This window comes from Cydia amplana, chromosome 2 (assembly GCF_948474715.1).
Source record: "Cydia amplana chromosome 2, ilCydAmpl1.1, whole genome shotgun sequence".
NCBI classification, from domain to species: Eukaryota; Metazoa; Arthropoda; class Insecta; order Lepidoptera; family Tortricidae; genus Cydia; species Cydia amplana.
In genome coordinates, this window is record NC_086070.1 from 9,597,640 (window position 1) to 9,669,728 (window position 72,089).

Below are 72,089 nucleotides of genomic sequence, written 5' to 3' on the forward strand. Positions count from 1 at the left end.
AATTCCCCGCTGAGGTGTAAATGATGCAAGTTTTTGCATTTAAAACCGTTATTAATCACTTAACTTTTCTGTTGACAAATTACGTTTTGTGTTATTGTGTGAAAGCTTTTTGATGTGTTTTTTCACGCATGGTTTATTTTTAGTTGTTTAATTATAGTCTATGTTTTAAACATTTATCGTCTATAATTAGGTAATTGTATCTATTCGTTATTTGATTTTTTTCCCTTCTTATCTCTACTTGGAATCGCATAGGTAATCTGAATGTATTTTTGTCGATTTAGCTTATCGACTTGTTGCGATCCTAAAATAATCATGAATGATACAACCAATTGAGAAAATACCAGGCTTCAAGAGCTTTATTAGGTATTAAAAATATTTCAATAAGAATTTATTAAAGTGGGTATTACCTATTATTTAATTACTTAATAAAAATTATTGGACCTAAAAAAAGTATAAAAAAAATACAAACAATATCTCGAAAATAAAGCAATCAGTAAAAAATCCCACTCCGCGTCATCCCTGGCGCAAAAATGTCCAAAACGCTCGCCGCGTTACCGCATTAAATCGCGATGGATAACCTCTGCACCAAGAAAGCGGGGATCCAGGCCTCTATTTACGGTTTAAACGGTACGGTTCCCAACCTGCTTGACGAACTCTCTAGCCTCTGAGCACCAACAGCCAACCGTTTCAACCGCCAGAGGCCCCGCGTATTTCTTCCGTTTTCTAAGTGCCGCCACGTCATCGGCTCAGCTGCTGCTCTCACTGTGTGGACAATGTGCGATGCAGCAAAAGTGCTGATGCATGTAGGTGATGTAGGGCCCAAAGCAAGCACTTTCCTTTCTGCCAAGGCACCAGCGTCAAACCGTCAGGCCTCTTACCATCCGATCGATTAATAGACCGCGAGCCACGAACAGGTTTCCATGACCAATCGCCTCCCAGGCGATAACTCCTATAGTGGTTAACGGCTACGTATGATGAATCCTCGTGGACGTCAGCTGCCGCTCCGTTGGTGGGTTGAGGAATGGCAGCAACCGAAACACGTAAAAAAAAAATATATTTTCAGTCATCGCCTCCCGTTTGATACTTTGCCAGATGATAGTTTAGGTGCTATTGTTAATAAAAAAAATCGTCAGCCGGTTGTATCGCGGTGGAAACACCGTCAGCTGGTCACATGAACATGTAAAAAAAAAATTTTTTTTTCAGTCATCGCCTCCCGCTTGATACTTTGTCAGATGATAGTTTAGGTGCTATTGTTAATAAAAAAAATCGTCAGCCGGTTGTATCGCGGTGGAATCACCGTCAGCTGGTCACATGAACATGTAAAAAATGTTTTTTTTTCAGTCATCGCCTCCCGCTTGATACTTTGTCAGATGATAGTTTAGGTGCTATTGTTAATAAAAATAATCGTCAGCCGGTTGTATCGCGGTGGAATCACCGTCAGCTGGTCACATGAACATGTAAAAAAAAAATTTTTTTTTCAGTCATCGCCTCCCGCTTGATACTTTGTCAGATGATAGTTTAGGTGCTATTGTTAATAAAAAACATCGTCAGCCGGTTGTATCGCGGTGGAATCACCGTCAGCTGGTCATATGAACATATATTAGATTTTATTTATTTATTTGCTTGATATGTTCATGTGACCAGCTGACGATGATTCCACCGCGATACAACCGGCTGACGATGTTTTTTATTAACAATAGCACCTAAACTATCATCTGACAAAGTATCAAGCGGGAGGCGATGACTGAAAAAATATTTTTTTTTACATGTTCATGTGACCAGCTGACGGTGATTCCACCGCGATACAACCGGCTGACGATCTCTTTTATTAACAATAGCACCTAAACTATCATCCGACAAAGTATCAAGCGGGAGGCGATGACTGAAAAAATATATTTTTTTTACATGTTCATGTGACCAGCTGACGGTGATTCCACCGCGATACAACCAGCTGACGATTCTTTTTATTAATAATAGCACCTAAACTATCATCTGACAAAGTATCAAGCGGGAGGCGATGACTGAAAAAATATTTTTTTTTTACATGTTCATGTGACCAGCTGACGGTGATTCCACCTCGATACAACCGGCTGACGATTTGTTTTATTAACAATAGCACCTAAACTATCATCTGACAAAGTATCAAGCGGGAGGCGATGACTGAAAAAAAATTTTTTTTTTACATTTTCATGTGACCAGCTGACGGTGATTCCACCGCGATACAACCGGCTGACGATTCTTTTTATTAATAATAGCACCTAAACTATCATCTGGCAAAGTATCAAACGGGAGGCGATGACTGAAACCAATTATTTTAAATTTTAGATTGTATTTATTTATTTGCTTTATAAATTCATGTGACCAGCTGACGGTGATTCCACCGCGATACAACCGGCTGACGATTTTTTTTATTAACAATATCACCTAATCTATCATCTGACAAAGTATCAAGCGGGAGGCGATGACTGAAAAAATATTTTTTTTTACATATTCATGTGACCAGCTGACGGTGATTCCACCGCGATACAACCGGCTGACGATTTGTTTTATTAACAATAGCACCTAAACTATCATCTGACAAAATATCAAGCGGGAGGCGATGACTGAAAAAAAAAATTTTTTTTACATGTTCATGTGACCAGCTGACGGTGATTCCACCGCGATACAACCGGCTGACGAGTTTTTTTATTAACAATAGCACCTAAACTATCATCTGACAAAGTATCAAGCGGGAGGCGATGACTGAAAAAAAAAATTTTTTTACATGTTCATGTGTACAGCTGACGGTGATTCCACCGCGATACAACCGGCTGACGATTGTTTTTATTTACAATAGCACCTAAACTTTCATCTGACTAAGTATCAAACGGGAGGCGATGACTGAAAAAAAATTTTTTTTTTACGTGTTTCGGTGGCTGCCATTCCTCAACCCACCAACGTAGCGGCAGCTGACGTCCACGAGGGTTCATCATATATGGCCGTTAACCAGTATACGAGTTTTCACCCGGGAGGCGATGACTGACGAAATTTGCGCCTGGCTCGTGGACCATAACGCCTGAGGGCTCGAGCATGCATGGGACATTTGCGGAAACAAGCGCCCTCCGGACCAGATCGTTTAGAGCGTGATGGCGTGGGAATCTTCCTGCATATCGACCACAACTCAAAACGTGGTAGCCGTTGCTCTCCACCATAGTACCGCAGATGCATAAGTGAGGAACACACACATCGCAGCCTAAACGAAGAGCTACCGCCCCCCGCATCGAATTGTTGTCGATGAGAGTGCCCAAATGCGGAGATGGAAGCACATGTAACCATGTCCACGATTCTGCTCTGAACCTCGCCAGAAGCCTCGTTCCATCTACTGCATTATCTATGATGAGATCATTGACAATCCTCTTAACCCGATATCGTCCCATAACCGTTGTACGTCCTGTGTGACTGTAGATACCGTCTTAAAAACTCTCACTATTATAAACATCGATATCCCGGCATCACCCGAGTTTTATTGAATAGGAGGTACAAACTCATAATATTTTACCTTTGAGTTGACCAAAGGGCGCCAAAGCCTGCATAAATATTGCAAAAACATTTTTTTGAATAGCCTATCTTGTGTCCTACTGCTGGGCAAAGGCCTCCACTTTTTTCGCCACTCATCACGGTTTGGTGCACATGCTCCCGCCAGTCGCTGCAAAAAGCGTCGAGGTCATCTCGCCATTTCTTTTTGCTTCTGCCTCTGCCCCGTCTAATCTGCGGTGTCCACCACAATGTCGTTGGCTAGAGGTGGCGCCGAGTGTATGAACATATGCCGAATCTCCAGCCACTTTATCGGCGAAACTATGTACATGAACCCCTATTCATGTAGCACACTCAAATCAACACGTACACAATAGCAACATCCATTCAAACTTCAAAGGATGTTACAGCCCTTCTTTTATATGACACGTTTATTACTTACATGAATAAATAAATAGTAACAGGCGTAAATTCCATACATTTTATTTGCCCCTGTAATAGTCTATTTCATGACCTTCAATGTGAAAGCGCTTAATGTTAGTCAATTACTTGTATCTAAGCGACAGTTTCATAAAAAATAACGTAAAGATGATTAATAAATATACCTCCTCCTATTTCCTTTAATATAAAATATGGAATATCGCTCGTAGACGTAATCTGCATGTTAAAAATTGTTTTAATAAATATATATAGAGAATGTTGTTTTTTAAATCCTTTAACTTCGGTGCTCCTACTAATATTTATAGGTGATAAGGTGTATGGGAGGTATGGTAAACCGTATTATTTGGAAGTTTTAAACTCGTTTAATACTTATTATAAATGAGTTTTTATATACCTATTTATGGAGTGAGCATTCAAAGATTTCTCTCTGATAGTATGGAATGCTCATTTGTTTCTTGCTTTAAAAAAGTATGACGTAGTACTTACTGTATTGTAATTAAAACAGACTTTAAACTTAATAAAATATGTAAATTTATGAGCCTACAAGTATATAAATATATATCTACCTATAGGTTTCTGTTATTGTTTGCTTGGTCCCACCGCCTTATAAGTGCGTGGAACCCTCAACAAAAAAAACGTACCTTAGGTACCTTACCACCCACTAAATAAGTCCTATCAATCGATTAACGTGGGTACAAAAAATTTCATATTATATAAAACTGTGTGCAATGGGTATATAAGAATGAAGGCATAAGCCGTAGGGCAGGGTGTCCGTGCGTCGACCTACCGCAAGATCGATTGCATACCGCAGCTCCGCTCGCTCGTCCACACGCCACCATAAGCACGAAGCAAGCGACCAGTGGAACACGCAGATTGAAACAAGATACATACCTACCTACCTGGATTGGCTACAATAGCTACCTAGATTAGCATCGTATGGATGGACAGACAGACAGACAGACTGCAATAACGATGCGGATATGGGGAAGCTATAAGTTTCTGGTTCACTTCGGAATCCTAAAAATATGTTCAACGCTAAGTAGTTGGTTAAGTATCTGGCATGTAACAACGTGAACAAATGATGTTCGATGAAAACAATGGGCACAGGTATCACAACCTGAGGGCCTACCGCGAACCACGTTCGACGTGTTGCCTCTCTGTCGCACTTTTAAATTTGTACATAAGTGTGACAGGGAGACAACACGTCGAACGTGGTTCGCGGTAGGCCCTCTGTACTGGCGGCCTAGCCAAGGTGACAGTCGCTATCGCTTCGCCATCGAATCGCTTTTTGTCTCTCTATCACTCTACCATATTATTGCGACAGTGACAGTTGCGTTTCGTTCGCTATGGAGCGTTAGCGTTTGTCATGTTGTCTACGAGGCCAGGAATGCACGCATAATTGAAGACAAAAAATAATGAGTTAAGATTATGTGTGTGGATATCCTAAAATGTGATTTTAAACGGATTTTAAAGCCTAACTTTCTTACTTTATCCTCATAGTTATGTAAAAATCCATGCAAAAAAAATGCAAAAAAGGCATGTTTTTGGCAGTCGAAGGTTTTTAAAGTTGTATATATTAACATAATTACATATTATTATTATTATAGTTACAACTTTATAGTTGTTTGATTAAGGTCTAAGAAAGAAGTATCCAAATCGTTAACTTTTGTAATGTCTACATAAAAGACACCGGTTTTCTAGAACGTATTTGATTCAAATGGCTCACAATTTATTTTTAAATAGTTCTTGTTCTTTGTTCTTGACACATTTAAAGCAATGCCATTTAACGGGAAATGTTTAAATTCGAGTACTTTGTAATAAGCTTAACAGTGCGCTCCAATCGACCTTTATCAAAATGTACCTCTACTCACACATTCGTCACATATTTCATGTACTCATAGTCTGTTGCAGTAAATCTATAGCATGTGAATTTCCTTTTGTAAAATGAACATTCGGAGAAAACAACAAATGTTTTTAATTCAAAGGAATTAACAAAATTTATTTCTTTGGCACAATACGATAGGATATAAATAAATAAATAAATCTCACACGGATCAACCTAGCCCCAAACTAAGCAAAGCTTGTACTATTATGGGTGCAAGGCGACGATATAGGTGAGGGTGGGGAGGGTCGATCCCTAGGGGACACTTGGTAAACTTCATTTTTAATCAAACCAAACGAGATACAATTTTTTGCGCTGGTAACACTCATTCATTCGTTCCTAACTTCACGTTCTGTCATGGCACTGTATCGGAAAAGTCAGTGGTTCAAAAATGGCGGACGGTGAAAGATTTTCTGCGTACTATATTCAATTTTCGGTAAGCTTTAACTGGATTCATTTTATAATATGAGATGGAAATGATGTTAGTGAGTGTGCTTTTTTTATTTGTTGTTTATTGAAGTGATGATTAACTTGGATTACATTGATATACGCGAACACATGTTTCGAATACTGCACGTTTTATAATCTTACTATGTATGGGGAGACTTTGTCTTTTTCTTCAGGGGAGATATGATTCCGGGATCATGTCACCCCCAAAGCGATCAAGTATACATTGTAATAAATTGACTTACAAAATCATTCATAGAGCTATCATAAATAATTTCTTTTCTTTAGTAAATCATGCCGCGAAAGTACGACCAGAGAAACACTGATTTAAACTTTCAAGGTTTTTGACTCATTATTGTTTATTAAAACGGAATTTAATGGCGTATAATTCAGTTTTTAATTATACAACCTACTCCGAAAACGGAATTATCCCCGTGGCCTTTGAAAAGACTGACTAAAGTTGACATCAACATTTTACGAACTACCCGTACTTGGTCTTTTTTATCAAGTTAAACGTTTTACACACAGGGGATGTTACTCGGTCGACAAAAAACACTTATAACGATATTTGGTTTTCAACCGGCGATATTTGTTTTTATGGATGAAATGCTATTTCAATGGCTTTCCGACCTTATGTACTATAGAACCGACGGTCCATAGAAAGGATTTTAGGATTCTCAAACACCGTCCTCGAAACGTGAGCAGTAAATTTCTAAACTTATTTATTATAGTAAACAATAACGACCAGTGATGGGTAAAAAATTTGAAATTGCTGTAGGTATCTGACGCTAAAAATACCTTCATAAGAACTTTTAAAAAATTAGCTTGTTACAAGAAATTTTATGTTAATAACTTAGATTTTTGTTTTTTTTTGGTACAAAAATTGATTCCCTATTTTATGTTGTTTTATGGATAATACGATTACATTGTTTTTTAAAAGTATAAGATTATGGATTAATATGTGTTTGATATCTTCATATATTAATTTTCTGTAGATAAAGTGAATAAATTAATGTAGATACTACCCTCGAAATATGACATTGCCACTTAAAATCTTTTTACCAAGTGTCCCCAAATCTGGAAGACTTGATCCCTTCGGCTTAGACATCTGATTACCGGAAATACAACTTCAAAGCATGGAAGATGCAATATATATATGTTTGCTGTGTATTTTACAAATTATAGATGCATTGCTAATAGCGATCCGAGTTATATAATCAATGAGAATCTGGTATGGGGAGACATGGTAAAAATATGTTTACCATGTGTCCCAAGAACCAGGGTCACTTGATCCCCCTAGGATCAAGGCTCCCGACCAGGGGTAAACAAGTCTCCCTTACATAGGGGACACATGGTAAAAGTCAACAGTATGGGTTTTCATTAAATAATGATCTAATTTATTGCACAAATCTGTTCTAATTCAAACTATTAATGAAGAGATAAATTCTGAGTCGTATGGTCTATAAAGTTTTTCAATAATACAAATAGTTAAGAAAATGTATGCTAAAAACAAAAGGGGTGATCAACCCTCCCCAGTTTCCCCTACATATAATATTTTAAGAGTTATTGAAATAAAACGTTAAGACCGGCGCGATGGCCATATTTTCCGTCGAAAGTTCGCGCTACCCACTGTATCTTAAGCTTTTCATGAAAGATTACGAGTATTGCATAAAATACTTACACGTAACATACCCGTTTAATATTAACATTGAAAGTGCTACATTCATCATTCTGATGATAACGCTCAATGATGGAATTTGCGGCAACTCGATGGACGTCTCTTGACACGGTGACCGCTTGACGCCTGCATTGACCAACAAATTCCGAAATAGGAAATAAGCAACTGTAGCCCTTATGTTAAAGTAGGAAGAACTTCGTTGTGTGACGTGGGAAAGTTTGTTAGCTTACATGAACGACTTACCAGCAGATATACATGAACAATGTTAAAATACACTCACATAATTATGTTAATAATTACACATTTAACAGCATATTCGTTAAAATTATGTCCGTTGACCTTTATAAATAAGTTAGAATATTGGTGCTTAATTATGTCTGGTGAGTTGTTATACTTTTTATACTACTATGAACGAATGACAGGGATACATAAAAAGTTACGTAGGTATATTTAATGTATACTTAGGAATAATGTATTACGTAAAAATTTCAGTGATTTGTTGGTAATCTACCTTTAGTGTAATGTGAATAATGTGATAGCGTAACAAGCTTGACACTAGTCTAGTCGCGTTACTCACGCCGTCATAGAGAGTAGATTGAGGCTGAAGCTCTTACCCAAGACTTAAGATAGATGCAATTTGCTTCCAGCCACTAGAACACTTAGCTAATGCTCACTCTAATTTCAATAAGCTTAACGAAATTTCGGGTCTCTTTGATACCATGCAAGTTAATTTACAATAGGTACCATTTTACTCGAGATCTAACCCTTCAATAGATCAGGTGAATAAAAATCCACAATTCAAGCCTCATTGCCACCCCGTAATGTTAAAAATCTGCCTTAAAAAAATGTTAACATGGTATTTAGGGTATGGTAACTTAACACATCAGCATTTTGTATTTTCCAGATGTATTTTTAAGACTATGAATGAGGTGGCAGTGGGCTTGCTTTGTGGTTTTTGAAGTGAAAACTTCTTTAGCGGCGCTGTGCTCTAACTGGTATTAATTTAACTCGAGTACTAACAATGATGTGCTTAGGGGTTTCAAGTAATTAACGCTAACGCTAGATGGCGTTAACCTCAATTATACAATTTATACATAGTGCATTTTGCACTAGTCATTGAGTTTTCACTTCTGCCGGCACTCCCTGAGTGCAACCCGTTGTTTTTTTTTTTAATTGGCGCGTTGGTTGGCGCTCACGTCGTGTAGCATCGCATTGGTTGGTAGCTTGGTACCTATTGAAACGTCGGTCATAATTAGCGTAAGCACCGACTGACATAAGGTATCTTGCTCGTGGAAAATCACACATAAAAATGAAACGTAGGTAGGTTAAGGTAATGTATGGCTATTTGACCTTAACGGGATATAAACTCAACAAGTCATTTTATTTATTAGGTTGGCCGTAATTTGTCAATTTTGAAGAGTCTAACGTCGTCGTCATCGTCGTCACGTTTTATAAAAAAAAAATATATCTGGCGCATACATTTCTGGACATACTCTTAAACCTCTATATTAACTATCGATATATTTAGTGCATGTTAACAGGTTAAGATTAAATGTTTAAAGTTCGAATAGACCTTTAGAGGCTTTAGATTATTGAACTGTCACGGAAGTGTATTGAAATAATAAATTGATGCATGTGTGTATCGATGCGCAACGACGCGGGACAGACGTGTGACAGACCGACGCGCGGCAGGAGGATTTATGGCTACCATTTAGTGGATGTCACGTGGGTTGACTATCGAGTGATTTTTACTTTTTACAAACGGTCGGAAAATTTTACTTTTTGGTGGTAAAAAAAAATACGTCGTGAAGAAACTGGGCCATTGCAAATAGGCCTTTTTAGGGTTCCGTAGCCAAATGGCAAAAAACGGAACCCTTATAGATTCGTCATGTCTGTCTGTCCGTCTGTCCGTCTGTCCGTCTGTCTGTCCGTCCGTATGTCACAGCCACTTTTCTCCGAAACTATAAGAACTATACTGTTGAAACTTGGTAAGTAGATGTATTCTGTGAACCGCATTAAGATTTTCACACAAAAATAGAAAAAAAACAATAAATTTTTGGGGTTCCCCATACTTCGAACTGAAACTCAAAAATTTTTTTTTCATCAAACCCATACGTGTGGGGTATCTATGGATAGGTCTTCAAAAATGATATTGAGGTTTCTAATATAATTTTTTTCTAAACTGAATAGTTTGCGCGAGAGACACTTCCAAAGTGGTAAAATGTGTGTCCCCCCCCCCTGTAACTTCTAAAATAAGAGAATGATAAAATTAAAAAAAATATATGATGTACATTACCATGTAAACTTCCACCGAAAATTGGTTTGAACGAGATCTAGTAAGTAGTTTTTTTTTATGCGTCATAAATCGCCTAAATACGGAACCCTTCATGGGCGAGTCCGACTCGCACTTGGCCGCTTTTTTCTCATTTGGCTTGTAAGGCCAGAATGTAACCGCTTTTGTGAAAATTTGTGCATGCGGCAATTGTTGGGATTAGATTGCTGATTCAACCTTCGGCTCGCTAAATGAATGAGCCGTGATAAAAAGACATAATACGGAAGACGATGATGATATCTGAATTGTATCATCAACGATAAAGTTAAGTATAATTAAAACGCCACATAGATAGCTGTGTGTATTTATTCGGCTTAGCAACGAGCCACAGCAAACTAATAAACGCATTTCTCGGTTTGGTATTTAACGGGCTCAGGCTTTAATCAGTGGGTAATATAAACAACTCTCTTCTAGCGTAAACTTGCTGGATTAAGACCAGATAAAGTAAATAAGCACACGCGTACGTTCCTTTTTAATGAAACCTAGCTTAACGGTCACTTGCTCCAGCTAACAGAAAGGTTTAGTACTTTTTATTATGAAACTTAGTAAAGTAAGGTCATGTGCTCAGGTACAAAACAGAAGGCCTGCTGATTCACAGTGCTCGTTATTTTCTTTATTGTTGTTTTGGTATTTAAAAGGCCTGACAGAATAACTCTGTTATATAAATTATTTAACTTTCTTTAACATATACTGCCAAATAGCCATCTAGGAATATGCATTTTGCAAATTCAAGTGTAATATTACACGTGAATATTGGAGGTATACGTAGTTACCCTATATTGATACATAATATAGTAGGTATGTACGGTCGTTCGAGTTTCCATCACGTGGAATAATTAAAAGCAAACAAACTGCCACGTCCGCAGGCGATTCAAATAGTTACATTTATTTTTAATATTTTCCGGGATCTACATCAATTTTGTTTTATGAGAGTTGAAAATTTTAACACACCTGCGTCAAGTATCAGCATGTTATGACACTGTATTTTTCTTGTTTATATTTTAAAGTTTTGCACCAATTATTAATAAGTACAGCCATATTCGAACTTTAAGATACGTCAAATACTAAATATTGAAACGATATGGATTGGATATGTCAGTGTCAAACAAGTGTCAATAGTGACGTTTCTTCAAACAAACACGTCACTTTTGACAATTGTTTGACACTGACATATCTTGGTGATGTCTAATAGATATCTGTGTCCCAAATACTTATGGTTTTATTCAAATTCAAGAAATAATAATATCTAATAGATAACTAGTTCAAAACCGGAATCGGGCCCGTTGTTGTTTTGGTATATTGCTTAAATTAAACACGATGGTTATACTTTCTCGCCAATGCAATAGAAGTTACCTAAATATGCGTACCTACTTGTACAGTGTGTGCTACGTCGCGTTGGTCACTAGGTAGGTTCACACGAGGCGATTATTGTGTGCGCGAACTGAAAGCGAACGCGCAATAAGAAAGCCGATGTGCGTAATGACTAATGCACACGTGTTTCATACGACGTCTATCAACACACTTGCGAGGAAAATCAAATTTAAATAATAAAAGTCCAAAATTTGTCATACTGCCTGCCATGCCGGCGCCTCCTCGATCCTGCCGTCTGCGGCCCGGCCGGCACCCACCGGCTGCCAGCCTGCCCAGGCCCCGGCGCCCCCGAATCCCTGTCTACTCCATACATATTATTAGCAATTAGTTATAATCTTAACTCGATACTCGAACTCACAAGTGCGGTACAAGTTTGAAAAGTAGGAAATTCGCAACAAGCGATAAATCGACACGAGTAGCGAATTACCTTTTCGCACGTGTTTTGTACAATGTTTTACAGTATATATGGCCCTTTAAATTTTCGACATACGCGCGTATAGTGCTAGTTACCGCACTAGGGCGGTAAATTAGCACCATATGTACTACAGTACAAGTATAACGTTTACGATAAACTTAACGCTGCCGTATGGGCTGGGAAACTGTACGTCGAAAATTACAAAATGTATTATACAAACCTTCCATTTAGGATTAAACCTAAGTCTATTATTGTCTCAAAGTTAGATATTGTTTGTATTATGGGCTGTCCGTCGCTTAATTAAATGAGTATTCGACGCCCCAGCCAGTACAGTAGCGGGTAACAGCGCATTGTCACCACTTGCTGCCGACCACACTGTTATTAGATTTTACTAGTGCCGAAACTAACGCTAACTTAACAGGATGCTATGCACTAATAGAGTGTTCTAGTGTAAACGGCTATAACATCACTGCGAATTTTGGAAAATTTGTATCTAATACCTTTAAACGAGCAATTCTTGTTTATTTATTTATTTATTTATTTATATATATATATATATTTCGGGGATCTCGGAAACGGCTCTAACGATTTCGATGAAATTTACTATATGGGGGTTTTCGGGGGCGAGAAATCCATCTAGCTAGGTCTTATCTCTGGGAAAACGCGCATTTTCGAGTTTTTATATGTTTTCCGAGCGAAGCTCGGTCATCCAGATATTTATCATTGTCGAATAATTTATTGAACTTCGCGGAAATCCATATTAATTGATACAATAATTTTGCTTACGGTAATCAGCGATATAATAATGTCATACTGTCGTATTCGAACTTCAAGATATTTACAAGATACGACACGTACTAGATCCATTCTAGATACGTTATAGTTTAGATTTCACCTAGTTCTCTTTTGCAGCTCAATTCGGGTAACCAATGTCACTTTTACGTTAGATAGTGTTAGATATCTATTAGATGTGAATTGGATCTCTAAGTCATATCGTGTGGAAATCGTTCAAGAGTATCTCCAGAATCGCAGAAATGTCAAATTTGACAGATTAGATCTTAAACATGTCGTTATCGTATCTTGGTGACGTCTATATCTAGTAGATGTCTATTTCAAAATCCGAATCGGGCCCCTAGTCAATTAGTGCTAACTCGTTATACTTGTGTGTTTTTTGCATGAAATTAATGTGTTATCCTGTTCTTACCCCGAAAAGAAACAGGTACTCTGTAGCGATGTATCGAATATTGCTTGCAAGTTCTAACACCATCTAATATTTTTTGCTTTAGGATTTCGTAGTCAACTGTGAATCAGCTCATGGCTTAGCTCATACATTTTTAGTAAGTACAACGATAATACCTACTATCTTTTTCTTGTTTTCTCTAAGACTTATTTTTATTCTTAGTATCCTACAAAAAAAAACTTTTTAATTTATGTTGTTCACTATAATAACCTACCTATACTTGTGTATAAAAATAAACCTACAATAAAAAGCCGAACTAAGTGTCAATGTCAAGCCAAACATTATACATATATGTACCTACATCTATAACGCTTTTAGTTAATCCGTATTGACATTTAAAACGTAGGTAATATTGGGCTATTGGCATTCCTATTTTCCCTGCGGCAGTCGGTATACTTTAGGGAGTCATATTTTTACTGTAGGTAATCTCCGTCGTTTGACCCTCGGACAACTTATCGTAGATAATAACTGAACACTAAAAAAGAGTGGTGTGGTGTGATATTAGTTTGAGTTAGATATCAAGATGGGTGAAATGATAAAATTTATCTTTTTTTTTTCACCGCTTACACCGATTTACACCAATTTTTACTGAAAAATATCCCGCAGTCAACCCTCATACTCTTCAAATGCAAATAAGCGTATTATTTTTCAAAGGGTGCGTGGGTCCCTCCTGACCTATTCTGCTCATTACAGGAAATTTTAAATAAATCTAAGCGTGTTTTTGTTATGGATACATAGAAGGAAAAAAGTTAATTAATTATTTATGTATGTACCTATTAATGTTTAATTCAACTGATACTTTAATTAATTAAAAATTAGTACTTACGTTTACAGACTTCTGTGAAAATTAGATCAGAGATTTCTGCAGCTGACTGTATATAGGTTGGTTCATCAAAATGGAGCAGTAAGGAAAGATTAGAAACTATAAAAGTAAAAAAAAAACACGAAATCCAATATAGAAAAGAGAAAAAACTGCATTCAAAGATATTAAAAAACCCTATTCGGCCCGCAAAATCGAACCCGTAAAGTTTGTAAAAACTCTGTAATTGTAGAAATTGACTGTCTAAATATTTAAGTATTAGATTCGGTAACAAAATACAGTAGAGTCCGGTTATAACGACGCCCAAGGGACCGCTGATATTACGTCGTACTAACCGGACGTCGTACAAAACGAACTGCCAATTTTAATATATTTTTTTAATCAAAATAATGACGTCATTTTGTATTTATTAATACTTATGCGACAATCAAAGAAAAAAAAAACATTTCCTTTAAAATATTTATTTACGTTAGTATTACAACACTTTGTCTTAAATGGAGAGACTTGTGTGTTTAGAAGAAGCCACTTTTCAAGGTACGCGTAGTCAACTCACTCGTCATCCGCAAATTACTCAAATCCCGTAAAATAAAAAGTCGTAATTCTTGGGGATCTAATCCAGCTGACGTTGTTTTATCACACAGTTCCTATGGCCATTTCCTGTGTCCATAGATCAGCTCGAAGGTACCTACCAAAATATTGCATTATACCTAACTTATGTACATAATTATGTATGTGAAGTTTAAGCTCAATTGAATAATGGCAATTGGGTTTTATTTAGTTTGCAAGATTACGAAAAGTCACATGACTATTTCATCTTGCTGCGTATAGGCAAAAGGGGGAGGGGAGTTAGGTGCGCGGAACGGAGTAAGCTTCTTACCAACTATTTATTTGTAAAAACTACGTCGCTCGTCGTTGTAACCGGACTTGACGGACGGATTTTGAGTCAATTTCCGTCGTTAAAAGCGATCGGTCGTTATAAGAGGAGTCGTAATAAACGGTTGTACTTTCATAGTAGCTCGTACTAAAACCAAACATGTGCCTATACTTACGTCGCTATAAGCGGTTGGTTGTTATATGCGAAGTCGTACTAATCGGACTCTACACTTGGATTTTTAAATGCCACACTAACTTATTATTTAGCGTAATGATTGTTTTTATTGTGTCCTTTATTAATAATTATTTTTTCGCCTTGAACTGGTTATGTGTTTTTAATTAAGTGTTACTTATTTATTTTATTGTGAATTTTGACATGTGTTATTTTGACATTAGCGATTTTGAAATTGAAATTGAAGTGTGGATGATATTGATATCATAATGGTGACGTCATATTTTTTACCAACCATTTCCTTCTGGTGCCTTAAAAGAGTTAAAGTTCAATGAAAAAAATTGAAATTATTGAACGTGTAAAAATAAATAGAACAATTATTGTATGTGCATAAATGTAATACATTTTAAAACCGAAATGAAACCATTCGTTCTTAGTTTTGTTGTGTTTATTACGTTAGTGTGTTTGGGTGTGTTTAATATGCGGTTGAAGGATGTTTGCACACTTTACTATCTTTCTCTCTTATTTTCACCAATGATTAGACAGCGACAAAGGAAATGGAATGAAGCATTTATAATAATGACTTTTTAATGTAAAGGTCACTTTAATGTAGGTAACTCTGTCTCGTCAGCTTACAAAGCAATTAGATCTCACTTTTGCGTGCAGCTAAGTACCTATAGGTAACTTCATGGCGCGAGTTTTTTAGTGTGTTTGTTACTACAGTCTTATTTTACAGAATATTTCGTCAACGTAAATGAAAGCCCCTCGCTTGTATTTCAGTAGGTAACAGATATCACAATATTAAAGGGACGACCCTTCTCCGGTCATTAGTGTCTCGAAAAAGTAGAATGGAGGTGCCTTTTCAGGGAAGTGTTATATTTCGCACACTACAATGGCAAAAATACAGCATTTAAGCATTCCGGCAGCGGACCATTCCCAGTCTTAGGTACCTATGTAAGCTTATTCTTAAAAGGGTAGCCCGTTCCAGTTTTCTTCTTACATATTTACCACGGCACATCTCGTGTCCGCGGCCCGCGATATGAAAATGGCTCGGCGCTCATTTTAGAAAACAGGTTCTCAGAGAGCATATTCAGAATCTAACCGAGTTCATAAGCTACGCTTTGAATTTTAAACTGAAAACTACATTGAATATGAGCGGAAAGGCGGGCGTTGTGTAAACAGTACGCTGCCGCTGTTTCCGCGAGTAATATTTGAAAAAAGTACTTCTGAAAAGATGCTGCTCCGAGTGTGGAAATAAAATGCTCACTATAATACTCTGCTTACGGGTACCTATACTCGTATCTGCCACGATGCTGAACCTATTTAATTGATACGTACGTTTATCTGGCGTTAGTTCGATCATAGAGAAATATAGTATGACAAGAGTGCTCACTCCATACATCAGTTCAGACTATTAATTTCAGTGTCTACATCTAGCATCGAGTAGCGGAACTATCAGTACTGCTACTTGACAATAGATGTAGCACCGACCGGAAAGTCTTATCTCAACAGCATAAGACTTTCCGGTCGATGCTATTACATCTATTGTCAAGTAGCAGTACTGATAGTTCCGCTACTCGATGCTAGATGCTAATAGTCTTTATCTACCCAAATATCATAAACCCTCCATGATGCGTCCAAGAACCACACATTATGACCACCATAAAAATATACTGTTTTGTTAGAACAAATTTCTTATCTGTAACAATGTTATTATTGCTAAATAATAACATCGATTTCGATAATATTATGCATTCAAATTTCGAACATCTTTGAAAAACAAAGAAATTTGATTTGACCTCTATTCTAATATCAGTCGAGATGACGTTTAGTTCGAAATGAATTGTTAATTTTCAAACAAATTTGACAAATGTCGCACGTAAGTAAGATATCGAACGATATGATAGTTGGGGCAGACTCTAGTTTGTCTCTGAATTAAAAAAAAAACTATGACAGCTGCCAGAAAACTTTTCAATACTGCCATTACAGGTTAAAATTTGTTTTGTTGCATAAAATTGTTCAATTTGTTGAATTTAAACCATAAAATGAGTGATCAAGATGATATAGATATTTCGGCGACGCCTCCTGATATCTGTGACAAAGCAACTAACGTTATAAATGACTTATTACCAGCTAAGTCAAGGAAACAATACAAAGAAACATACTTCTGTCCGAGCTGGGCAAGTGAATTATAATAATTGCACCATCCAAACTGTAAGTAAATAATCATTATTGTTCTAAATCAATTTCTTCATTTTCGCATTTGTTTTCTGTTTTATTTTACTAATAATTGTTGTTAGTGGCCCTGAACAACACCGCGATGCCGGTCATAATATGCGGCTCCTGAATGCATCATGACGGCTTATGATATGTGGGTAGATAAAGTAGTGTATGTAACTGTACATAATTAGGCATTAAAACACTCGTGTTTAATGCCCTTCATTATGTACAGTCACATAAACTACTATTTTGGTACTAAAACTGATGTATGGAGTGAGCACTCTATGTATTTTTTTCTCTATGGTTCGATAGAATAGGTCATATTGCGATATAACTTAAAGAGACTTGGACTAAATATCCCTACCTAATATTATAAATGCGAAAGTAATCTATGTCTGTCTGTGTGTTACATAAGCTGTTCAAGATTAAACCACTGAAGCGATATAGATGAAATTTGGTATGGAGATAGTTTGAGACCCGAGGAACAGCATAGTACAGTCTATCGTCATCATCATCGTCATCATCCCACTCAGTAGAAGTCACGGCTAGAACCTAGTCTAAAATAAAAGTGGTCTCATGTGTTCATTGATTGACATTATTGAAATTTACTAACCGACATTTTTTGTGGCCACTTAAAATGTGCTCAGTCATGATTGCGTTGTAAAAAAGCAAAGATTGACACGGTATTCATTGCCCGAGTGAGCGCGAGACAAGAGCGAGCGACTCCATTTCAGCTTAGACAAAATATTTCTGTAGGTATTTCTGTCCGGCTATTCTTCTCTACTGGTCAGATTTCTCGACCGATTCTCGTGAAATTTTGGAAGCAGGTTCACTAATTATATTGAATTTTCATCATTCATTCATTTTATGAAATACGAAACATATAAAGTACGCTAAAATAGTATTGTAAAATTAAACTAAAATAAGCAAAAAATATGTTAGTAATATAGAAATACTTAATTTTTTTCTGTCTATACTTTATTTTTTGTTTCTTTAACCCGGCAAAACCATATTACTAAAAAAAAATCTACCAACCCTAGTTCGAGCACATGGTCGTCATTACATAAATCAAATTACCCTTCAGGAAATCTTTTCAGTTAAGTGAATCACAGAATTCGATTACGAATAGGTATGGCTTCTTATAAAATCTTACTTAGCAATTAAACCCGGAAATTATATTCCGTTTAAACACCAAATGTTAAACATCCAAGATTATCTTTGGGTCGCTGTTTTTGTTGGTAAAATATAAGCGTAAGTAGATAAGTAGGTACCTCCCTAAAGGGACAGATACCGATAAGAAAATTGCCGTAGGCTCCACCGGGCCACCAGCGGCAAAGGACCTAAAGGATGTTTTTCAGCAAAACAAGAGACAATGTATGTACCTAAGTAGATAAACGCATAGGTTGAACACGAGTAGGTTATCAAAAAACACAAATTACATCAAAGCGATATTCCTTCTGCGACCCCAAATTATCCCTAAAAAGGAATGTCGTCCTACATTAAGAATCGTATTTATTTTGTTGTAATAAACAGCAGCGTAAAGGCAATGCAAAGGCAAACGGTTAGGCGTAACATAAGAGCTATATGGGCGAGTAGGTATAACCGAGAGCAATTTATCTTATCCCTTATGCTGGATTTGCGACTGTATAAAAAATATGCCTATAAATTGTTATTTTCTAACCAGGCGGATGATAAATCTCGCGTGTATTTATTATTTCGATTATGGACAATAATTTTCTAAACTTAGAATAAATTTAAAAGTGGAAAAGTTACTGTCTGTCTGTCTGTTTTTCCACTTTTAAATTTATTCTAAGCTTAATAGCATCGATCACGTTTCTGCTTGTTAAAAATTAAAAATAATGTTCTAGTATCGCTGAAAGAGAGAACCAAGAAGAAAAGGAAAAATATTGCAATATCTTCCGTTTTACGTTAATTTATTCGTTAACTGAATGCAAAAATAATAACACTAAGTCAGACAGTTTGGAATGTTTTATTTATATTTAAGTAATTTAAGTACGATTTGTATACGTTAGATATAAATAAATAAAACGATGCAACTATGCGTTAGTTTTTACGATATTGCAGAAGGCCGATTTAGTTTTAACAATTTTATTTGGTTGGGCTGTATTAGGTACAGTCAGCAGCAGAAGTTGTTAGGCGGGCGAGGTGTTCAAAATTACCTTGACGCGCTCTTATTCTCTTAACAATAAAGTCGCGTCAAGATCATTTTGAACACCTGGCCCGCTTAGCAACTATTGTTGCTGACTGTAGTAGAGAAATAAATAGCAGGCAGCAATTAGATAACACAGACCTAAATTGATAACTAGGAAGAAAGCTTTTATCAACATTATTAAATTCCTACAACTGTGCAAACGGCTCGGCATTATTATTAAAAGCGGAGTAATTTTACCTCAAACATAATTACATATTTTAATAGCCGTAATCCAACGGAGATTGTAACAGACATCGCAACGTATTTTAAGAAATGAAAATTGTTAATTTTGCTCGCAATTATTTTCGGTAGCAGGATAGTAATGTTTATTTATTTATTTATAAATAATAGACCAAAGTAGTCAAGATGAAGCTTGTCAGGTTTTTAACAAAGTGAATTTTCCGTTTCTACAAGAAGTTTTTTCAACAATTACTCTGCGAGGTTAATTTAACTGAACAACTTTTATTACCTTTAAACATTTTTGAAATAAAACAAATATGAAGAAATAATACTTATTATAATAGGGAGCGTGCGTGAACTGTAAAGGGCAGTAGCTGTTTATTGGTGCAAAGAATTAATTTAATTTATTGGTAATCATTAGGTACATGACATTACAATCGATACAAGCGGCATTCACTACTCAACTTAGTATTTATTAGTAGGTAGGTAGCTTAGAGTGCTAAATGGGTAAAAATAGGAAGATGATAAGTCTGTTAATCGCCATATAAAATAGTCCAAATAAAAACCGAGATACACTTCTTTGGTAACTCCACTGATCAATGAAAAACAATGACAATAAATAAGATAGTAAAGATCAAATAACGAGAGCTTATCCTATTGCTGGACGGGATGTTGATTCGACTTTACAAATTCTTGTCAATTTGATCACGTTTTAACACAATTTCTGTGCGCATCTCGGTCGGACTTAATATCGGTGCGAGCGGGATGCGTTGCGAGTAATAACATAAATTAAAAGTTCGAATGCCACCCCGTTCCCTATAAATAAGTGGAGATTACGTACAGGAAAGAAATCTTGTGATTCTCGACTCCAATATCCTAACTTGTTTTATTTATCAAAGCAGGTTTTACGCCCGCGACTGGGGGAGGGGGACGGACAGTTTCGGGTCTTCCTCTGTCTTACTTGAAACTCATCTTCCTAATGAGAAATTGCCTTGCAGTATAAAACTTAATTTAGTTGTCGGCGAAGTAGTATCACGAATAAGAGCTTATATGGATAATTAATTTCTGCTATAATTAAAGCGCCTCGTCTAGAGCACTTAGGGGCACTTTCACGAAAGTTAAATATTAAGCCATAAAACTTTAGTAATTAATAAAATTACAAATTTGATTTTAAAGAACAAAGAAATTAAACACTATAAAGACGGCCTATTGTATTCATTACATTCATTTCATTCATTACAAGACAGAAAATCGCTTTTCTTGTGTAGAGGCCGACCGTGACATATAATCATACTTGCCGCCTGCAGGTGGTCAAGTCACTTTTCCTTACACTTTTGTTTATATTTTCACGTTACAGTTTTATTAATAGTTAATTAAAACAGATCGGGTTTAAAAGCACTCTGATAAGAATCACAAAAATTACAACAAAGAATAAGTTCCAAACGATACAATTGCCGAAGCGCATGTGCACGACTCCGACTAAACAAGCAAAAGTCCGCTTTCTGCCAAATAGGCAGCGGCCTCAGTCGCTCCTCGGAACCGCGGCCGTCCGCACGTAGCGCCGCTACGATCTCCCTCTACGAACTTCGCAGGCGCTACGAGTGCTACGACATGTCACACTAAAGTGAAGTTTCCCGCGCTACGCTGCGATGTGACTTGAATGATGTTGTTGGGAAAACTTTTGTTCTGTATACACTTCGGACTTGTCTTCCATGTTGTGATTTGTTACAAGGATACCGCTGGTAAGTGTTTTGAATGGAATGGTACCTAGAGGAAGCTCTTTTTTGCTTCCGGGGCGAGCTCTGAAACGCTAAAGTGTAGTAATAAATATTTATTTATATATTTTTTTTCTAAATTCAACCTACAATTTAACATTAATTACCTGAATTTATTTTAGAACTTGTTCAACTTCACTAGTGGTTTCCTCCTCTTCCTTGCTCTTATGACCTAGTTACTGAAATACGATAGCAGATGATACGAGTAAACACTTAGAATTGGAGTCGGTTATCTAATGTGTTAACGATGTGTTAATATTTGATCGGATATGTACTCAATTCATTCGCTAGTTAAATTTTAAATTAAACACTTATTTTCTAAGAAAAAGCCCTGACCATAAAATATTAGTTTTATAATTATTAAAGTATTCATGTGAGTTTACAGAATAACAACAACGGATAATTCGTTGTATAAGTACAAAGTACTTTTGATTCACATAACATAATTCGTAACATGCTAAAGAAATTAAAAAAATATATATATATATCTACATACTCGTACAGAATCAACCAAGTACCTGCTAGTACGTGGCTTTGTGAGGTGTAGACCTCGCGATACGATTCCTGCACTTAAAAAATGTAAAAAAACTCACTTCGTTAAGTCCTTATCACAGCATACTCACAATGATCTTAAGTGCCATAGACGCTATTGGCACATAAGTTCTCTATGCCAATTTCCACCATGAACATTTTCCAAAAAACGAAACAAGAGGAAAAATCTATCTAACCACTAAATCTACTCACAAAACTTCATGAGAATCGGTTGAGAATTGCGACCTGCAGAGGAAAACATCCGGACATACGAAAGCAAACTGCCCCAGTCAAAACGGAGACCTTCGCTAATGCTTCGGTCAACTATAATTATATTAATTATGTATATATGCTTCGGTGACATTTGTATATTAGCATGGTTGAGGTCATCGAGGTGTCAACGTGATGTTGACAGTGTCTGTCTCTTTCAAATACGTGGGTTTATAAATCAAGGGTGTTAACCTACTAAATCCATTTTTGAAAATAGAAGATTTCGTATCTACTTGAATATACTTTAAAGTTAAAAATAAATCAATTTCGACAATGGATTCTACTCTAAAGGCGACGAAGTGACAGTTGCTCTGTCACATTGATAACCACGTCCATAATACACGGCCACCTAGCGACCAGCAGTCCGTAATAATAAGTTTTTGGCAAAAATTTCATTTTTGGTACAAGGTTTCCGATTGAGCTGAAATTTTGCATACACATGTAAGTCCGGTGACAATGCAATATTATGGTACCATCGAGCTGATCTGATGATGGAGACAGGAGGTGGCCATAGGAACTCTGTGATGAAACAACGCAACCTAATTGTGTTAGGGGTTTTTAGAATTGTCTCGATGAGTATTAGTTGTCTGTCGTAAGAAAAGGGATCTATATCTGAATCCCTTAAGTATTTTCTCCTATCTTTGCATTCCCTAATATTGTTTGTCATAATGATCAGTTGTCCTAACACTAAAAACCCTAATTTTGGTTTCCCTAATTATTGATTACTTATCCTAATGTTATTAAGCATATTTTCTTTTTTGCGAGGGTCGTAGTTCTGACCCTAACCTAACCCACTTTTGTGGCAGCAAGTTCTAAAACCTAACCATTTTTCAGAACCGTACATTATGGAAAATATTTGTTATGACAATTGATCGTTAGGGCATGTGCCCATTAGGACAAACCAGTTAGGGCAAGTGACTTTAGGACAAACGTTGTTAGGGATTCAGAATGAAACCCAATAAAAATGACCTATACGGCTACCATCAGTTTATCAGCCACTGGCATAAACGCCATCGAGAACGTAATTTACTTTCTATATATCTCGCTCGTACTCGCATATTAGTGCAAACGAGATGTATAGAAAGTAAATTACGTTCTCGATAGCGTATATGTCAGTTTTGACACTGTCAGTGACTCATGGTACGGGCTCTGTTGAAATCAGGGACTGAAAAACCGCAAAAGTCCGGTAACCTAAAATTCAACTTGAAATAATAACTACCTACCTTCCTTCTTTATTTCAGAAGATGTTATACAGAATACTACGTTTTAGGTAAGCGAATGAGCATTAGCAGACAGTGCCGCTGGTGTAGGCAGACGTAAGAAATCATTTTACCTCTTTTATAATGAGACTACTACTTAAATATTCACATTTCATGTAGGTATTTTCGTTTGTAAGCTAGAGACGTACTAATAATAAGATGAGTAAGCTTATTTGCTATTACATATTATATTTTACGTTATATTTTTCGAATAACTTAACAATAAAATAACCGACTTCACGACAGCGTCATCACTAAATGACGCTTTTTGAGAGCAAATGCACGAATCACTATAAAAAATGGAACCAACTAGAAAACATTCAAAGAAAAAAAACCGGCCAAGTGCGAGTCGGACTCACGCACGAAGGGTTCCGTACCGTTCCGTACGCAGGCAACAGAAAATTTCAACTGCGGTTTACGATTTATGACGTATTAAAAAAAAAACTACTTACTAGATCTCGTTCATACCAATTTTCGGTCAGGGTTTAAACCAAGTTTGCATGGTAATGTACATCAATATACTTGTTTTAGTTTTATAATTCTCTTATTTTAGAAGTTACAGGGGGGACACACACATTTTACCACTTTGGAAGAGTCTCTCGCGCAAACTATTCAGTTTAGGAAAAAATGATATTAGAAACCTCAATATCATTTTTGAAGACCTATCCATAGATACCCCACACGTTTTGATGAAAAAAAATTTTTTGAGTTTCAGTTCTAAGTATGGGGAACCCCCAAAATGTATTGTTTTCTTTTTCTATTTTTGTGTGAAAATCTTAATGCGGTTAACAGAATACATCTACTTACCAAGTTTCAACAGTATAGTTCTTATAGTTTCGGAAAAAAGTGGCTGTGACATACGGACGGACAGATAGACAGACAGACAGACATGACGAATCCATAAGGGTTCCGTTTTTTGCCATTTGGCTATGAAACCCTAAAAATCGAAATCAGTTGAATAGTTTCCGATTATAGCTGAACATACAAAAATAAACGATGAATTTAGAGCCTTTTATTTTTTTTTAAATTTGGTTATAATTGAAGTAAGAAAGTAACTATCTAGATTCAGTTAGCAAATGTAAAAATTATTATTGCATAAAACGAAACCCAGCACTCGCGAGCCGGAATCTGCCAGATAAAAATATGTATTTCATAAAAATGTTTTCAAAAGAGATTTTAAACATTACCTCACATGTTTTCAATAAGCCCGCATGAAAACATAAATCTGTATTAAAAAAAATGTTAGATAGAAACGTAAAGCCAAATATATGTGTTTCAAATAAACAAAACGCTGGATTTTTTTTACCACACCAGCTCGAGAGAAAGAATGTCTTTATTCTTTAAAAACTGGTGACAAAGTTGCATGTTATCCACCAGAGTTTACCTTATGTTTGCCTGCTCCTTATTTCGTCGAAGTTATATTTTTCCACGGGGACCCCGCATAATGTAAAATCGACCACTGAAATACTAATGTATGTATTTTTTCAAAATTTTTAGATACATTTTAGGGGTCTCAAACTCAACTCAATTTTTTATCTGATTACTTTGCCCTACATAAAGGTAAAATGCAACTTTCTTATCAGTTTTTGAAAAATCAAGAAAGCCTTTACCAGCTGGTGTGGTGAAAATAAATATTTACGATTTATCACAAGTTATTTCTGTTTTCCGTTATAGGGTACATTGCATGTAATTCAAGTAAGAAATTGACGGATGCAAGTAAATAATACTTGCGGATTACACGTAGCGTCAGAAGCACTGAGTCAATTTTTATGAGTGAGTTATTCATTGAGTCTTATATATATTGTCGAATGTTCTATAGGTAAAACGCTACCATAATGTAAAAAGGAATTCGTATACCTTGCAAAAATGAATCAAATTGACTTCTCAGCCGGGATCCTAACAAATTTCTTACCATTTGTATCCGTTTATTCTACATTCGTTTTATGAAGAGATCGATTTTTATCTGTGATGAAAGGTTTGTCATTAGATTGTTACTCCATAATCCATGCTTTAGGTTTTTATTCCAAAATCCATCTAAACTTATTTTTACTTAGGTATCCTTATTTGTTTGTCTCTAACACGACGATACGACTTTAACATACGACTAACGACTATACGTATATATTTACAAGGTTTATTTTGAAATCATTATCTTTCTTATATTCCTATATATCCCGATATTCGAGTTTAAAACTTCTTTTAACTGAGGAAATCGAGGAAGTAAATATTCTATGATTTTAATGATCCCTTTACGCTGACATTCCTGGCTATTTCCTGACACACCTCTGGTAATTTTAACTATAAAACTCCCTTGAGATTCGAACATATCACAATTATTTGAAATCGGTTGTAGTGCTTTGAAATATTTTGGTTCCAGGTAGCCACGGCCAAAGTAATTCAACCGGTGGGAGCGTAACATTCACAAACTATTCATTTCTTTGTCTCCTACGCGCCACATAATACCACAATTTGAGTTGCAATTTATTAGTCGGATCCTACAAATTTTAGCACGAAAGCAATAAAATGGGTGCATTTTTCTGGATCATATATTATTTTTCGAGGCGTACTCTACAATAATGTTAGTAAGTTGGGGAAACAACTGCCGACGGGCACATTAGAATATTGACAAGTGTCTGGTCCGATTCACTATTTTTAATTTAATTTTTATTGACATCAGAATATTTAATGTGTTTTATTGAAGTGAAATAAAGTTAAAATATGCAGCTGCTGCCCCGATTAAAACTATTGACTTTAACTTAAGCCACTAGAGTACTTTAACAGCCTGAACGAGGCTAGCTAACTTGTTTCTCGGTACGAAACTAGTACTTGAAGTTCGTTAATGCGAGCTGTCAATAAATACTGTCTAACAGCAAAGGCGTATCCGCTGCATCAGTAATTACTTATCTACTGCAACACGCTACACATAATTTATTTATAACTTTGATGGATGTCAATTTACTTAGATTTAACTATGGATTAGTCGGGACTTGTGTATATTATTTTTAAATTTGACCTACCGCTCACATAACTGATCTAACTGAATTGTAATAAAAGTAGAATTATTGAAAAATCACTGATTTTATTAAAACAGAAACAGCGCTAATTTTTATTGTCTAGAGCTATAATTAGGTAATTATAAATAGTGTTTAGTGAAATTTTAACAAACTTGGCTGTACGAGTTTTTTTCTGCTCTTTATTGAATTCCCTTGTAACGCGTACACGTGTCTCACAAAGGAAGTTCCAGTTGTAAAGCAGTGAGACAATGTGACAAGTACGAGTATATCTGTGAATTGTTATTGTTTTCAACCCTTTCGTTCACCTGAACCGGCTTAGCGGCGGGAGCTTTCAGTGCACACACGCCTCTTCTCACTTACTCACAGGCTCCTGCCTAATACAACAATTATGTAGAAGCCCGTAACGAGGAAACAAAATACCTTCAACCGTTCAATCCTCAAACAAAGGAAACGTAAGCTACTCTTTTATTATTGATGACTATTTGTGGTCTCGCTTTTCTAATGTATTTTCGGATTTAAACAAATGCGAATAAAAGATTAATTTGGAATTGGGCTTTTAAACGTTACGCGTCTTTTTGAAGCGATGTTTACAAACATTTAAAAACATTAGCTCAATTTTGTGGAGATAAATTTATGTAGTTTTATTACATGATATAAACAATCCTATTAGCGTTCGTACAAAAAAAAACAAGCAACAACGGTTGCACTCCGGGAGTGCCGATAGAAGTGAAAACTCACCTCACTATGTTACCGACGCCCGGTAACACGATACATACGTTTAGCGGAGGTATTCTATTTATTTATTATATATTATTATCATTCTCAAATAAGATCACACTTTTTCATTGACATGTTTATTTACATACTGCCATGACAATGTCAAATTATTTTAACATAGTTAAAGAGTCTTGAAAAGGAGTCCGCAACATAAATGTCAAATAACATTGAGTTTTTCTTTATTGATTTAAATGCCATTTAAATTATGAGTGGCCACCTTACGGGGCTTACGGTCACGTGATCGCCTTACGCCCCTTACGGTCACGTGATCGCCTTACGCTGTCTCGAGTTTATCATTTTTTCCCCACCTCAAAAAGTGCCCAGCGCCGCTAAAGAAGTTTCCACTTCAACAAAGTAGGATTTCTCGTGACAGTAATTTCTTTAATTAATATACTGTGGTACTAGGGTAGGCTGGTATTAGGCGTAATACTAGTTTTGTATAACTTACTAGGCATTAACAGCATTTTATTAGGTGCTGCTAAGTAATAAATAAATTTAATAGCATAAATTGCATAATCCTTGCTTCCTTTCAGGTTAAAAACCATTTGTAGATACTATAATAATCTCCTTACAGTCTAAATCCATGTGGCCAGCCATGTGGTGCGTGGTTTTGTATGACTAATTTATCATTTAGTGGTAATTCGCTAACCATGACTTTTGTGACTGTGAGCTACAAAATCTCCCATATTATTAATTATTTAACTATAAAACTTTGAAAGTGTGTATTTTGCAATGTAATCTAATCTGCTTTTTCCATTGGAACATTGCTTTTAATAAAGTTCTGACAATATCTAATTTACTTGAATAAAATATTATATTATAAATAAAATAAAACTGCCAAACAATTATTAAACATACATTTCGGCGCCAACTTCTCATATTTAAATTTGTTATATAATTTTAATAAGCAATGAGTCGGACTAATTAAACAATCTGTTATAGTTTTGATCTTGATATGATTCGACATTTATACTTCGTAGTTCACCTCACGTGCATTAATAATTCGGCCTTCACATCTAACGACTATCTTAATCCACACCTGCATAGGTTGTTGGACACATAACAGAACTAGCCTTAAGTTTATCTGTATAATGGATTTATTCAAAAAACATATATTCAATAAAATAAAACCTTCCTTCGGTAGTCGGTTAAAATATAAATGTGTTAGACGTGTACCTTCCTATCCAAGAAGTTACCAAGTGCCCCACATGACTGGATATTATTAATAATTGGATAATAATTGTACGGAAGGAGCGGCCCCTCTCATCCGGTCACGTCCCCAAAACTTCCGGCCAACCATTAAATTAAGAGCAACTAAACTTCATTTATCTCGGCTTGTTACTTCTACGGGCGATAAGGTTCGGAAACACGGCTGAAAAGTTTCAGCAAGTTGCGGCTAACTTGCGCGAAAAGTTGCGAATCACGCCGATCGCTCGCAAATTTGTTACTTACTCAATATTTTAAATAGTCTACGTCAATTCTTATCTGAACAACTTTCTTGAGGAAAATCACTTACTTAAGTAGTTATTGCAAGTATTCAAGTAAAAGTATTAAAACCTGTAGTTACTGGCCTCCCGTTTACTACTTTTCCTCCGTTACTGTTATTCTGATAACGCTGCTAATTCCCGGCTATTTCGGTCGTTCTATCACTATTTCACATGAAGCAGGTTTAAAAAATAGGTGTGCCCGTAATTTGCAGAATATAAAAGCATCGATCGTAGATACCCCTAAATACCCCTTGTATTTAGGAAGAATAAAGTTCTTTCTTTGAGCTGGGAGATCGCGTGACGCCCGCTAGAGACGCACGCAGCGGCAGCCAGCGCGAGCGCGGGCGGCGCCGCGCTGCGATACGCAAATATTTATTTCACCCCCGGCACAAGTCATTGCCTGAAAGCGTTGCCTTGTTGTACTGTCATTGTAAAGAGAAAATATTGCCGTCCCATATAATTCCCCGCGGAGTCACGGAAATTGTTTGCGATGCAACGCCCTTTGAAGGGTATTGCCCTAATAAATTGAGATTAATCGTGACGGAATCGGTACGATCACGATATCCAGATGTATTACGTGCTCGGCACTACTAATCAATCATGTAACTCCAGTTAAGAGTTTGCAGTTATGAAGTAAGTACCTACCTATGGTATTTAATCCATATGTGTATTTAATTAAAGTTGCATCCTTGCAACAATACATTTGTTTTTTTTTAAGTGAAAACTTCATTAGCGGCGCTGAGCACTTTTTGAGGTGGGGAAAAAATGTTAAACTCGAGACAGCGTAAGACGATCACGTGACCGTAAGATTTAGATAGCCACTCATTTAGATGGCATTTAAATCAATAAAGAAAAACTCAATGACATTACATGAAAAACTGCTACATGTAATGTCATTGAGTTTTTCTTTATTGATTTAATGCCATCTAGTGAGTTTCGCTCTAACTGGTATTAATATAACTACAGTACTAACAGTGATGTGCTTAGGGGTTTCAAGTAATTAACGCTAACGCTAGATGGCGTTAACCTCAAATATACATAGTGCATTTTGCACTAGTCATTGAGTTTTCACTTCTGCCGGCACTCCCTGAGTGCAACCCGTTGTTTTAGGGTTCCGTACCCAAAAGGTAAAAACGGGACCCTATTACTAAGACTCCGCTGTCCGTCCGTCCGTCTGTCACCAGGCTGTATCTCAGGAACCGTGATAGCTAGACAGTTGAAATTTTCACAGATGATGTATTTCTGTTGCCGCTATAACAACAAATACTAAAAACAGAATAAAATAAAGATTTAAGTGGGGCTCCCATACAACAAACGTGATTTTTGACCGAAGTTAAGCAACGTCGGGCGGGGTCAGTGCTTGGATGGGTGACCGTTTTTTTTTGCTTGTTTTGCTCTATTTTTTGTTGATGGTGCGGAACCCTCCGTGCGCGAGTCCAACTCGTACTTGGCCGGTTTTTTTTATTTATTTGAAACAAATGAATAATTGTACCGAAATCAAGTGAAAACATGACTTTTTTATTGATGCAACTATGCATTGGCGCTTTTCTTGGAATATTTCAACGGTTTTAACTGTGAAAATAGGCTCAGATAAGGGTATATTGCTGCAAGAAAACAGGTAATCTTGCGCGCAGTGGGCTCAGGTTAGTTTGTCTTGTTTGTTTGTGTAGGTATAGATATTAACCACAATTTTTTGAATTTTTCGTTTTCTAAATAATTTATAACTCTTTAAAATAATGTAAGTATGGTATTTCATTTTCACTGCTACCTATTACACATATTAATAAAAAAAATGGCATAGCTGTGGTAAATATACATCTAAAAATAATGTCGAAGAATGTCTTTTATTAAACATATAATCTAAAATTAATCTTTAAAAAAAGTAAAACCGTCTTCAAAAAGGATAAAATAAAATATTATCCCGTTTTATATGCGCTAGCAACTGAATCGTTTGAAGTCGATGCATACGGTCAAAATACGGTAGAATTGATAACGTCCTCCTATTTTAAAGTCGGTTAAAAATATAATGAATATCTGAACAAATTTTGACGATCTTGATATGTATTCAAATACTTATTAAGAAAAAAATGAATCTAAATCTAACCTATACCGCTTCGCGTTTATGTTGTAATTATTATATTTAACCCGATTAAATAAGATTTTTTTTTTGTGGCTTATTTATAATCCCGCGCTACGCTCGCTATTACATTGTATATAATATGTAGATTATTGCACTTACTCATTGCTCAGGACTTAAAATTAACCACTTGCTGCGATAAACAACTTTACCCTTCTGTTGAGCAAATAGCCATTGAAAATATAAACAAGTAAGGAAATTACTAGGCATATAATTCAGGTTTTATTATTAAAATGCTCACGTAACCAATATGAAACTCATGGACGCCCATATTTGGATAGCCTACGTTACGGAAACTGAATCCCCGCCAAACTGCAAACCTTTGCAAATACACATTTAGATCGCGCCCATATTAAGACCCGTCTCGCCATACGCCTAGCATTTAAATAACGCACTATCTGTGTAGTGGCAGCATTCCAACAGTCGAATATAAGTATAACTTCAAAAAATCATCACGTAGTGTCGAACTTGCCGTGAGTGAATAATGTGAGTAAACGAATTTACTTATATACTTATAAAGTAAATATTTAATGTTTAGTTTTAATGTTCTTATGCGGGCAACTATTTGCATTAGCATCGGAATAAGATAAAGAGAAATAAAAAAATGTCTACTAAACGTTAACTATGCTCATTTCTCAAAAACTTCGGTTAAATTTCCTGAAATACCTCAACAGCTTTGACATATGTTTACATGTTAACATAATAACATAATAAGTCAACATCATTGTGAAATAACTATGGGGCTTTATACAAATAATTTTCTAAGTAATTAATGTGTTATGACATGGATGACCGGACAAGGTTTAAGCACCGGCATAAAACATTTTAAACTTTGTTTTACAGACGCTAAGGAGGGGTAATATTCTGACATAAATTGTCCCAAGAGGTTTAGGCATAAAACGATAAAGATCATCTTTTGTAGCTTCCTCCTGTATTATAAATCATTCACTTGTGTGGGTTTAAAAGTTGTTACGAAATTTATTAGCTTCCCGGCTATCTCAATCTTATGCCGTTTTTATACGCGCGCGGTAACTTTATATCCAACAAAACCATTGTTCCGACCGTAAAACAAACGACTATCAAAACAATTTATTTCGCCTAATGGGTAGAATTATTACCATCGGTATCGATTCTCTGCAAACCTTAGGATTATGTCGTAAATACTTATATTTATCTCCACGACCCCTCACACATGCACAATTTGATTAAAGTATGCGACAGTAAAATTTTAGTGCTAAGAGGAGGCATCGCAGCAGAGGCTACTAAACCGTTAGCGTTTATTACACCTTTAGTAAATTGACTTCTCGCAATACAGAGAAAAACGTTCATTACGGCACCCCTGGGTCCGTTCACTTGGATATTGCGACCCGCAAGCAAATTTGCTTTAGGCACAATAAATGCTTAGGATTGTACGTGCGTGAACGCGATACCGCGTCAGCAATAACGTTCGTTCTCTGGCCGTGCGGTGCCGAGTATATTGTGGCCCGGGGGCCAATTCGAACATAAACTTTGACATCAAAATGATATCATTTAATTATCATTCGCGCGTGCATTTCGCACGTATTGTCCATACATGTATTGGCGCGAGTGAGTCGAACGGGCGAATGAGAAAAAAAATACATCATTCAGATGTCGTCACTTGATGTCAAAATTTAAGTTTGAATTAGCCTCCCTGGGGCTTTTATCACCTTTGCTTACTGAGCACAGGCGAGTCTAACGCTCACAATTAGACGCGCGTGAGAGCGCATGTAATCAGAGACTCATAACCAGTGATCGTTAATTTTCCAGCAATTTTGGTGCAGCATTGTTGGTTAAAAGCATCTGTATGCCCTACTCTAGGTGGAATAGATAATTAGGGTTAATAACAGAAATATTAACCTTAACCAATCCTCTCCCTAGAAAAAAATTGAAGAAAATCCTTTATTTTACTATGCTGCACCAAAATTGCTGGAAAATTCTTCTATGTGTCTCGAGGTCATAGTCACTTTACACCTGAAGGCCTAGCACAGGAGGGTCTCTACAGCATCTCTTCCGCGAGATAGACTACCCGTCTTTTTCTAAATGTATTAATTAAAGAGGGACGGGTATATCTCGCGGGCGATATACTGTTGCGCCACTCTACTAGCCCGCCTGAGCTTTTGACTAACCTAGTAGGTACTCAACAGAATCGACCATGTCTTGTTCCCGTTGGTTTCCGAGAACAGATTCGCCTGAAACTAAAGTTCGCTTATCAACAAGAATAACAGCCCAGGCGCCCTCAGAGGAGCGAACACTTCGATTATTCCAGGCCGACTAGACTGAATATACGATCTGGATATTTTTAGCCTTCACCTACCGTGTCTCGAGGTATTCGATATGAATTAAATATTAAATTACAATCTTACGGCAAAATTTTAGTAAAACAGATTTCAGAGAATCTGAATCGGTTAAGAGTTTTATTATTAAATATCTGGGTGACCGAGCTTCGCTTGGAAAACATATAACAACTCGAAAATGCGCGTTTTCCCAGAGATAAGACCTAGCTAGATCGATTTTTCGCCCCCGAAAACCCCCGTATAGCAAATTTCATCGAAATCGTTAGAGCCGTTTCCGAGATCGCCGAAATATATATATAAAAATAAATAAATAAATAAACAAGAATTGCTCGTTTAAAGGTATTAAATAGATTAGTTAACCTTTTAACCGCCGTAGACTGATATATAGACATACAAAATCGGGCTCATTTCGCCGCTGTCGGATAAATAAGACAAAACTCCGTGTAACTTCGTACCCCCCGGCGACATGAGCACGCTCGATGACGTATTCTAAGTGTAAGGCCTGAGTGGACGCTCGAGTTGGGCGTGCAGCGGGGCGGGGCGTGCGGCGTGCATGTAAACAAATGCAAACGTATAGGAGCGGCCTTAGTGCACGCTGCTCAAATCCCTTGGGAGCCCGACGCCACGCTGCACGCCTCACCGAACGCTCCGCTTGAGCGTCCACTCAGGCCTTACACTAAGGCGGTTAGAAGGTTTTGTTTTTAATTTAGTTAAATAATTACCATAATAAAATTACCATAATAAAATCTGAACCGGATATATTAAGTTTATACTATTTCTTTTGTACCTACTTACTCTAATCAGTAGGATTTGTACCAAATAAATGTTTGAAGTCGGTGCCAAGACAATTTTTCGAAGCATCAACACGCTGCGTACAGCCCGTAAGCTGTACTTATTGAAGATTCAAAATCGGGCGAAAACTGGACCACTCCCAACAGGGTCTAGTTAGAAGCCGGTTGGAAGTTGGAAGGTCAGATGGCATGCAGTCGCTTTGGAAGGCGAGTACCTATCTGCGCCAATTTTTGGTTTTTAAAAATTGGCGCAGTCACTCACGTTGTCAAAAGCTAAATTCGAGCTCCTTAAAGATGATTCAACGGGAAAAGTGCTTAAGATGAGGTCCGACCGAAGATGGGATTGAATTAAAAAAGGCCGAGTCGTAAAGTTGCTCAGCCCAAGTCGGCAAAATACTCGCGAGGACTATAAACATTGTACCTACATTGTATGTATTTCATTAATACGGCACGGCCGCACGGTCACCTAAACAAACTCTGTTCATATAATGCGAAAGTAAATACAAAGCAGACTTAATTGAAAATAAAGTAAGCTGATAAAAAAAATAAATCTTAACAAATCCCCGATCTATTCGGAATCGTATATCTTTTTCGCTAAAAAGCATATTTGTTATCGTATCGGCTTTTGTTATAGCAGCCTGTTAGAGATTTTACTGTTAAATTGAATGTAAATATTTCTTCAGTTTGTAATTAGCAGGCAAACAGGGATCGGACCGTTTGCAATTTGTTGTCCTAATTTTGTTGCCCGCCTAATAAACCGTATCGTAGTAGTAGTAAAAACATTCCAAATCAGGTTGTTTTAAGCTTATGATATCATCTGTAACCAAAGCTATTCGTCCGTCTGTCCATGAGGCGATACGGAAATCTAGTTTGATCTAGGTAAAACGCGTTTTCGCTTATGGGTTTTATAGTGACATATACATCTTATTCATCCCAAACCTACATAAAATTGTACATTTTACACAAATATTACACGGGGCTAATCAAAGGAACTATATAATCGGGCCTTCAATTTATGATGCGTTATTTATATAAGTACTTACATTTAATTGTGTGGCCACTACAGAACTCAATAAAATGAATTATAAGTGTTTTTTGTTACTTTATTTTATAATTGTTTCCAAATGTTGGTCAAACAAACACCCGCATTCTTAGTGCAGGCAATAACGTGTAGTTGGTTTTGGCTAGTTAATATCACAGCCAGAAATTAGGCTCTAGTAAGATTAACTTTCGGAAACAGAAGTTTCCTACATTTGTTTTTCTGTGCGTGTATGACCCCGGTGACAAACTCTTACTCCCGCTGATTCAAAACGAATTGTTTAGGTAATAGCCAAATTACTCAATGTACCTATATAATGTATAAATTCTCTTATTTTGAGCAGAATCTTTTTCAGGAAGCTGAGTGAGTGATCTTTTTGTTATTGTTACAGAGGTCCCCCGCTTTGAAGATAGCCTGAACAACTTGACCGTGTCATTAGGAAGAGAGGCGGTCTTCACTTGTGTCGTCAATGACCTTGGAACTTACAGGGTTTGTACTTCGTTCGAGTGTCGTTTATTTAATTTTGTGTTTGATTGTAATAAGATTATTGTGTTCAATTATAAATTATAACCTTTATAAATATTTATTGTTTGGGAAGTATTTGGAAAATCGTACATATTAAGTATGTTTTAATGAGATAAAATGTGCATAACACGTGGATTTTATTATGCTTCCATGATGGAAAGCTACAAATAGAGTCGTAAATTGACACCATCAATAATTATAACAAACCAAGTTGCAGGCATAAGTTACATGTTTAGTTGTTATAGGTACTAACAACAAAACAAAGTTGTAAATTACAATTTGATGCCTACTAAATCAATATCTATCTCTTCTAATGTTTAATTTATTGCAGTACCTACCTACTTTACTCTAAGTTCAATTTAATAATTTAACGTAGGTAACCAAACTAAGCCACAGTTGTTTACTGCGTTATCTTGAGTTCAATCTCGACCTTGACGTGAATAAGGCAATGAAGCGCCTAAGTGGGCACTTGTTCGGTTTTAATAAAGCTTAGATTGGTCACAGGGCGGACACGCCATACATCAAAAATGATTTGCGTTTATATGTGTGCGCGGCACGTCTGTACACGCGTCATTGAGTTTCTGACGGAATCCTGACATGTTCTCAGTAGAGCGACTTACGCACACATTCATGTCGCGGCCTGTCGCGGGCGAGGTAATCCGAATCGGGGCGGGGCGGTGCGTGTCCGTTCTGTATGATAATACTATTACTTATTCTGTGGATTGGTCGCATAATAACAAGTTTTGCTTGGAAGGTGGCGTGGTTACGCGTGGACACGCAGACTATCCTGACGATTGCGGGCCACGTGATCACGAAGAACCATAGGATTGCTGTGAACCACAGCGACAGGAGGGTCTGGTTCCTCCACATACATGACGTTCGACAGGCGGATCGCGGCTGGTACATGTGTCAGCTCAACACCGACCCTATGAAGAGCCAAACTGCCTACTTGGATGTTGTAGGTGGGTAACTGTTATATTTACCTACCTATGTAATAACCGACTTGCAGTCGTTTTTATTGTTTTGTTAAGTATCATTACTAATTAAGGCGAAAGGGGAGGACGTCATATGACCGCTTCTCCACACAAACGATGGATGGAAGGATTTTCCTCTCTGGATGGAACAATATTATAGAAAATATTTTTACTCAATATGATGTAAATTATATAAACCATGGCTATACAAGGTATATACGATTACGTATATACGAATTTAAACTGTTGTGAGACATACTAACATTGACCGTCTAAACCGTAAAATTATTCTACGTATATACGTTTACGATATATATACGATTTTTAATGAATATGAAGGTAAGGAAATTTTAAAATTTTAAATGGATTTTTTTTCCCTCCCAAATTTTATAATATACAAAAAATAAAAAGAAATATCAAACGAAGGGGTATAGTTATGAATGTTATGATATACTAGCGACCCGCGCCTAGCCCGCGCCGGCTTCGCACGGGTTACACAGAATCTTAACAAAGTACAGACCAAAACCTTCCTTAAGAATCACTCTATTGATAGGTGAAAACCGCATGATAATCTGTTGAGAAGTTTTTGAGTTTATCGCGAACATACATACAATACATAGTTACATACATACGGACAGACGCGGCGGGGGACTTCGTTTTATAAAGTGTAATGATACAATAGATTATGTAATTTATTTTTTCTATAAATTCAAGTCTAGGGGGAGAAATGGGGACTACGTTTTTATGGAGAAGCGATCGTCCACTATCTTAAAACGAAATAAAATCAGTGAGTGAAATTTCTGAATCAATTAGCACGAAGTTAACCGTATTGAATTTATAAGCATACTTAGCGCCACTTGCACCAACCCACTAACCCGGGGTTAAGCGGTTAAACCGTTAACCCAGTGTCAAATTGTACTGGTAACCATGGTAACTCCAGGTTTAACCGGTTAACCCCGGGTTAGTGGGATGGTGCAAGTGGCCCTTATTGATTTTCCCTAGCTTGAGGTGGAGTTAAAGTTTGTTGTAGTGGTCGAGCTCGAGTGGTTGTATACTAATTATTGAGTATGTAAATATAGTTCCGCCGGATATCTTGGACTACCCCACGAGCAGCGATCAGGTGGCGAGGGAGGGTGCCAACGTGTCGTTGCGCTGCGCGGCGCACGGCGTGCCCACGCCGAACGTGGTTTGGCGGCGCGAAGCTGGAGACCTACTGCCCGCTACCAACTTTAGCGACACTCAAAGTAAGATATTTTAGTACAAGTTACACATACCTCATTCACTGCTACGCTTCATAGTTGTAGCACAAAAACTATAGTAGCAAAAGTAAAAAAACAGAGGGTACTTACAGTTTTTTATTGAGTTCCATATCCTACCCTACCATTAGTCGGTTTGACAATACTCTACTAAAAAATATATTGTTCTTACTTAATACTTTAAGAAAAAAGCATTTCTTGAACACTTTGTTTTATAAAGTCTTAAGGTAATAAATAAACTGTATTTATAAAAGCTGTGTGTTTAGGTACATCTACTTGAAATGGCAATCTCTTAATTCGGGTAAAAATAACGGCGCTCCCAGAATTACTGCCGTATTCGAACTTCAAGATATTCACAAGAGACGACACATACTAGATCCATTCTAGATACGTTATAGTTTAGATTTCAACTAGTTCTCTTTTGCAGCTCAATTCGGGCAACCAATGTCACTTCTACGTTAGGTAGTGTTAGATATCTATTAGATGTGAATTGGATCTCTAAGTCATATCTTGTGGAAATCGTTCAAGAGTATCTCCAGAATTGCAGAAATGTCAAATTTGACAGGTTAGATCTTAAACATATCGTTATCGTATCTTGGCGATGTCTAAAAGATATCTAGTAGATGTCTATTTCAAAATCCGAATCGGGCCCTAAGTCTCGCGCAGCTTGTATTTTAGTAATTTAAATTAAATTATTTGGCTCGGTGTAAAGAGATCCGAAATGGAAGAATTATCCTTTCCCCGGAGCTGTCTCGTTAGGCAACGCCCCGGCGCGTGAACATTGTGCTCGGTCTCGGTCTCATTTTACTGCGCTGCATAGTTTAAGGACTCTACTTCAACTCCCGCTTTCTTATTGAAGTCTGCGGATTCAGATTAACTTGTTGTTTGATGACATTCCCGTTGCAAATTAAGTCCGAGCATTCCAGTTTTGGAGAACAAAGTCTTTGCGGTTTTCGCCAACCAAGTTCGATTTAAGTTAAATCTTTGGCGCTACAACAAGAAAATTGTTAAACTTGGTTATACATTTAATTACGGGATGGCGTATTCAGAAACGCAGAATATTACACCAATTTGAATCTATTTTCAATGCATGTGTGTTGGCTAAGTACGAGCGCGATGGAAGTTTTTTTTATTGGTATTATATTTTTAGGGTTCCGTATTTATTCCTATAAACCTAAATACGTTTCGAGAATACTAGGAATATTATAATAGCACGTTTTGATTAAGAATACAATCATAGATTTTTAGGGCGCTGTCACTTTCAGTTACCTTGAAAAAAATAGTGACGGATTGAAAGTTCTAATCAGCAGTAATGTGGCAACGAACGCCATTCATTTTATCACGGAAAGTTTAAGTCATACACCTGCTGTTAGTATAATTTAAAGTTTCCTTCGATAAGTTGTAAAAAAAGATTCTCAGCATAAGGGTAGGGTAGGGTAAGGGGGCTCTTTTGCATCTTATCAGTGACGTGATTATGAAGAAGTATTTATGTAAGGTAATGAGCTCTACGATATGAATGTTCGTGATTAGATTCATCAGTGAGCGGCGCGGTGCTGCACCTGGTGAAGGTGTCGCGGCTGCACATGAGCGCCTACCTCTGCATCGCGAGCAACGGCGTGCCGCCCTCCGTCAGCAAGCGCGTCATGCTGGTGGTGCACTGTGAGTTCATAATTATGCTGTTTTCAGAGATTTTCATGCGACCCGATTTTAATGCTGATTTAGCTTCAATATCATACAAGTACACACTCCTCTCTTTTTCCTATTCCTATTCTTATGTTTAATATAATTATAAATTTTATTTTTGGTAACTCGTGATGATCATGACCCCCGCGATACAGGCCATGCCTAGTGCGGGGTTCAATGTAACCTTCCTGCTAAACTTCAATTATGAATAAAAATATTGTTATTGTTATTGTTATTATCTGTACAAAGATGTTTTTCTCCTTGGCCTTTTGTTTTATACTTTTGTTTAGACAGTTTTTTTTTGGATTAGTATAAATTGTTACCCATGCCTATAAGTTCTGTTCTGTTTTAACGTAAAATTTTGGCAATGCTTGTAAAGTCGTTAAAACTTGTATTATGTTTATTGATTTCATCAATTTACTTAAATTATGTCCCTCGCGTCTTAGACTTATAACGTGTAAACCTAATGTTATATTTTGTTCGCTTTATACACATGATGAACTTTTTAGAGTTGAATTAATGCTTTGGTTTCATTGCACTTTAATTTTATAGCCATGTACAAAAAATCCTAGATGTCAAAACGGTATGGTGTCAAAATGCCTGAATCCCAGAATGCCTATTTTATTTCTCAAACCACATTCCCAAAATGCATAATTAAACTTCAAATCGACGTAGTGTTAATACCTAAATCTCCAATTACCTACATTAATGAGTGCTATTATGTATTATCCAATAATATCGTCTTTAGTTCCAGCAACTGTTAAAAAATAATTGTTATTACTATAGTTCGTTTTTTTAGCATTAGAAATAAGGTAAACAATCTTGATGTGTCTTTTAATTGAAAAACACATTTTAAAAATATGTTACGGTAAATATGTAACAATTATGAATCTAATACAATCTTGTCTTCTGCTTTCATAAGTAATAGTTATTGATTTTAAAAAAGTGTTTTTCAATTAAAATATATGTCAAAATCGCTTACTTTCTTTCAAGTTCTTTCTAATGCTAAAAAAACGAACTATACAAAAATTATAAAATTGTAGGTACATATAAGACGTAGTTAATCTTAATTATAATAATAAGAAATTCGGCATTTTATGAAACATACTTTTTAACATTTTGATATTTTGGGACTTGGACGATATGAATAAGTGTTATGACAATTAAGGCTTAATTTGTAGTTTTATGTACGAGTAAGGGCCACTTGCACCATCCCACTAACCCGGGGTTAAGCGGTTAAACCGTTAACTCAGTGTCAAATGGTACTGGTAACCATGGTAACTCCAGGTTACACGAGTTAACCCTGGGTTAGTGGAATGGTGCAAGTGGCGCTTAGTAGTGTAATATGTACTTAAGTGCTTTGGTCTAGTACTGTAAACTTGAATATATGTTGTCCAATAAATAAATAAATTCGGCTAAACAATTAGACATTTAGGCACTAGGACTAAGTTGTTTTGAAAATTAGGACAAATAAAGACAATGGTATAATGATATTTAAGTGCCATTCAGGTTTCATTCAACCAACTCGATTAATCATAAAATTACAAAATGTAAAGACAAAAAGTGTCAAACCATTTCTATTCTCTGGGCATTTTAAGCTTATATTTTTCGGCGTCTTCCGCTCTACGCATAAATTTACCGCTTCCCAGCCCCTTCGGCCACAGAGGCTGGTCGACAGATTACCTAATTCGGAACTGACAGCGCCTTAAGCACGATTTACTCTCTAAGGGTTTAAAAAAATATTATTGTTTACTAAGCGCTTTGGAATTAAGTTATTTTCACCCTTCTTTACTGCTGTAGAATACGCTTGACAACAGTTTTTTTTTAACGTGTAGAATTTACCCTGATTTAAGCAATAATCAAAGAGGATATAGTTGGTCAAACCAATTTGTCAGTCAGTAAGAACCAGGAAAACTATACTCATCCTTTTCATTTGGGTGCTAGTACTAGTTTAAGACAAAGATAGTATGATTATCTCTGACTATGTTTGAAATGAGACAGTCCTTTGACAAACTATATGTTATAAGCCCTAGCCCCAGATAACATTGTCAATATTCGTTAGATTTGTGGAATGACAGTAAAATTATGCAAATAATTTGGTCATATGGTATTATTTATTCATAAACGTCTGTCAAATCTACATATACAACAAATCGTTGATAATTGTTTGCCCCTGTCCGTCTTTTTGACGTTTCTGTTTGTTAGAAAGAGGCAAAATTTAACAAAAGCTTGTAAGAGGTTGCTAAGAGTTTTACTATATACTGTTATACAATTCAGCGCAAAACTTCATCATAGTGATTTTCGAAAAATGTACAGTCGCCATCAGATATATCGGAGCGGCCGAGGTGTTCTAAAATATCTGAACACGCACTTTAGCGTCTTGACAATACAGGCGTGTTCAAATATTTGTGAGCCCCTTGGCCGCTCCGATAAATATATCTGATGACGCCTGTACCAAAATAACTTATTTTTGATCAAAACAAAACTAACAACGAAACTACAAAAGATACGAATAAAACACTTAAAGCTCGCGGAGCGGGCATATCATGCTCACTATTTTTAGCAGCTGGCGCGATGGTTGCCGTTCCCGGGCTGTTGCGTGACCACATCGAACGACACAACTTTTACTGCCGTGCCTTTTGCGCTGGTGATAAGTTGATGTGTTTTATCAATGAATTAACCTTACCACCCAAGACAGTATTCATTACGAAAAGATCCCTGTCATGGTGTTACACGAAAGTCTGTTCGTAATTTAATCATAACATTTTTAGTGGACTTCTTTCACTACACAGGGCGCTTTTCTAGTAGATAGAGCATTACAGCACCAATACCTCCTCGTATTATTATACCTGCTGTCTACGTTTCTCTATTAATTTTCTGGTGCTTTATTTCTTGCATGGTGTAAAGTATATTATTTTAAATACAGTAAAATACCCTATTACGTAGTCTGTGGATAATGTAGTGGGCGGTAATTTGGTAGTCGCTATGATATAAAAAAAACTATGAATATCACCCGTCTGAAATATAACATGCGTCATAGTTACAACGATGCAATTTTATATAAATCATCCGTAGTTAAACAACCGACAGACTGCCTTACAGTAGATAGAATACTAACCAAACTACTACTTATAATAATTTGTTACAGTTCCCCCTATTATGACAATACAGAACCAGCTGGTGGGAGCAAAGGAAGGTGATACGGTGCATCTTGACTGCCACTCGGAAGCTTTTCCCAGATCTATCAACTATTGGACGATAAACGACCAAATCATATCACAATGTAAGTTACATTTTAGTGCCTACTTCGCATTATGTATTAATATTTTACAGCTGCTTTAAATAAAGTTTGTTATGTATAAATTACATCTACTTTCCTGTTGTTATTGATTCGCTATATATTTACAGTCGGCTCACTTGACTAATATAACACCTACTGCAAAGCTGCATCCATTTCATTTGCCCAATAGAAATGCAATACGAAAACTTAGGTACCTACTTGGACAAAGACAGCTAAGTCCAAAGCGTACGGCGAAAAAGGTCAAGAGTTTCCTTTTTCCACTTAGGCTACAAATGTCGGGTCGGGTCATCGTGTAAGTTACCAGCCAGAGATCCTAACGTTTTAGTTTTCACCTCCATTGGCAGGTAGCAGCCTATAATAATAAATTGAATAATAAAATATTCAACGTATTTAAGTAAGTAACTGTCTATCTTTTTACCCGCATATAGATGGGTAAAAACATAGACATAATAAATGCGGGTAAATAATATTAGATATATGAGTAATAATGAGAACATTTCGTGTAATAAATACCTATAAATACTTAATATACAACACTTGTAATACCAAAATACACAGTCATTCGATCAATACATACATTAACTACTTATTTACTCCTAAATGTTATGAGTGGAACATTCTAATTCTACAGGTGATTCAGGGCACGTGAGCATAATCAACGCATTCATCAAATTATTACTCTAGATTAACCTTATTTTTTAAGCGTTACAAATAAAAGTTTTCAATTGTCCGCTACGTGCATGGTTACCCTACAGTTAGATAACTTCAAATACCGACACTCTGCTTTTTCCGTATCAAGTTTAAAGCTGAATGTCATTACTTATTGGAGTTTGGTTACTTAAGAAAAATAGTATCTCACTCAAGTGTGACAATGTATTTTCTTTATACCTAAGTTTCGAATTGATGAAGTTCCCAGAGAAAGGCTTCAAAGTTGCATTTCATTTTTTGGTAAATGATCTAAAACGCGCTACCATCTTTCAAAAACTCTGCTGGCTGAACCTACGGCACCTGAAATACAAAACCATCCATTAACATTAACATTTACTGAGGGTGTATGGTTGGTACTGCTCACGTCTCATGAATCACTCTGTATTTTAGTCCTCCCGAGGGTTGGAAAAAATATCTTTTATAAAACCTGTGTAAGGCCGAGTAAATATTAAAAGTATATATTTCCCACAGTTATTATGAAATTTATTTCAAAGTGATGGTTCAATTTTGCATAATTTCTGACACCCTTATGCCCGATAAAGGGTTAAGTGTATCATTATAAAGTGTGTAAAATTAACTAGTAGGTAGTCTACTTACAGCGCGTAGGTACATTAGGGGGCTTATTAAAAAATTACTCATATTAATGTGTGTATTTCTGTAGCTCCCCATTTGAATGCTAAAGATGAAAAGATAAAGAATAAAGATATTTTTATTTTATTTAGTAACATAACCAAAGCTTATAGCAGAATCATCTACTTAACTATATTATCTAATACCTTTGAAAGTTGAAATTTGCACACCAGGTAAAATTTGTAAAGTGTACAAGAGATAAGAAGCGATTTTGAGAAATTCAACCCCTAAGGGGGTTAAAAAGCGGACGAAAGGTTGTATGGGGTGCAAGTTTTATTCTAAGCTAGGAATTTGAAACTTTGTCAAAAGGTATAATATTAAAAAACAAAAAACTAATCAGCGTTTTCGAAAATTCATCCCCTAAGGTGGTAAAAAAGGGGTTGAGAGTTTGTACGGAGAACAAAAATTTTTTTTGAGTGCGGGACTCGAAACTTTGTATATAGAGATATTATTAAAATACAGGAAAAGTAATTTCAGCGTTTTTAAATTTTCATCCCCTAACAGGGTTAAAAAGGGGTTGAAAGTTTGAATCCATTACAAATGCTTTGAAATTTCTAAGAAAGGCATAATAGCCGATTACAAAAAAGTTATGGCGACGTTTTTGGAAATTCAACCGTTAAGGGGGTTAAAAAGGAGATGAAAGGTTGTATGGGGTGCAAGTTTTATTCTAAGCTAGGAATTTGAAACTTTGTCAAAAGGTATAATATTGAAAAACAAAAAAACTAATTTCAGCGTTTTCAAAAATTCATCCCCTAAGGTGGTGAAAAAGGGGTTGAAAGTTTGTATGGAGAACAAAAATTGTTTTGAGTGCGGGACTCGACATTTTGTATATAGAGATATTATTAAAATACAGGAAAAGTAATTTCAGCGTATTTAAAAATTTAGGAACTTGAAACTTCGTAAACAGATATTTTATTAAAAGAGAAGAAAACTAATTTTAGAGTGTTTGATAATTCATCCCCCATGGTGGTGAAAAGAGGGTTGAAAGTTTGTATGGAGCTCAAACATTTTTTAAGTACGAAACTTGAATCTTTGTATAATGGCATATCTATCTAATACCTTTAAACGAGCAATTCTTGTTTATTTATATATTTACGCATTTATGCGTTAGAGGGAGCAAGTGATATTGCTATCTCATTCTACCGCATGGCTGCGTCCCTTGGAGTGGCCGGCGTTGGCCCATCGTGTAGAGGAGCCATAATGATTCCTCTACACGTTGGCCCAATCTAGTGGTCCAATATGATGGACCAACGTGTAGAGAGGGTAGTGGTGTCGGTTGGCTTATGGCGCGGCGAATGGCGATGGGATGGCTGCGGTGTCGGTTTTTCGGCACACATCAAAGGTAGTGGGCCAGCGATGGCGGTACGCATCTACACGTGGCCCAATCCACAGTGCGCGCTCGAACGCGGTCGAGTGTGGACGTTTGCGCTCAGTATCCATTTACGGTTTTTTTTATTAAAAATGACAAGTACGTGGCCTCATTATGGAAGGAATAGGAAATTTATGCAGACAGTACATTTACAATTTAAATAAATAAATATAACAATACATACTAATAGTTATATAAATGAATATTAGATACATATCTAACTATACATAGTAAGTACCTACACTACACAATTTGCACAGCTATGTTGGTAAGCTAGTAACAAAATTATAATATGATCTAAAAGAATTAAAGCAAATTGTATGGTAACATGAAATTAAAAAAGATATTTAATTAATTTAATTCTTTAAAAAAATCTAACATTCATTTTTTTTCGGGAAGTATGTATCATCCAAAAACTCCTGCAGCTTCTACGCCATTTTTTTTTAATTACTTGAAGAAAATATTGGTACGCGGCGTATAGATAAATTGCTGCAACGGCTAATGCTTCCACGTCCATGTTGGAAACCGGATAGATCACAACTGAATGGCGCCATCGTGTAGTTGCGTTCCAACCATCGCATGGCCAACTCATTGGCCCAGCGCTGGCCCATCGTGTAGAGGAGCCATAAGAAGTCCTATTTGTTCAAGAACCACACAATTACTTATTTATTTCGCAATGAAAAGTAAAAGGTACAATGTCGGTTTTGTTATAGACACAATGAAGCTATTTTCAAATTAAGGATAATAATAGTTATTCTTAGGAAATGCTAGCACATAACAAGTCTATGATTTGTTATATCGGCATTGTTAAAAGATTGTCTTTCTATTTTCTTTTCTGGTTTTATCGATTTTTTAAGACAGAAAAATACACTTTTTACGTACCTAACTGTAAACCATTTGCTATGAAATAGTTATTTTCGATACAAGTGCGAAAAAGAGAAAATTCGAAACGAGTGGCGATAAATTAAAACACGACTGAAGAGTGTTTTAAATCGACACGAGTTGCGAAAAAAAAATGCCAAGAATGATAAAATTACCCAGTATGTTCACAACTTCAAGGGCGCTTAGAAAAATAAAACATACTGGGTAATTTTATCTTTCTTGGCATTAAATTTTTTTTTAATTCTATTCAAAGATCTAACGATAGTAAATGTTACCATACTGAATTGGCCTATCTATCAGCTTAGCACACAAAAAAAATCAAGCATCTACCGCAATAATTCACGTCACCATAAATAAAAATCTCATCGTACTCGGCGATAGGTGAAAAATTAAAAAAAATCATAACTCCGAAAATACGAAAAATCGCGGAACATACATGGGGGTGATTCAGATAGCCCTCTAGGTCCTCTACCTCCCAGCTTCAGTATATCACTACTTCTTGGGACACCTTGTATATATAAACAAGAATTGCTCGTTTAAAGGTATTAAATAGATTAGATTAGATAGATAGATTAATAGTAATTGCTATAATAGGAAGTGTGAGTGTGTGTGAGTGTAAGACTATAAAGTTTTGTATTTGTAATAGCTTGCAGCGCAGCAATTCGCGTGGTGTGTGATTTAATTATAAACAATATTCAAAATATATCTTGTAGGCAATAATAAAATATTTGTGTTGTTAGATTGATGTTTACATTTCCTCTCCCTTTCTTTAAATAAATTCTTGATTTCATCTATGCCTATGTTTACAGCGGACAAAAGATTCGAGATCACCGCAGTGGAAAGAGGGTACGAAGTGGATATGCGGTTGAAGATCAAGAAAGTAGTGCGGTCCACTTTCGGTACCTACAGCTGCATATCCAAGAACTCGCTTGGCGATACCGACGGGACAATCAAATTGTACTGTAAGTATACTACTTATGTTTTGAAGTGAAAACTTCTTTAGCGGCGCTGTGCAATTTTTGAGGTGAGGAAAAAATGTTAAACTCGAGACAACGTAAGACGATCACGTGACCGTAAGGCGTAAGACGTAAGATGTCATTGAGTTTTCACTTCTGTCGGCACTCCCGGAGTGCAACCCGTTGTTTTTTTTTTTATACAACGCCGGTGGCAAACAAGCATACGTTCCACCTGATTTTAAGCAGTTACCGTCGCCTGCTACTCCAGAGGTGTTGCCGACCCTAACACTCCGATCCCTCGTTGAGCTCTGGCGACCTTACTCAAAATAAGTCTCTTATTTAATGAGAACAAACAAATCAAGCTGCAGAAAAAACAGGAATACGGATAAAGTTGAAAGAAGTGAAAGTTGACAATCTAAGATGCTTAAAAATAAAACATTGTTTACCCATTGTAAATAGGTAAACGCCAGCGTGTTGATCTTTTATATTACGTCCCTCGCTCGTCAGAAGCTCAATTACAATTATTTATTAATTAATTTTACCCTCGGGGCTTCTTCTCTCACCGTCACATTCTCATACCGCAAAAATAGACTGAAAATAACTTGTGTCAGAACGTGATATTTTTATATTTGCGTAGGCGTGAGCGGGAACTATTTAAAGCTACAGCTATATATATATATATATATATATATATATATATATATATATATATATATATATATATAGCTATATATATACAACACAAAATTAGACAAATTAGTTACAAAATTAGGTGCCTTTTTTATTCACCGAGCTACTATTTAGTAGAACTCGGCGAGGATATAATAATTAAAAGAATAGATTTAGATTACGTGTACAGTCAGCATCAAAAGTAGCGTTTTAGAATATGCGGCTCTTTAAATGAAAATGAAAAATGAAAACGCGTGCTTGAGGTAACATTGTTTACATCTTTTTTTATTTTTTAACTAAAGGGCGATGTTTTCGCCAGTGCACTAATGATTTTTTTGCTAACACAAATGCAGAACGTGCATGCAAAGCACAAAACAAGCACGCAGCACGCTTACATCTAAATTACTCTTAAGGACGTCGTAGTCGTCTATCAGATGTGGGTGGGTGTGTGCTGTGTACTTTAGGGTGTGTACAGTGCTCTTGACCAGGTGCGCAGTTTAAAAATGATTTATCTTGACTTACCTGGTTTTATGACAGTGTAGTTATTACATGGCTCCACATTATCTAATAGTGCATTGTGATACAAGTGTGCTACGTTGGTTATTACAATCGAGGCGTTATTGTAACATGGCCAATGCACAGGTTTCATACGACGTTTTTCAACACACTTGCGAGGAAACAAACGAAACTATCATATTAGTAAAATTTTAATTGTTAACATAGTTAGTAAAGGTCTAAAATCTGACATACTGCCTGCCGGGCACTCGACTCTGCCACTGGCGGCCCGGCCAGGGCTTTTCAGTTCTTGTTCCCAGCGACATGGTTTAATTTTTTTTTAAGTGGCTGAAAACGTATAAAATTCATTTGTTTACGTTATTCGTCCGTCTTTGGGTCACCGACTTACATACGTCTGCAAGACTTAATTGGTCCAGTATTAGAAGCAAATTGGCTGTGAAAGTTAGACAGACAAACACGCGAATGATCCTATAAGATTATTTTACCTTTTGAGGTTCGGAACCCTAAAAATGGTACTGTAATGAATGGTATACCAACGATTATTTTAGTCTGTTAATGATAAATTTCAAATCATAATATTTGATATTCACAGCACTGTCGGGCAAGTTCGAGGAGGCGCAGTACAACGAGGTGGACGTGGATGAGACTCCGGATGTCAGCGAGCTCGAAGCACTAAAGCGCAGTGGTTCGTGCGCAGTTGTTCACCTCGCGCTGCCGCTGCTGCTGCTTCCCGCGTTATAACTTCATTTGTATATACTAAAATATATTGTTACTGTAATATTTTCACAGCCGTTTCATTTGTTTCCTTACGTGCATTTACATGACGGTGGCAAACGGAAAACGGCGCTTATGCGGTGGAATGAGATGGATGCATGAGAATGAGTATTTTGCCGATTTTCTTAAGCAACTCGAGCATTTCCTCTCGAAAACCACCAAGGTTTCAGTGACCAGGGGTTGGCGATTGACGGGTCGGGGATTAAGGGGTTATGAGGTTGAGGAATCGAGGGGTTGAGGGATTGGCGAGGCTCAGGGGTCAGCGGAGGATGGTGTTTTTTTTAATCATCAAATATCCAGCACTTGAATGCAGCTAACGGACATTAAAAAACCGGAATCTACGAGCTACCCAGCAGCGCGAGCAAGTAGGTATCGAGAACTCAATAAAAAAGCACATAAATTACAAGATATGTAATTAATTTAAACTACTGCTTCCAAATTTTTAATAATTAATCTTAAATCCGACTGATGCCCGACTCGACTGGGTTACAATAACGTTGTCTTGGCCTGTTATTTCTCCTACGGTTGATTAATTTAACAATAGGCACTATAATTTTAATATAATATTTATATTTATCTATTATTAAAAAGCCCTTAGTCAATAAACTGCAACAATAATTATGTCTCAAGTAAACTCAAAGTAACGAATAACGGTCCTGCAGTCTAATCAAACATATCAAGTTATAAAAGACATTTAGGGTCGGTACACACGCGATATTTCTAGTCACGAGACCACATCGGCATCGTGGCAGCATCGATATTGCGTAAAAATGTCGCGTGTACCGCAGTCCTTAAAATTAAGTTTCCATTTTCATTTGATTTTGTCTTATAATGTGACACAAACAGATTTCTAAAAACAGACTTACTCGCACGGCACGAGTATTAAACGTTAGAGTAGTAGGTCAATTCGACCCAACACTTTCAACATCCCTTAATTTTCATTTGCTCATAGACTGCTATTAGGTAAGTACACATAGCTGTATACTTCTTTCAATGAGTTCCAGATATTTCGGCACTATTGCAAATGCCAACTTTATTCATTTTGAAAAGTATTTTTAGTGTAAATGGTTACGTTAACTTGTATTAGACTAAGTTGTAATGTCGACTAAGTAGTGTGTCCCACTCTCTTTCTTACTATCCCCGTGTATACAGCTGTAACTGTGTCGGCGCGGAGCCGTCACTATTGTCATATATCATGGCGAGTTCCGCCGGTTCTATATTTCATGTGTTGGCCGGGACCTAGCACCTGCGTCCTGTCTCGACTATACTGCTTGCCGTTCGCGACTTGAATGTAAATTTGTCACATGCCATCCAGCGGTGTCACGTGACGACTGTTATCTCACTTACAGAGTTGTTATGTAGCCATTCTGACGTGACTGGAGAAATGTTGGAGCGTTTCGTGAATAAGCGAGGTGAGAGTGAATATATTACCTACGTTATCTAGGTTTAATAATGTAACCACCAAATACAAAGAATTCTTGAAATTTTGATATGGTCTAAAAAACGCGATCGTACATTATAAGGAGCGAACGTACCCTAAGCCTTATTTTACTGAAGCTAAAAACCTTGCAAGAGTGGAGTTCAAATCTATATATTTAAAGTAAATATAATCTCGTATTACGTTCCCGAGTAATAATAAATATAATTAACCGAAAATATAATTGACCGAAGCGTAGCGAAGGTCTACGTTTTGACTCGGGCATTTTGCTTTTGTATGTCCGGATGTTCTCCTCTACAGGTCGCAATTCTTAACCGATTTTCGTGAAATTTTGTAACCGAATTCTATGACTAAATAATTTTTTTTTTGTCGATCCGGTTTTTGGAAATTTTTCAAAATGGCGGAGTCGTGATAGCTCCCGCCTAAACAAATAGTCGCATCGGTATCATAAGAGTTTTTTCGTTTTGAGATATGTTTATAGATTAAATGGCCAAAAATTCAGAAAATTTGTATCGCTGGTTTTGGCGGTATTTAGATATTTAGTTTTTACTTGAGAATGAGTAGCTAAATTTCGTCAGCTTTAGTAAGAACTATAATGGCGTATTTTGCAAACGTTCGCTTTTTTTGTTTGCATCGGGAGGTCCCTGGTTCCATCCCCAGTAATTGTATACTGCTACATAACTTTTTGTATTTTTTTATACTTAAATTTCGTATAGTTGTTTTTTATTTTATTTTTTATTTTGAAAAAATGAAAAATTTCGTATTTTTTATTTATCAAGCGCGGGTTAAGCGTATTCGTTTATTTTTTGTTTGTAGCTTTATGTAGTTTTTAATTTTTTGTTTATATTACATGTACTATACCTATATTTTAATAAATATTTTTGCCATACATTTATTCAGTTTTAAGCTCTGCTCGCGAGGTCTACAGCTCACAGAGCCACTAGTAAATAACATTTGATATCGTATCATAAGACGTATCATTTAATTGCTAAATACCTGCCATAATTGCTCAGCTACATTTATTTCCGTAATATCGGTGAAGATACATATATATATATATTTCATAAATGCCGTAATAGATACTCCACGTAACATTCCGCCCCGGGGGCGTTAATGAACACTTTGCTCCATGAGAGGCAAACACTCCAGCAGAGATTAATGTAATGGACTACCTGCGACTTACCGTCGCTATCATCTCTATTGGCAGCGATTACATTCATTGACTAGGTGATTTTTCTATTGCACGGTGATGATTGTAGCAAGTAATATGTCATTATCGCTGTGGATCAACTAAAGCGTCAATCGATTTTCTAAAACTGATTAAAATTACAAATCATGCATTGTATTCAATCGCGCTAATGTTATTTTTGATGAGTATGACCTATCGATCGATATCTCAGATATTGATAGTCACTGAAAAAAATGTTACGTTTATTTACATAATTAATGTTGGCTACAGAATCCTAAAATTTAAATAAAGGGGAAAGGAGCCTAAAGCTACGCGTATTTTATTGCAAAGTTCCGATCGTGCACCAAAGTTATGATATGATGTAATTGGTGTAACTAGATGCAAAATAAAGAATGATTAAACTTACATATTCGGAAACTAGTATAAATGTAAATAGAACTAAAGTTTCAAAATTCGTTTTGTGATTGCTTTAGGCTACATAGGGGGTAGGGCAAATTCTATTTTGTAGCTAGAATTGGTTTATATGTTTTCTCCGACTGTCATTTCTTGGAACTGAGCTGTACTTTATTGAGGCATTTAATTTAAAAATTATGTTATTTTTTGCAAATAAAAGGCAGCAGAAAGATTTACTCTAAATAAATTCATAGTCCAGTTAAACTATGAAAAACAGATAACCATTTATAATAGGCAAAGTTAAAACGTACCATTCGCGGGCGCACTTTATTTATTTAATTATCATGTAGTAACATAACATTTAGTAATGTAGGTTTACTTAGTTCCGAACCAACTACAAAGCTACACTGCACAGATCTGCATTGAAACTATAACTAGTGGCAGATTTTATGAAATATACAGTGTGTGGCCTATAACGCGGGCGAAAAATTAAAACGTAGATTCTACTCCTCAAACAATAAAACTTTTGTTCAACAACTTTTTGAAATGATGTAGTCTTAAAATTGTCCCTTTTTCAAACAAACTAAATAATATTTTCAATGTACTTTAAATTCCGTCTAATTGACATTGCCCGTCAGTCTTGTCACCGTACAGGCATAATCAATTTCGTAATACATTGCGTGTTCGATTAAATTTTAAAGTGTTTTAAAATACAAACCACAAGTTATTTTTAAAAGTCGCTGAACAAACATTGTCTAATTTGAGGAGTAGAATCTACGTTTTAATTTTTCGCCCGCGTTATAGGCCACACACTGTATATATATATGTATCTTCACCGATATTACGGAAATAAATGTAGCTGAGCAATTATGGCAGGTATTTAGCAATTAAATGATACGTCTTATGATACGATATCAAATGTTATTTACTAGTGGCTCTGTGAGCTGTAGACCTCGCGAGCAGAGCTTAAAACTGAATAAATGTATGGCAAAAATATTTATTAAAATATAGGTATAGTACATGTAATATAAACAAAAAATTAAAAACTACATAAAGCTACAAACAAAAAATAAACGAATACGCTTAACCCGCGCTTGATAAATAAAAAATACGAAATTTTTCATTTTTTCAAAATAAAAAAATAAAATAAAAAGCAACTAAACGAAATTTAAGTATAAAAAAAATACAAAAAGTTATGTAGCAGTATACAATTACTGGGGATGGAACCAGGGACCTCCCGATGCAAACAAAAAAAGCGAACGTTTGCAAAATACGCCATTATAGTTCTTACTAAAGCTGACGAAATTTAGCTACTCATTCTCAAGTAAAAACTAAATATCTAAATACCGCCAAAACCAGCGATACAAATTTTCTGAATTTTTGGCCATTTAATCTATAAACATATCTCAAAACGAAAAAACTCTTATGATACCGATTATACTATGCGACTATTTGTTTAGGCGGGAGCTATCACGACTCCGCCATTTTGAAAAATTTCCAAAAACCGGATCGACAAAAAAAAATTATTTAGTCATAGAATTCGGTTACAAAATTTCACGAAAATCGGTTAAGAATTGCGACCTGTAGAGGAGAACATCCGGACATACAAAAGCAAAATGCCCGAGTCAAAACGTAGACCTTCGCTACGCTTCGGTCAATTATTGAACGAGTGACGACTGATGGTTTTTTGTGATACTACTTAAATATTTATGTGATAAGTATATATAATCAATGTCTGGATATTGTGACGCAAAGTCAATTCAAGCTTCAGTGCTTCAGCTAAAACAGTGGCTGAAACATTTGCAGTCAGCAAGTGCCTCTAACTACCCGATAAAAATCTATTAAATATCAGTGTCAGAGACCTCACATAAATATTCGAACGGATAGGGTACCTATTTGAAATTTTTTCAGTCGGTCAGGTTTGTTTTGAGGATCAAATGTCTGTATGGGACCCGTTGTCTTAAAGCAATACAAAAGTCACAAATGATGGTCAAAGTCTGGCACCCGCACTTTACTGACGAAACGCTTCATAGAAAATGGCAATACATCGTGACGACATCATGTATCGTTCGTTAGAAGCCGTTTCAATGTATGGAAAACAAGGAAATTTCGATTTTGTCAGTGAAATATTGAGTTTATGTATAGTGTGGTTGCTAAACAATATTAATTTAAATAAAATGTAAGGAATCGAATGGTTTCATTATTTTTTTCCTATTTGGAAGTTTAAAAAAAAGTTTTTTTTTCGAACTTTAAGGTATTGTATTTTTTTTATCTATCCCATATATATTTTAAATTTCCAATGTATTATGATAAAATGCTCATTTTCTATCTATTTAACTAGAATTAGTTATAAAATTCAACATGTGTCAAATACCCTATTACTACACTTCATATTAATTATTGTCAAACCGTCCGACAACAACATTTACAATGACCGCGCTCAGATCCAAAGATAGATCCCTTGGCTTCAACTTCTGAAACACTGGTCCCCAAGACAACGATAAATCAAAACCATCTTCCCTATTGAATTTTCCGGGGCATATTTAGGTATACATACGTACCTAGTATATACATTTGTGGGGTGTAGCATGTGTTCAAAGTGCGATTACGAGTACTGTTATTATATACCTAAATAATATTTCTATAAAATTTACACTCGTGATACGTACTAATTTTTCACTGTTCCGGTTATTACTTTGGGCATCCAAGAAATTCATTACAAATCGAGTTTCAATAACGTAATTTACTCCTTTTCAATAAGATATTAATAAGACTATATAGAGTAACAAAACAGTAATTACGTATTTCTTTTGTTATATACATATTGGTAACTAGGACTGTAGAAGTGTATATCATTATTTTATCGTATACTTAGTACGTACAGATATGGAATAAATTTAATTATCGATATGTGCGTGCAAAAGTAAGAACATAAGTACATAGATTGTTTTTAATAATGACAGCCAAAACATAATACCTACTACTCACGAGTCAGTTTACTTTTTAGGCCCACAATGCACCGCTGATGGAAAAAGTATTACAAAAATTAAGCTTATTTCAGGACAGGTGAGAGAAACGAAGGGCCGTCACGATCCGAGGGTCCGGATGCATTCAGTAGAGCACAAACGCGAGCATTCACTTTGAATCAGTCACGGGATTAGGCCGTTCGTGATCTGAAACGCTTACTAGACAATGTCGTGTTTACTTAGAGATTCTCAAGAAGCTAAGTAATTGGGGGCTTAATGAAAATCAAGGCGAAACTTCGTTCTTTGTTTAGAAAGTTAATACTTATTGTTTCCCTTTCTGAAAAATCAGGGAACGGACAGTCCGACGGGCGGCGAGAATGTGAGTGCTCAGCAATTAAATATACACATAAAGATTATATCATACAAATAAAGAAATGCAGAATAGATAAGTTTATTTCATACAAGAACCGCAAAGGAATGCTCTCTCATTGTTACTCGCTTTTTCCTGATCGCCGCCGGTCGCAATCCTGCCTAGGCTAAACTGCTATGCTGAAAATTTACCCGGACGTGCTCAAAACGAATATAGATAGACTTCTCGAATGTGAGTATATAACGGTATATTTGTAGATAAAGTATCTATCACTTTATTGGTAGGAAAACTGAAGTATACTTATTATAGAAAAAAGTACAATACAAATAGACTTTTATCAATAAAATTCACAAAACTAAAGGTTTTGCAATCTAGAGTGAGGCGAATGGAACTAAGAATGGATGACCGAAATTATTTACGTTCAAGTAAAAATGTTATGAAGATAAGAACTTACAGTTTAAAAAATTATACGACTGTTGTAGCACTTACTTACATACAAAATTCTTGTTTCTAACAACAATAAAACACTTTTATATTCTATATTGTATGTAAACTGCCTACCTACGTTAATAAGATTATAGAAAGCGATATGATATTTTGTAACTCGTTAACATCACGATTTCAATTTTATGTGGCACCGAGGCGTGTGGAAATTAACGACAAACCTCGGTTATTTGACTAAATCGTTACAATTTTGCGATGCCATTAACCCCCCAACACTTAATGAAATTATATTGGACACGCACGAATGCGAAACCGACTAACCAGCAACTTGCCTGAAACCAAAAACAGAGATTGAATATTAATTTTGTTTCAGCTGTTCTTTTATAGAATGTTGATATCAAGGTCTTACTGATGAAGTAGGCAGAGTCATATAAGATATAAGTAATACTTAATGTTGAGTCAATAGATTATCTATTTTTAGAACACCTTGCAACTCAAGAAAAATTTTCAATTAATTCAATTCGTCTCAGATGTACATAGATAATTAATTGACAATGCTACACTTCGTATTCAATAAATAAGGCAAACTTAATTGTATTAATGGATAAGTTAGCTTTAGTTAGCAGTGTTTGAAAGCTTTAAAAAGTTTACATTAATTGATTAGACCAACACAATAGATCTACTACAACTGGATGGAGTCGATAAAGCGTTTAATATAACTTTGTGACAATTGTGACTCGTTAAACTTTATCAAGTTAATCGCATATTGAGTTGACTAAGAATTATTGAGCAAAAGCCAGTACCTATCTTGATTAAAATAAAGTAACGGTGTAACCAAACGCGACACCAAGCGAAGTAAAACTACAAAAGGTTCATGCTAAGAGTTATAAGATTGCGGTAAATATTTCATGTGCAGAAGCAAACTACGTCAAAGACCACACAAGAATATCTATTTACTATATGAATATCACAAACGGGATAAATACCTAACAGCTACAGCTATTATCAAGATTTATATAAAAAGGAGTTAAGAAAAAACATTCAATATCCACAAAATAATATTACAGGAATACTTATCTCACATGAAACGATTAATAACTACGATTCTACACGTAATCGATTTTATAAACCCAGTAAGCAGAAGAAAATTTTACTATAATATATTGTTTAATGAAGCCTTTCATTTAATTTAAAAGAATAATAGGAAATTGAACTGAACTGACATATATCAGAAAATAAAACAAAAAAAAGTTATACAAAATTAAGCTGGCTTTTATTATTGGACGTATATTAAACTTTTTTAAATTTTAAATCACATCTTACCTAGAGAAAGCAGCTCCCAAATGAATTATGATAACTTATTATATATTTATTTTTATATTTTATAATTATAATAGTATATTTATAACTAATTGTGTGTATCTAGAGGGTAAAATAACCAAGAAATGTACAACAGCAACAGCACCAATTTTAGGTTAAGTTTTGTACATGTAGGTACCTACCCTGTATTTTTTTTTACTTATATGATTCAGCATATATGTAGGCTAAAGAAGTGCACGTAAGGGTGCGGTCAAAGCTGAACACCCTCAGCGTATAACCGGTCTTCTGGTGTGCATACTCAACTTCTTCAGCAGCTGTGGCGGTGTAATTCTGGCAAAGACATGAACTAGATCGGGCATTACTTGGATCATGGATGGCGTCATCGGCTACGTTCACGGATTACACGGTTATCATGTTCATGCGGAAACGCACGTCGCTCCGGTGTGTGAGTGAGACCCAGATACCGGAGATGCATATAGAACGGTAACCCAACCGCACGTCAGAGCGGCGTGCGGATCCGCATGCAATTTGAAGACAGAACGCCTCAGCAAAACAAATAAATACAAAACGATGCGTTATTCAGACCGGTACCAACGAAATAGTGAGCCAATGTCCCGGTAATTAAAACTTATTTTCACATTTGGTTCGCGTGCAGCATTCCATTAAGAAGAAAATGAGGATACAGTCTAAATTATTAGCCGATGTAATTATACCAACTGATATAGTGTTAAGTTTGAATGCGCCATGTGGAAAGGAAAAGCTAATTAAGACGAACTTCCTTGGGTATGATACAACTAAAGATAAAAAAATTATATAAATATGTATTTATTTATTTAAACTATTGCACAGAACACAAAAATAATTAATGGCGGACTTAATGCTTAATGGCATTCTGTACCAGTCAACCATCGAGCCAAACAGAGACATGTAAAAATGGTGCAGGAGAAAAGTAGAAAAATATTAATTAAAACTACAAATTTTTCTCATTTTAATGTACATACTTTATATTGAAAAGTATTTTTTAGTTTTAATTAATATTTTTCAACGTTTTAATTAATTTATATCAACTTTCTGTTATGTAACAGAAAGGAACACAATGACTAAGATGTACTTAAATACCGGGAGGTAATAGAGAATTTTAACATTTTGGGTAACTGAGATCGACTGCAATTATTTGCTAGCGTTACAAAGCTCACCTGAAAGTTGATATACCGTATCGTATCTTTAATTAATCTACCTACCCCACATACAAGCAAAAAAAAACAAAGGAAATATTAACTCGAAAGATCCGCTTATAAAGGATTTCCGCAATTAAAACGACGTCAGGAAGATCAAATGAAGAAAAATACAGAGTACAGGCGAAATGTTTAAAAATCCCAAATGTGAATCATAATGTTACAGAAGAAAAGGCTTATTTTCTTTCATCCTGTTGTTACGTATTCTTTTTTATTTGGGGTTGCAGTATTAAATTCGCGCACAAATGAAACGAGAGTAGAGAAAAATGCTACCGTGTGTGGTTCAAACGTTCTTTCGTCTTCAATCAGACGGATTCGGGTAAACTGCGCGACGATTGAACGTGATTGGTTTTCGGATCAGACAAGTCCCGTATCACCCGCTGGTCAAGCCGCCGTTACTTTTACTTTTTAATTTTTTGTCAGCTCAAAAACTTAAAAACACTTGTAAGTGTTTTGAGTTTTTCCTTAACAGGGGGCTAACGCAAAATTGCAGTTTTTATTTTGAATTTTTACAAGTTTTAATCAAGGGCAAATGCCATGAAAATTATCACTCAGAAACTAGACTATATTTTTGAGGGCAGACTCTAAGCAAAACCTTAAAAGGTTAAAGTTGGCGCAATAGAAAAAAAAATCACGAAAACATGTATTTTTTTTATTCTTAATTCGTTACGTATAATTTTAATATAAAACAGCTTATGATATTGTACCTCTACAATGTCATTTTCCTCGATTTGACTATCAAAAATTTTAAACAGAAGTATATTTTCAGAGATATTGACGAAAAACGTCGAAACCCAAGGGATCGCGAAATCTTTCGTCGCTAGGCTCGCGCGGCGCGCCTTATCTTTTGTTCCGTTCTAATTTCCTGGCTTTATGCCTCCTCTTAAGACTTTATTGTAATGAATATCAATAGAAATTCACGCAACGATTTTATAAAAACAAGCAGCGAAGTAGCCTTTACAGGTAATTGAGTTAAAACTGCAACTGGGTGTCATCGCCTCGGGTCACGGGTTTTTGTTGAGGTTTAGGCGAAAATTTAGGCACAATCTTGTAAATTTAACGTTTAAATCAGATTTTGAGCGGATTTAAACAACGGTTGTATTGTGCTACCTTATAAGAAGTTGAAGCGTGTGTTTTGTGCCGTTTGTGCGCATTGATCTCACGCAATAAATACTTTCGAACTTGTTTTCTAATGTTACGGTTTGGTGTACTTTAACATAACAACTTACGGTTGTTATGATACTCGTAATTAGTAACTAAAGTTCTCCAGTCCAATTCAATTCGAGCTCAAATTACAATCAACCATAACAACAACTGATTCGACGAGGAACACTCAAATGAATTTATCGGCATCTGTGTGTTTTTGATTTGAGATTTCCAATTAAAATGGAATGTGGAGTGCAATGATGTGATGTGATGCAGCCGGCAGCGGCGCACTCGGGACGGCAATAACGCAGGCATCAAACGAAAACGTGCACGGGCTAGGGGTGACAATGTTAAATAGGGAAAAATCGATTAAATAAAGGCACTCGTTTTTTTAATTTTACTTGTATACCTAATAAACTTAAAAATGGTGGTTTGCGGTACCCATACCCACTAGAAACGAGTTTTTGCGGTTTACAAAAGGTTTTCAATATCTATCGCTGTCTTTTATGAAATTTGTTGCTACAGTGTTCCTACATGTCCAACATTCTTCACGTCTCTTGTATTGTATATTAAAAGAGGTACCACCAAAGTAAAGCATAACATTGTGAAAAATATAACCAGTTCTTAAGATAAAAACTGTAACTTGTCTCGGTTATACGCGGTTAAGTGTCGGATTTTAAAGCTCTTTGACCCCGGCTAGGGATTTGGTATAATGGCAACCCTACCCACGATAAGAAGAGTTGTACGTGCTAACTCCTTATTATTTGTGCACGGACCCGGCCGGCGTGCAAACTGGCGGAATTAAACAAAAAGTATACGAGTAAGTTATGCATTTTTGCTCCCTTGTGAGCTATTTAGAAATGCAGCCCGTTTATAAGTATTATTTCAATAAAACTATCAAAATTGAGTAGGTAGTTCTAGTTTTGAATTAATAAAGCGTTATTTTATTTTCCTATTTAACCACAATACCTACAGATTTAAGATTCATAACTAAATCGGGTAACAATAAATAAATATCTTTAAAATCTGTCCCTATTTGATTAAATAATCACATTTTCGTTTTCCTTTGTATTTTTAAGTCAACCCTTCGGAAAAGTCGGGAAGAACTAAACATACCCATAACTATTTTTTACTATAAATATTCATATTCATATTCATATGTGCCTAATAACGTTATATATTTTTTCTACTCCCGTACTTTTATTTGTCATTTAAAGGGTCGTGCACACCCCTTTAAAACCCTACTTTATAGTGGTCAAGACAAGTCTTTAGTCTATTCCCCAAAAAATAACTTGTGCATACACGAAGTATATTTTTGGCGATTTTACGATACTTCGTGTAATGACCACTTAAAAAATATTGAATGAAATACAGTGTTGCCAACCTTATTTTAAATGTCATCTCTGACAAATAAGTGGACCATAGACATGTTTTTTTTTATTTCATTCATTCATTCATTCTTTTCCCGCCATTACCCTCCATTTTTGCTACTTCTTGAATTAAAAATATTTGTTAAATTTACAATTTTATTTCAAAGTAAGTGCTTGGTCGTAGAAAAAGTATTATATGTAACGTTAAGTTAAACATAACTGAGTCAAAAAATACTCGTGGCGTCTTTATTAACAATTTTCGGCTTCGCCTCAAATTGTTACTCACGCCACTCGCCTTTTTTGACCTCTCTTAAACAACGGTTGCATAAAATACTATTTTTACAGGAAACTATAAAAACTGTAAATTTTCCATAGGTACGTATTAAAATAAGATCTTTTCTGCTTATACGCAGTGAAATAAATTATAATGACGATGGCAATGCCATTGTCATAAATACTTTTATGATAAATGTAAGATAATATGTTGACTAATTGTATTGTATGATTATTAAACCCAAGATTGTTTACGGAATTTAAAAAAAGTGGAAGAATTTAAGAAATAATAACTGGGCCTGCTTAATGGGTAACTGTATGTATAAGCAAGTAATAAGTGGTATTTGCGTACATCTGAACATGGTATAATAATATACTCCACCTGGTACTCTCTTCCGAGATTCGCGAATGACCTAACTGTCACTTGCCTACGTCATCATGCTGTTTACAGGTTCTCAAACTTTAAAATGTGGGAGAATTTTAACCAACGGTGAAAATTATTTTAACGGCATTAATTTTAAGTTATTCATGTAGAAACATAGTAAAATAAATCAAATCTATACTGCACTTTTCGCTCCTACTCTTACAGTTCCGAATAGAGCAGCCAACCATTTTCGTAACAAAACATTAATTACCAAGCTTACGACGTGAAAAGTTTAGAAAACACTGCGACTGCTGACACTGAGCGAGAAGGAAATAACAATTAACACGCGTTCGACAAGGATGACGGTCAGGGACAAAATGGCGGATTGTCAAATGTGACAGCGCTATCCTGTGTTGCCAGTAGTGTAAACAGAATTACCCGAACGTCTGAAATTTCTTTCGTGAATCGGAAGATATTGCTAACGAATAATTAAAAATGACGTGTTATTGTAAAATTTAAGATAAAATACATATAAATGAAAATTATAAAATTATAAAGAAATATTTTAACTTATTAACCATAGATATAATGTACCCATGTAACATGTTATGTTGAAATAAAGTGGCAATGTTATTGTGACGTAGGCAAGTGACACTCTGGGAAGAGAAGACCATGTTTTATTAGACCATGCATCTGAATATTTCGGAATGCTGGCTAATTTCGATAGTCCCCGATAGTGTCAATTTATCGAAATTATCCAAATCCAAATTATCCAACAATCTGAAGTATTTGGAATTACAACCTACATAATACAACATATTTCTTAAATGAATCACTTAGCAAACAAATCCATGGGAATAAAAAGTTCAACCTAGCATGATAGGTACATTTATTACATATACAGAAATAATTTCAACAGCATTATCGGTAGTAAGGCTTTGGCAACAAAGAACATAATAAATGAATCCCCCATGGTGTAAGCGAGCGCAAGCGTGAGCTTAATAAATGCTTTGTATGGGTAGCCGGTATATTCCTATCAGTTGAAAACAATTATCTTTAAAAGAGGAGGTTAACTAGTTTTTAGGTGTCCAGATTATTCAGAAGTTCAATATGTAAAACATAGGGTGGAGAAACTACACTGACAAGGCTACACTCATTCACACAATCATGTTCTCCCAAGGCGTGCATCGGAAATACTAGGTAGTTAAAGTTAAATATGTTAAGCACTTTAATTCATAAAATTTAGTTTGTTTTATTTATTCACATAAATATGTTTAGGCTTAGCTATGAAAAAATAGCATTAAGATAAATTAAGATATAAAATTAAAGTTATTAAAAAGACATCAAAAATAGATAACCAGGTTTCAGACATATATTTTACCTATCACTAATACTCGTAAGTTTCTCTGGCAATTAATCCTTCCGCATTCAGCAGAAAATAATTTCAAATGAAGCGCCATATTCCGCAGAACAAGCTCAGCGAGTCTTCCTTTGACTCCCGTTTGTCTATGATTCTCAAACAACTCGGCAGCGTTTATTGAATATTTTTCCAAGGGAATTAATTCGCATTTGAATCGCTTGGTGGCATCCTTCATTAATCGTCCGCTTCATTTTAGCAATAAGTATTCATTTCCCCCACTGCGCCGTGGGACCGTCTTCGATTCAATGAAAATCTGAATGTGCTTCTTTTGCATTATGAATAGGTATCAGCGAATAACCGTATTTCAGCGCGATCGCTTTATTGAGCTCCGGATCGAGTGTTAAGCAAACAGAAAACGCGAACCATGAATTATCTTTTTTTGCCGAGGATGTTGCGGCCCTTCCCTTTGTGATGGCTTTACTACGCAACTTTAGCCGGGCTGTGGATTAAGAAGTATAAAATACGCTAGCACGGTTTCAATAAGTGTTTAGTGAATTTAACAAATATTTTGACCCGTTTTTAAATAAAAGACTATCAGCTTCAATTCAGCTTTTTGCTGATGGTACAATAACATAAGTCTAAAATTTTATGGATGTGTCAAACAAGTTCAACAAGGACCGAGAAAAGAGGATTCAATGAGCGCTAATCTGGAAGTCGCAGGTTCGAACCCTAGCTAGTACCAACTAGTTTCTCGAAACTTATGTACGAAATATCATTTGATATTTTTACCAATTGCTTATCGGTAAAGGAAACACCGTGAGGAAACCTGCACACAAAACAACACATAAAGTTTATTATTGTATATTTAGATAGTGACTTTTATCACTCTGTACTGATTTTCTTTTCCGCACCAATTGTAAGTTTCTGTTTGACCCAATGGTAGACTGGCAGAGAATGCCTTAGGGCATTAAGTTCGCCATTTGTACTTTCTTGTATTGTGCAATAAAGGTTAAATAAATAAATTAGCGATAAAATTCAAAAGTGTAGTATGTGAAGTTCTCAACCGACTTTGGGCCAGCGTGGTGACTAAATATTGCCTAATCCCACTCGTACTTGAGAGGAGGCCGTGCCTAGCATTAGGTGGTATATAGGCTAAATTTTGTATTATTTTTATTTATCAAACGGGAAGATTGATGCTACTTCAACGTATAATTACCTATTTGATACTCACATGAGAGCAACGTAAAATATAAATTGCTTAAAAGTTTCTAAATATTTCTTAAATAGGTTGCCCGCAAAGTTCAGATGTAACAAAGCATTAAAGATAAAGATAAAGATTATTTATTTGTTAAACATGAGTTAAGCAGTATATAGATGTTATAAATATTGTACAAAGTTGTCCTTCATGCTTTGCCTTTCGCCGTACAAAATATAGTAAACCTATCTATAATAAATCTAAGTATATACAGTTTAACCTATGGGCATTCCTTACAATTAAAATATAAATTTAACAATAATTACTACTAATAGGTAGACATTGGACTTAAAAACTAATATCATTAATAAAATCATTGACATTATAATAACATTTTTCCAATAATAATTTCTTTAAATGTCGCTTAAACAAGTTAATACTACTATTCCTAATTTGAAAAGTAATTTGGATGAGTATGCACCTTCATTTGCAAGCGCTTTAGAAAATGTTAATTTCCGGAGGGCGTTAGCGGCCGTACCCGTATTCGTATGTGCTAGTACTGCTAGATACCTAATTCACAAACATTTTTGTCTTCAGTAATGTAACCCCTACTGTAATCTGATCTCGAGATACAATTTAAGTATGCGTTATGTTAGTTCACACTTATAATGGTTGAGTTGAGGCTGTAAGCCCGTTGAGCTTTAAAAATAACAGCCTGTGAATACAAGTAGTTTCTTGGAGTAGTATCACGCTGCAACTATACGGGCACAAATAGAAGTACGCAGCTAGACGACATATAATATACACCTGGTGCTATAACTATGCATAAAAAAATATAATTGACTTCAGGTTTGTATTTCCTGTCGAGTTCAAACTTTTAAAAATAGGTAGTATACGTATACTACTAAAAAGGTACGTACCTTTTTCGATTATTTCCAAAGTTATTCGCTCCATCTAAAAACGCTCTTTGCAACCTTAATTTTTTTAGAGATCTATCGAACGATGTGCCACCGTTATTTTTAGGTAAGTTGCGGCTCCCAAAATACACCTAAATACACCAAATTACTTGGAAAAACCTATACCTTATAATTTCCGAGTAAAGTATGACTCACGTTAGACCGGGCCGTGTCCGGGCCGGAGCTTCCGGCACTTACTATTCTATAACAGATGACCGGTGATCACGTAATTCTTTCCATCTAAAACGAAGCTCCGGAAGCTCGGGCCCGGACACGGCCCGGTTTAACGTGAGTCATCCTTTAAAATGGCTGTGTCATACGGATAGATAGACGGCCGGACAGACATGATGGAACTGTAAGGGTTCAGTTTTTCCCATTATTGCTATGGGACCCTAAAAAGTCGAAAGTCAAAACATTATATGGTCATAATTTATTTTATATTATTTCTTTATTGTAATTTATTTAGGTTTGGCCTAGCAACAAGCACTTTCCAAACAACATAGATCTTAGAAGCAGTATACTACCTACCTTCAAAAACTCATAATCAGAACTTGCTAAAATAGATGATTAGACCCTAGTAGGTATTCGTAAAATAAATGTTTCTATCTCTTCTGGCTTAATATAAATCGTACAAGAGAACGCAAGGAAATGAGGAATGTCATCCATTTTCTATTACCGATGTTTTATTCCAGACCATTTAACTTTTTCAGTGGAAAGTTGGATTTTCATAAGCGGCGGAGCGGCGCGACCACTTCGTGCTCTGTGTCCACGGGGATTTCCCATCCGTCCATATTGAACGAAAGATAGTCATAATTTAATAGAGATCTTACTTATTTTAGGGCAATAAAAAATCGAACATTTTGTAGGTAACCCCGGATCGTACCAATGAGTTTTTCGGAACTTATGTATGAAATATCATTTGATATTTACCAGTCGCTTTACGGTGAAGGAAAACATTGTGAGGAAACCGGACTAATCCCAATAAGGTCTAGTTTACCCTCTGGGTTGGAAGGTTAGATGGCAGTCGCTGTCGTAAAAACTAGTGCCTACGTCGTCATGTGATTAGTTGCCAAGCAGACCCCAGGCAAAAATGCGCCGTAGCAAAAATGCCGGGATAATAACGCGAGGAGGAAGGAGTTAGATTTCAGGTCCTTGATTAGGACGGCACATCGAGTGTCTTGAAGCCTGCGGGAGCCCTACTACAAGGATCATAAGCCAAACCGCGGTGTAAAAATTAAGCACTGTTCTAGGTCTCTAGCTGCACTATTTAGCGCGGACATCATTGATTTTTATTATTTTTAGACATGCACATAAATTATGTTGAACTATGACATTGTTAGTAACGCCTTGCATTAAAGACCATGAATAAATTCTACCCATCGCAAACAGCCGGCTACATTAAGTGCTGTAGAATTGTTTAATGAAAAGTGTATGCAGTACCTAAAGCCTGCTGTTGACCATAGGTTAATTAAAAGCAAACAGTCGAGAGTTTACCTTGTCCATCGGGCAAAATCTGATAGCCGCCTGCTGCAGGTAGGATACACCATCTCCTATAACGCAACTTTTACAAAGGCAAATATTTACAGGCTCGAAATATAAACATTGCTAACAAAGGTTTGATTAGGTGTTTCCTATCTTTAATGTTAAAAAACAAAAAAATTTGGAGCCGCGTGGAAGTAAGTATAACAGGGATATTTTTTTAATTGTTTGTACGTACCTACACTTAAATTATAACTTAGGTAGTTATGTTCCGCGGTAACATCGTTACTACTCATTGTCAGCCGATTTTGATGAATGATTTGTCAATCGATTTCAAAAAAAAATAAAGCAAAAGAAACGTAAAATATTAACAGTTTTAAAATTTGTTATCACGCATTGGTTGGGAATGCCACTGCGGACAGATAATATTCAAATGAATTTTCAGATAGCTTGATGGATGACGTTTACTGTACTATCGCCACTGATAGCGTAATACTATTTGTCAGTCCAAACTGAATGCACGTTTTATTTTAACTGGAAGAGTAATAAATTGTTGCTCAGTGAATGAATAGGCAAGCTAAACGCTGAACTATGTTAGAATCTCTTTGAATTTGATAGATAAATAATTGACTACTGAACACTGAAAATGGGTGAGTAACAGAAAGTATACGAAAGTGTAAAATATTACTTAGGTACTCGTCGTATAATGTATAAATTCAATGTCTATGATATGGAATGATATATATCTCCCAAGGCTCCCAAAATGTATGCACACTTCCTGGGATTGCGCAAACTCGGATTACACCACAATCCACATTTAGGACCAAATGAAGGTATTAAAACAATTTCCAGCTTGCTGGAAATTAATTCTTGGAGAAAATCTAATTTGATTGGCTTAACTGACCAAAGCAAAAATCAGAAACTTAAAAATAATTTATTGTAATCTCAACATGTTCTGCATATACGTTCTCAATATACCTAACCATTTACCCCTGTGCTTCTATTAATTCAGGTTGACACCCATACCCGTAAGCAACGTTATTAAAAACGTGTAAAACGAACGCAAACTAAATACTGTGATCCTCATACGAGCACTTACCTAAGTAATTCCAACTACCTACATAATATACACTTAAATAAAATATAACCTTTTCATACGTTTCTCCCCACGTCCCCTGTAAATCGAAGAGAAAAGGTTTTCATCAGCGGTATGTTAATTACCCTCACCGCAGAATACAACCCTTTTACCGCTGTCCATTTCTGTTTCTGTTTTATTTACGCTTTCGGTGCAAAGGTGATTTGTTGAAAGGGTTTATAATTCGTGTACGTACTTGAGGTACCTATTCTAGTGATAATTTTATTTATTCTTTCAAAGTATCGTAGAAATTTAAGGAAAAAATTTACAGCTTAGGTACTTAAACAATCGTCGTCTCAATTCTCCAATTTATAATTCATATTGTTTCTTTTTATATTTTTCGAAATACACATACACAAAGTATCATTAATGCATATGATCAATTGATCAGGGCATAAAGCAACAGCGGATGAAGGTGAGATGAATGGACGGATGCCAATTTGCATCTTGGTGTGACCGTAAATCATCACCTTTGGCAGTACACTAAACCGGAAAAGGACATCCGCTTATTAAGGACAAGCTGCATGGACCTTACACTAAGTTTGATTATATTCCAGAAATTTCAATAAGCTTCCGGAATCAAATGAAACTTATAATTTTGAACATTTGCGTACATTTTATAAGCTGTAAAATAAAAGTACTTACGAATTAATACAGGTATTCGTGATGTTAATGAAACTGACTTTATTTAACTTATGACAGTTTTGTCCGTGTTTAGCTAGAAGTTAAAATAAGGCCCTGCAAATCCCAAGAGTTTGCCGAGAGGCACTTTCTTTTCAGTGAATATTTAATCTTGTTATTCGTCATATTACTTAATTAATATAGACTGACAATTTTTTTCTGAATTTTCAATACATTGACTGTATTGAAAATTCAGAAAGAAATTGTATTCAGTATTCAGTATATTTATTGCATCTTCATGTTGTAAATTCCTTGTCCTTTGTAATTAAATGATAATGATCCATATTTTTCAGTAAAATATATTGAATTGTACCTATGTAAAACCAGTAAAAGCTAAGCATGAGGTAAACAAAAATTAAAGTCCACATAGCGTCGAGCCTGGTCTTTGTTCTTCTAATCCTGACTTTCCTTTCAGATAGAATTCAGTCAGTTCTTAAATTAAGAATTTATTTCAGAACTTCATACTTTCCTGTTCCCCTTTGTGTTGCATCACAATGGAAATTATTATCAATTGGAAAACTTTCCGTTTCTCCAAGTTCTATAAAGCCTTACATTTTATTTTCCACTTTTGGCTTTCTTTGTGTTTTGTAAGAAGATATGCAGGGAAGTATAATAAATGTTATTCAAACGAGGGGAACAAACTTTATAAGTTTACTTATGCTTTTAAGGAATAATTATCTTACTGTAAACATAGCTATTGGATATCCACCTGCAATGGCGCCGTGGTGCGTTAATTACTTAAAAATAAATACTTTTAAAAGGATTTTGCAGACGTGTTATCTTTTAAAAGGTTTTCAAATGGAATATTCATACAGCCTGAGTAGCATTAGGTTGTTTGGAATTCCCCCGTGAAAAAGAAAATACTCGTAGTAGGTATTGTATGTATTAACAAGAGTTGTAAAATTGATTTATATCAAACACGAAAGGGTTTTATTATTATTGTTTATTCTTAGACCACAATCCATGTAGTTGAAATAATACCCGGAATGAACTTTATTTTAGTTACTTATTTTATTAATAAAACACAATTATTTGCAACACGTACAACATGCAATTTCCATGATTGTCCAAGAAGAACGTTAATGGAAAAAAGTGTTGGCAGTAACATTTTGGCCATAGACAAAATTAATACAATTAAATACAATTTAACTTTTTGTTTTTGAACATAGTTGGGGCGGCCAGAATATGCCCAAAAAAGTTAAAACATAAAAATTGCATAACATACCTATGCCTTAAAAATAACTTGATTAATTATCATTAATAGGTAAAGGACATATAGCTTTCTATAAGAGCGCAGAAATATTTTTCCAGAGCCATTTCTCTCTGCCACTCTTACTCTACCATCAGGTCCTGGCATGATCCTTACAATTCTAGCCATAGGCAGTATTATCTGTCCTAACAATTACGAGATCGCCTTCTTTTAAATTGGGCTGAACATATTTGTTAGACCTGTAATTTTTATCCAATAGGCATATGCTAAATAATTAAGTTGTTTAAGTCACCGCCTGTTATAAGAGGAAAAGGTATCAAAGGTAGTTGCCTAAAAAGTCATGAAATTTAATTTGATATTTTCAAAAGAAGAGGGGACTGGTTGGATCTAGGCAGCAAAATAGATTTCCGTAGAACAAAGAGCAGGCCGTGGACACACGCCCGCCACTCGTTGCCCGTCTACAAAGGAATACAAAAGTATACCTACCTAAATAAATGAATGAAGTTGCTTTTTAATACAGGTAGGATTTTCAACTGCATAATACCAGTACAGCCACATTCATAAACAAGTATATGTTTATTTTAACAAACAGGGCACTAGAAGTCTTCATTCTAATACTTATTTATTTTAAACGTTTGGTTTTAACGAGTTAAATAATTACTTACCTGCGTCAATTATAATCAGTTTATATTATTGATTTCACATAGAAACAGTTTAAATTCAATGTTTCAATGGTACGTCCCGTCGGTTCGCCGGTACGAGTTATTGGCCACTAGGTACATAGTAATTGGCCGCTCTTAACAATTAGGTTTCAATTGGCTTGTTTCTTACTGATTTGTTAGGAAAAGCCAATTAATATGTAGTGGCCAATAACTATAGTAGTCACCCTACTTATATCAAATCTATCATTTCCTTATAGGTACATATTCCGGTACAGGTTATATGTTCTATAAATAATAAATTAAAACTTTTGTGAATGAGAGGAGAGGAGGAATTTGCGATTGGTCGTCATGTCACAAAATTTGCGACGTGAGCATGAACACTAAGTATTTGGTCACTGTTAGCCTAACACGCTATCCTCGCTTCGCTCGTCGTCGCATCTATCTTTCGGCGCTGGCAGAATACCTTAAAAACTAGTTTAACTAGTCTAAGGACTAGACTAGTCTAAGGACTAGGAGGAAGGATTGACTAAGGTCAATACCAGTTTTTCACCCATGCGAGTTTGCGCGCCGTTGAAATGAGCCATTAAGGGAAACTAGTTTTAAATAGTGAAAACGCGTATTTACTGGGGCGATATTGAAAACTACTTAAACTGAGATTGATTAAAAGTGTGTAGGTAAAAAGAAAAACATTTGGGCCACTGAAATCTATACCGTCTTTGGAAATACCGGTTGTGTCACCACAATCACCAATTGAAAACCAATGTTGATGCTCAGGATAATTGACCTTTCCTGCAGCAATGCAGTAGGCAGCCATGCTGCGCTATAATGCTGTGCAATTTAAACACAACTTTAAGGAGTCAGCGTGTTAAAAAAAAACCTGATAAGTAAATAGCACCGAGTATGTTACTGCTACTTTTACTTGCTGTAAGTTTAATTGAGGACAAAGAATAGAATATAGAATTGTAGATGAAAACAGAGGCTTGTCAGGCGTAATTGTACAATAGTGGAAAAAGAACGCGACCGCAGCCACTTTGGCCGAATGTAATCTTCGACCGTGGATAAAGTTCCCTTCAGAAACAATAACAATTCATTCAACGATATAATGTGGCCTCACAGTTTTCCCCGGAGAAAGTTTTAAGTGCAAAAGGCCTCACAAGTTTATGTGTTGAATGAATCTAGGAACGGGCGTAATGTAAAAGTTGTAATTTGATTTGCAACGGCAACCACTAGACGCGGTTGTTTCATTTAGGTACAGTAAGGCCCGTTGGCTTTGTTTCTATTCGTTGAAAAACTTTGTTTCGAGTTATGAATAGGTAATTGAAAATTCATTAGGGTTCTTTACTCGCCTCCGTAATATTTACTGCTCAATAAAACGTTGCTTGACGCTATTATACCTAATTTCGACATTTAGTTGAGTATTTAGAAGAGGAAATGCCGCCAGCATCCTTTCATCCTTTGTACAATGCCTC

General features: G+C 35.8%; 1 protein-coding gene across 1 annotated transcript; it reads left to right on the forward strand.

Annotated features, from left to right (window-relative positions):
• The first annotated feature begins 21,215 nt into the window (after nucleotides 1-21,215).
• Nucleotides 21,216-49,444, forward strand: LOC134658424 (lachesin-like). Its single transcript, XM_063514109.1, has 8 exons — nucleotides 21,216-21,538; nucleotides 35,583-35,680; nucleotides 36,471-36,678; nucleotides 37,770-37,934; nucleotides 39,477-39,605; nucleotides 42,778-42,912; nucleotides 47,329-47,481; nucleotides 49,253-49,444. Exons 1-8 carry the CDS (start codon nucleotides 21,457-21,459, stop codon nucleotides 49,399-49,401), a joined length of 1,119 nt encoding a protein of 372 aa, XP_063370179.1. The 5' UTR covers nucleotides 21,216-21,456; the 3' UTR covers nucleotides 49,402-49,444.
• The last annotated feature ends 22,645 nt before the right edge of the window (nucleotides 49,445-72,089 follow it).

Coding starts and splice junctions, on each gene's coding strand:
- LOC134658424 (XM_063514109.1), top strand. CDS start 21,457: ATGATGTTGTTGGGAAAACTTTTGTTCTGTATACACTTCGGACTTGTC. Junction 39,606..42,777: donor CGTCATGCTGGTGGTGCACT/GTGAGTTCATAA, acceptor AATTTGTTACAG/TTCCCCCTATTATGACAATA. Junction 47,482..49,252: donor CGGGACAATCAAATTGTACT/GTAAGTATACTA, acceptor TGATATTCACAG/CACTGTCGGGCAAGTTCGAG.